At 38.0% G+C, this 71,537-nt stretch overlaps 4 protein-coding genes, 3 long non-coding RNA genes and 1 pseudogene across 11 annotated transcripts; 7 read left to right on the forward strand and 1 right to left on the reverse strand.

Annotated features, from left to right (window-relative positions):
• The first annotated feature begins 2,779 nt into the window (after positions 1 to 2,779).
• LOC149116593 (uncharacterized) lies at positions 2,780 to 3,820 on the forward strand. Its single transcript, XM_089282355.1, has one exon. The coding sequence runs from the start codon at positions 2,864 to 2,866 to the stop codon at positions 3,818 to 3,820; it is 957 nt and encodes a 318-aa protein (XP_089138481.1). The 5' UTR covers positions 2,780 to 2,863.
• A 46-nt stretch (positions 3,821 to 3,866) lies between these two features.
• Positions 3,867 to 5,193, forward strand: LOC149116594 (uncharacterized). Its single transcript, XM_089282359.1, has one exon. It carries the CDS (start codon positions 3,989 to 3,991, stop codon positions 5,135 to 5,137), a length of 1,149 nt encoding a protein of 382 aa, XP_089138485.1. The 5' UTR covers positions 3,867 to 3,988; the 3' UTR covers positions 5,138 to 5,193.
• A 7,473-nt stretch (positions 5,194 to 12,666) lies between these two features.
• On the forward strand, positions 12,667 to 14,833 carry LOC110061899 (uncharacterized). Of its 3 annotated transcripts, none has more exons than XM_089282376.1 (3): positions 12,667 to 12,880; positions 14,254 to 14,290; positions 14,327 to 14,833. In XM_089282376.1, the coding sequence occupies exons 1-3, from the start codon at positions 12,799 to 12,801 to the stop codon at positions 14,562 to 14,564; spliced, it is 357 nt and encodes a 118-aa protein (XP_089138502.1). In that variant the 5' UTR covers positions 12,667 to 12,798; the 3' UTR covers positions 14,565 to 14,833. The 3 variants fall into 3 exon arrangements, with proteins under 3 accessions (XP_089138502.1, XP_089138503.1, XP_020624422.2); XM_089282377.1 differs by having other exon boundaries at positions 14,330 to 14,833; XM_020768763.2 differs by having other exon boundaries at positions 14,254 to 14,833.
• A 5,015-nt stretch (positions 14,834 to 19,848) lies between these two features.
• LOC149116595 (uncharacterized) lies at positions 19,849 to 24,056 on the forward strand. 3 transcript variants are annotated; one of them, XM_089282366.1, is made up of 5 exons: positions 19,849 to 20,018; positions 21,612 to 21,656; positions 22,257 to 22,307; positions 22,708 to 22,869; positions 22,942 to 24,056. In XM_089282366.1, the coding sequence occupies exons 1-5, from the start codon at positions 19,937 to 19,939 to the stop codon at positions 23,367 to 23,369; spliced, it is 768 nt and encodes a 255-aa protein (XP_089138492.1). In that variant the 5' UTR covers positions 19,849 to 19,936; the 3' UTR covers positions 23,370 to 24,056. The 3 variants fall into 3 exon arrangements, with proteins under 3 accessions (XP_089138492.1, XP_089138491.1, XP_089138490.1); XM_089282364.1 differs by having other exon boundaries at positions 19,850 to 20,018; positions 22,708 to 24,056; XM_089282365.1 differs by lacking the exon at positions 22,257 to 22,307 and having other exon boundaries at positions 22,708 to 24,056.
• Positions 24,057 to 33,130: 9,074 nt separating this feature from the next.
• Positions 33,131 to 35,076, forward strand: LOC110061885 (uncharacterized). The gene is made up of 2 exons (XR_002298023.2): positions 33,131 to 33,349; positions 34,683 to 35,076. It is a non-coding gene; the product is annotated as an uncharacterized LOC110061885 (long non-coding RNA).
• A 4,719-nt stretch (positions 35,077 to 39,795) lies between these two features.
• Positions 39,796 to 42,250, forward strand: LOC110047075 (uncharacterized). Its single transcript, XR_016205409.1, has 2 exons — positions 39,796 to 39,964; positions 41,703 to 42,250. It is a non-coding gene; the product is annotated as an uncharacterized LOC110047075 (long non-coding RNA).
• A 7,506-nt stretch (positions 42,251 to 49,756) lies between these two features.
• Positions 49,757 to 54,024, forward strand: LOC110061881 (uncharacterized). Its single transcript, XR_016205412.1, has 2 exons — positions 49,757 to 50,169; positions 53,674 to 54,024. It is a non-coding gene; the product is annotated as an uncharacterized LOC110061881 (long non-coding RNA).
• A 14,554-nt stretch (positions 54,025 to 68,578) lies between these two features.
• On the reverse strand, positions 68,579 to 70,525 carry LOC149116596 (uncharacterized; annotated as a pseudogene).
• Positions 70,526 to 71,537: the final 1,012 nt, after the last annotated feature.

The raw sequence follows: 71,537 nt of genomic DNA on the forward strand, positions 1-71,537 counted from the left end.
CTGCGTAGCAGTCTTTTCCGTTTCCTCTAAGCAGGAGAAAGCGAGAACCAAGCGGAAGTCGCGCGAACGCATGGGGCGAGAGCAAAAAGTTAGAAACAGAAGGGAAACGGAAAAGACTGCTACGCAGGCTATCAAATCATATACAAAAAAATTAAAATCACGCCAGCAATCGAATGCGTGACCAAAAGTGCTACCATTGTTTTTCTTATCAAACCACTTCAACTCGAAATATCACAGAAATATCAGCACGACTTAAGCATAAACCAACATATATATGTTTATCTTAGCTGGGTTATCATGTTCTGCAATAAGCTGGTTGTATTACAACTTTTCTGTCCTCAATAGCTGCGAAATGCGAATCGAATGAAAATGGTCAATTTTCAGCTTAGTTAGAACTCGTTAGATTGATGTCTGGACGTGAAACCGATAATGTCCTTCTTCTCGGAAATATCAAGATATTTGAAGAGAAAACCTACATAGCGTTTTTACTTTTACTAAGGCCTACTTATATGTAATAGTAGGGCAAATTCTATTTTTCAAGCCTTACCGAGCTATCTTTGTTTCTTGTAGACATTTGCTCTCAGTTACCTAATTGTTTTTTTGTAACAGCAGACTCGCAAATGAGCAGTTCTAAGTTGGAGTACAAACTAATGTTTACCTCCAAATTGAATTTCTTTTAAGTCGCATAAATTTAGTTTTTGCCTCTATGTCGTAACCCCAAGTTACGTAGGTGGACCTAGACAAAAGATTTCTTTCCGGAAATTATATTCAAAGCAAATTGTTCCAAATTGTATGCCAACACGATGTAAACAAGTTTTGTCCTCCTCTTCTATCTTTTTTTCTTTTCAAGCCAATAGACAATTTAATTTTCTCAAAATTGAGAAAAACTTGATTTGTAACCTCGTACATTAAAACCTCCTAAAAGGGTTGCTCTCAAGCAGTATGTAGAGCGTTCGTATATTCGCTTATCGGTTTACGGATAGTTAACAAAGCTTTTAAGATATCTACTCATTAAAACTCAATCAAAACCCCGAACATGGAACATCCCCCTGACGAGACGACGGCTCAAAGTACGAAAAGTCTAGAATGACACTTAACATTTAACATATGTCACACAACGTATCACAGTAACTTAAAGTCTCTTCAACATGGACGATTAACAGAAGCCCGAGTGGCAAGCAAGTTATTATTAATAAATAATCAGAGCTCGAGCAGTCCGAACTAATTTAGACAACAAACTCAATGCCGAGGAGTTTCTATTTCTATCTCAAGGAGAAACTATTCGCGAGAAATCACGATCGTGTATGCGCATATCTTTGAATTGACGTTATAAAGAAATCACACTCGTATAACCATATTTGTAAGTCTGGTTAAAGAGTTCGAACACTACCATCTTGGTTTTCTATGAAAAACGAAAACTGGGAATAAATGTATTTTCTGCTGTTATTCCAAGTAATTAGTCGCAGTTGTTTTCGTCTCACACCTGCCGCATCCACTATTGTGCATTCTGTTTTGCACGGATGTCCTGATTGGCCAGTTATTAGTATTTATACTCTTCGCTGTCTCTTGAGTATCATTCACGCTCGCGGTTCCATACAGTTTATTCATCTTTCTGGTTTACGCCCCCCACCCCCCCCCCCCCCCCGTCCCGTTTACTACAGGTTTCGTCATTGCTTTTATCTTTCAGGCCGTAGGGACGCTTCTGGCGACTTCTTTCGCTGTTTCAAATGCGGCAAATTTGGACACTGGGCCAAGGACTGTAGATCCATGTTCTGGCCGGGAAGTTACCAGTCCCCTAGCTACAATTCTTGCCCTGGAATCTCCTACAACAAGCCAACCGCAGGCCAATCAACTCAACCAAAGCAATGAACATGACTTGGCGCAGGTAGATCAAATTACACAGAATTACGAACTTGAAAGCGGACATTCATTAAGTGTTAAGGGTAATTTGAAGAATAATTTAGGTTTCTGGAGATCTATAAGTGCTCCGGATTTTATTTTGTCTATTATTGAAAACGGCTACGGGCTGCCGTTCATCAGTTTTCCGTTGGCCGTAAAGCTAAGAAATAATAAGTCAGCTCGACTTCATGCTGATTTTGTGGACCAAGCTGTTCTTGAGCTTGTTAACTCTGGTCGGGTGCGTATGGTTAATGAGCAGCCTTTTGTTGTAAATCCCTTGTCAGTTTCTATACAGCCATGCGGTAAAAAGAGGTTAATTCTTGATTTGCGCCATGTCAATAAGTCATTTATTAAGCAAAGCGTTAAGTAAGAGGACTGGAAAATTGCTATGGCTTATTTTGCGAAAGACGCGTACATGTTTTCCTTTGATTTAAAAAGCGGTTATCATCATATCGACATTGCGCAAGAGCACCAAACTTTTCTGGGGTTTTCATGGCGGGCGTCTGATTCCATTAATGAAGTATTTTATGTTTTCACTGTGCTCCCGTTCGGTCTTTCCTCTGCCCCTTACGTTTTCACAAAGGTTTTGAAGCCTTTAGAAAAGTATTGGAGAATACAGGGTCTTTGTATAGCCATCTTCTTGGACGATGGTTGGGCGATTGTCCAGGATAGAGAAAGTTGTCGCACTAAGGCCCTAGCTGTAAGGGGGGATTTGTATAACGCGGGTTTTGTCGTTAACGAAGACAAATCGGTATGAGAACCCACCCAAGTATTGGACTGGTTGGGTATAACCTGGAATTCTGCACTGGGTACTTTAAAAATTGTAGAAAGAAGAATTCTTAAGATCATCAATACAATTGATCATTTTATTGAAGCCGATTTTAAAGTGTCTGCCAGAGAGTTGGCCTCCTTCACAGGTCAAATTATTTCCACCGGGCCTGTAGTTGGTAACATTGGCAGGATAATGACCAGACATTGTGTCTTGTCCACCTTGTGCAAAGATAACTGGGATTCTATATTCCGTCTCGACGATTACTGCAAGGAAGAACTGTATTTTTGGAAGGAAAATATGGTTAAGATCAACTCAAGGTATTGCTTTGTAAGTAAAGATCCTAGTTATTTTGTATATTCGGATGCCAGTGCTACCGGAGGTGGAGCAATTATTGACTTTAACAATGATTTTGTGTGCCACAAAATGTGGTCGGAGAACGAGAGAGTTCAAAGTTCAACGTGGAGGGAGTTGTCTGTTATTGAGTTTTCATTGCAATCAGTGTTGGAAGGATCACACGTTAAGTGGTTTACTGATAGCCAAGCAGCTGCTAAGATTGTTGATGTGGGCAGCATGAAACTAGGTTTGCATAAGATGGCCCGAAGGATTTTTGATATTTGTATTCGATCGGGGATTCATTTAGAAGTGCAATGGATCCCTCGCACCTCGAATCAGCAAGCTGATTATATAAGTCGTTTAACTGATACTGATGATTGGCAAATTACTGAAGAATTTTTTCTTTTTCTTGATGGCCGGTGGGGCCCGCATAGTGTTGATTGTTTTGCCAATTATTATAATCACAAGCTCCCCAAATATTTTTCGAGGTTTTGGAACCCCAATACTTCGGGTGTTGATTTTTTCTTTCAGTCTCTTCGAGGAGAAAATTGCCTAGTAGTCCCTCCAGTTGGTATCGTCCCACGCGTATTGCATTATTTGAAATCTCAGCGGGCCGTTGGTACGCTCGTTGTACCTCTTTGGCCTTCGGCTCATTTTTGGCCTTTAATTACACACAAGTATAGTAGTTATCTTGTGGCTCACAGTATTCATATCGCGAATGAGGTTCTAACCCGCGGAAGAAACCTTAATTCGCTCTTAGGGTCTGGTCTTTTCACAGGAAATATTATTGCCTTTAGATTGAAATTTACTGAGTAATCTATTGGACGGTGTGTCCATTAGCCTAATGATTATTTAGATTTGGTGGCGCTGGCCAAAGCAATATGTTGTTTATCTATGTGGCACTGGCCTAATTAATAGTCTGTCATTTCATGTGGCGCTGTCTTAAACAGCGTATAGTTGATTTATGTGGCGCTGGCCCAATCAATGGTTTTTGATTTACGGGGCAGTGGTCCATTCAATAGTCTATCGTCTTATGTGGCACTGGCCCCAACAATGATCGATTTTTATACGGCTCTTTTTTGTTCTTTTATTATATATGTTTTGTTCTTGTCTTTCCAGGTAATCTTATCAAGTAATTCCTGGAAAGGCTTTCAACAATTTTCTTCAATCAACGTTTATGAGGTTTTAAAAGTTATGTTGAAGTCCAGGGCGGATACAACTACTAAAGCCTACGTTCGCGTTATTAGAAAGTTCTTGGAGTGGTCTAAAAGTAGACATTTCAACATGCAGTTACCTTTTCCCCTTAGTGTTGTTTCTCTATATTTATTTGAAGTTCAGCAGTCTTGCACCCCTAGTTCCTCAGTAATTCTAGCCCATGCTGCCCTTAAATGGTTACATTCTTTTGTCCCTAGTTTGGATCGTAATCCTTTGGATAGTGAATTTTGCAGGAATATTATCGAATCTGCTAAACGTCAGAAATCACAGCCAGTTATGAAAAAGAAGCCTATTACCACAGACATCATAAGGAGTATTTTAGATACTCATAACAAGAAAGATGCTAATTTAAAGAATCTTCGTATCGCTGCGTTATGCTCTTTAGCTTTTGCAGGATTTTTTCGTTACGACGAATTATGCAATATTGTTCCTAAGCATATTAAATTTCACAGCGATTATATAAGAATCTTTGTACCTCGTAGTAAGACAGATGTTTATAGGGAAGGGAATTTCGTCTTTATTAGTGCATCCAGGTCTAAGTACTGTCCTGTTGGTGTTTTACAACGGTATTTAGATTTATCTGGTATTGACTTATGTAGTTCTCTCCCTTTATTTAGACCGCTTGTTTTTCACCGTTGTAGTTCTAGCTATACCCTGAGAAGTGGAAAGATTTCTTATACTACCTGTAGAGATATCTTAAGGGATACCTTAAGTCAGCTGGGCCTCAACCCTAGTGATTATGGTCTTCATAGTTTAAGATCCGGTGGTATTACATCTGCGGTACGTAATAGTAGTAACTCGATTCCACAAAGACTTCTTAAAATACATGGTAGATGGAAATCTGATTCTGCCAAGGATATGTATGTTGAAGAAAGCCTTGAAAACAGGTTACAAGTAACTAAGTATTTAGGTTTGTAATGCATTATCGAACGTATATTAATTTCTCCATACAGTAGTGTGTAAAAAATTGTAAAAAAAAAACAACAACAAACAAACAAAAACAAACAACAACAACAACAACTTTGTAATTTCTTTTTTTTTTGCAGTCCACTCTGTATTAGTAACTATCTATCTTATAATAAACTGTTTTGTATCCGCTTGCGCATCCTACCATATATCTCGTGTGATTTGTTTGTATTGCGGGAATTTAAGGGTAAAATGATTTACGTTCGTTTGAGCGAAGCGAATTAGAACGTAAGGCACAGTTATGTGATTGAACTGATGGCGAACGACTTGAAGGAATGGACCAGTCTTCTTAGTTGCAAGCCTTCACTCATGGCGGTTAATTTCGTTTTGTTGTTGTTTTTTTGTTTTGTTTTGTTTTGTTATGTTTTTGTTTTCGAGCTGATACCAGCTTATTTTGTTTCGTTTAATTTTGGAAAATTTAATTTTACACATTTTTTTCGTAATTATATAGCTGCATCAAAATCCAATATTGCCAACAGATCTATTTTTTTCTTAATTTTTGCAAACTGTCCAAATTTAACATAAATTGGATAGTTTGCTCGAACGTTTAGTTTAGCTTTGAGCAAACTGTCCAATTTGAGAAAAATCTAGACACTTTCCATCAACCAATCGATTGTCAAGATAATAAAAGAACCGAGTATTGGCCAATCAGGTTACAGCTATTATCACTGCCATCAAACGTCAGCGAGCCATTGTAGTTCGCTAAGTTTTATTATGTTTTGATATAATTTCTTTTTTCGGCTCCACCTTTTTGACGTCTCAAACTTTCAAATGAAGCCTTCAGCTAGGTTTCCAGAGATAGATGCTACGGATTTACTCGAGATGACGGAGAATAATCAGAACAAGAACACTCAAAGAAGTACAAAAACCTGGGTTAAAGTGTTTGACCTGTGGCGTGCTGAGCGAAGCGAAGTGTGAAAGCTTACGGAGATTCCCGATGACGAGCTTGAAGACGTTCTTTGCTGATTTTATGCAGAAATAAGAAAGCAAAACGGAGATGAATAAGAGCCAGATAGCCTTGCTGTTATGCAAGGCTCCTTAGACCGCCATCTAAAGAACAACGGCAAGAGTTACAACATACTACGAGACCGCAAGTTCGCCATGTTCATCTGTTTTTGGATGCTATATGATGAATAGGAAAAAAAAAAAAAAAATGAAGAAATTCCTCTTACTGCCACAGTCGGTCCGTGAGTCATTCCTCCATTTCATTTTCAATTTAGAACGAAGGTGAAATGTTGCCTTTCATTTTTTTTTTAAATATTATTATTATTATTTATCGATTCGTGCTCATATTGTAGAAAACCACTGATATTTAAAATACTAAATTTAAAATATTGCTTTATTTAACAATATTTTGCCATTTCTAAAGTTTCATATGAGTGAAAAATAGATTATCGTTACAAGAAATCAATATGCCTTTGAAACAAGTATTAAAAAAAAATCGATTCTATTTTCAATTTCCTTTTAAGTCGAAAATCGAAAATTTATTAAGCGAATTCAAAAATTGAAAATTGATTTCAGTTTTCAATATTGAGAAACTCATGAGACTTAAGTGAATTTCTCTAGATGTATTTTCTCAGTCTTCCACAACTTTCGAAGTACGTGTTTATCTGGCCTAATGAAAGGTCAGAAACTCCATTTTACAAATTTACTTTGTGAGCGCCATTTGGGGAAAGAACAATTTCCCTGCAGGTTAAATGGGCTAAATTTTGAGGATGGAAAGCCCATTTTGGAAATTATTGAGCCCTTTTATGGGATAGAAAAGCCCGCTGAGGGGTTAAATAAGGCCCATTCGGGAAATGTGAACAGCAGAAGTTCTTTCGTCTGTAAAGTACCGAAACTGAATTTGAGCTACGGTTATTATATTATGACAACGTTCTGCTAGAAATAGTAATCCATTTGATGAAAAGGGTCGTTTTCACAATTTCAGAATCACTCCTTGCAATGGTCAGCCGTGTCTGAGAGAATATGATAAACACTCTCAAGTAGTTAGTAATCAAGTAAAACAAAATGCAAAAGGACCGAGAGGTATTTAATTGAGAAAAAGGCTATAGGATCTACGAAAAAAAAAAAAAGAAAGAAAAAAGCTGGACGCAAGCTGAAGTGAATTTTCAGAAAATCCACTCCTAAATCTTCAAGTTTGTGGTTAGCGACTGATTGTAAGTTATGTAACATATGAACGCAGATGTGACTGTTTTACCAACTTTGTAAATTTGGTGACTGTTTTCACCAGCTGAGTAAATCTATCAGTTGCATATAGGGATTCAATTCATCAATAGCACACATTGGTGTTTAGTACCTCGGGGACAACCGGTCATGCATGTTTTATTAAAGCAATACAGAACATTCCTGGAATGGTTATTTAACTAACATGTCACAGCAAGTTACAAGAGGCGATGCACTAATTTCAGAATCCTACGAAAGCTTTCCTGAGTTAACTTGATTAGGATTAGCTCACCACGACAGCCACACAGAGCAACATGTTGACTAAAGGTCATGTGAATTAAGTACATTAAAGAGATACAAGGTAAAAAAGCTCGTCAATCACCGATAACTAAGATACCAAGTAAGAACCAAACAAGTATAACAATTTATTATCAACGAAGACGTATTATCCATATATAACTGGTTTGTATTCATTAGTTTGTGTAGGTAGTCGCATGGGGCCTTGTAAAATTAAAGATTATCACTTGTGTTTGCTGAATTTGCTGAAATTTCCCGAATCGCGCAGCGACAAGGGCAATTTGCGCAAATTCTGAAAACACAAGTGATGTTCCTTTTTTAATTTTACGAGGACCCACTGTGATTAAATGTAGATGAAATAGAGAGAAAAATAACTGAATTTCTGAATGCGCTCTTGAGTAATCTGTCATAGGGAGTCATTTAATGTTGACAAAGAATTAATCACCACAAACGCCACAGGACACTGACAACCAGGCCTACCAACAAACTTTAAACTTTGAAAATATAATGTTAGTGCTTTTTCAAACAAAGTTAAAGCGTTCTAAACGCTTTTCTGATCACTCAGAATCTGATTCTTCGATGAAGATACGCTTGTATCCTCACCTTACGTGTGTATCAGTTGTGCTCTTCTGAACGGCATCATTCCCGGTGATGTTCAAGTGACGCTACATGAGTGACTGAAATTGTAAATTATAATGGCCGGGAGTACACAAAGTTGCAGGAGAAAGGTGTTCTTTACCATTGGAGTTTTCTTGTACCAAACGCTTGAAACTGGCTTATCGGTGACAGTGAGGTAAAATGGATCGCTTTTCTTCATTTCGCTTGGTCGCTGCTCCAGATATCGTTTGAACAACATGACTGGGCACCTTTCCTCATTCCCCGTGGCAAGCATTTTGAGGTGATAAATTAGTCTGGTTTTCACGCTAAGTCCTCCCATCCTCGTCTTGATTAGTTGGACCTTCGGCAAACGTTCCTAGTGAACTTTGACATTCCCGCTCTACTGTCAATCTGTTTTTGTCCTTTGGAGCTTCAAGCCATCTCCTTGCCTAGCTACATACCTATCATCTTTTCCGACACAATCCTACTTAATACTGATGCGATATCATCATCTCCAAAGCACTCTATTACCTATTACCCAAAACTAGACACGTTCAGATTGCGCACCTGTTTTTCATTTATTTGGAATTACTTTTAATTTATTATTAGCAACTGCCAAATCAAAACTGAAATATAGCTAATACAGTCTGGTTGTCAGAGCAAACAGAAAAATGCTGCGTTATGTTTAGAGTACTCATCGCTTTTTTTTTTTTTTTTTTTCTAGTTTAAATGATTCTGTTGAAACAGTCCGTCAATAAGCTGTTTTTCATTCATTTGGAATTAACTCTTGATTTATTATTAGTAACTGTTATATTGACCAAAAGGGAGATCAAAACTGGAATAAAGCTAATACAGTCTGGTTGTCAAAGCAAACAGAAAACGCTGCGTTGTGTGTAGAGTACCCATCGCTTTTTTTCCTAGTTTAAATGATTTCGTTGAAATAGTGATGAATTCTACTTCGGTTTTGAAAACACGATATCAGCACGAGTCAAAATTTCGACAAAGCTATTCAAATCCAAGTTTTTATGAAGCAGCAACCGGGTTTACCCGTACGGAGCTATAGTTTACTTCAAACTAACACAGAGACTAACACTTTGTCGTTACAAAACAAGTCTTCAGTAGACCAAACAGCTGAGAGTCACAAGCTAGTGTTCATTAAAACGAAGCTGAGAATAGAGAAACTAACTTCCTTGCGCTGGAAAAAATTGATTTACCTAGCTAGTTAGATAATACCACCAATAACACTCCAATAACAATTAAGGACGCTGGATTCTTCCTCCCTCCCTGCCTCACTTTCATTTCTATCTAATTTAACCAATGTAAAATAAAGTGTTCTGAATAAACAACATTTCCAAAATCTTTACTATCGAGCACTTTCAAGCTATAGAGAGGAAGCACTATAGAAATGACGACAGCACTCAACAAGCAAAAATAAAAGTAAAAAAACAAAAAAACAGTTGAAGTTTTTTCTTCCTGCTTCCGTCACTTCCTGACACTTCTAATACCAGACCATTGGCAAGGTTGTGTGTGTGTGTTTTCATTTTTTTATTTTGGATTCTGAGTGAAAAATAATGTAAGAAAAAAAAAAATAACAAGACGATGAAAGTTATGCTTTTTTGTGAGCATATAATAATTAACAATTAAAGAGGCCTCGACTGTGCTCTGTTCTGTTGTAAAGCACGCAGGAGGCGGTAGAGCACGAAAGAAGTGTAGGGGGAAAGACGAGAGTGTTTCTCCTTACTTCTTGAGTGATGTACCGCTTCCTTAGTGCTTTGCAACAGAACAGAGCACAGCCCAGGCCTCGTTATTTGTTTTATGATGAAAAATCCCGACAAATTCACCTGACTTTTGAAACCAAACTTTAAACGAATAAAAGGGGCGTCAGCGTGCATCTGTTCTCTGATAAAGCGCGCTAAATTAAAATAAGCCAATAGCAATCCTTGTTAGAATATTTCAAATAGTTTGATTTGCTAACGAGACAACAGCTGCCAATCACAAACTGAACTTTACTGAGCTAGGCTTTCGGTTTCGAATGGCTTTCGAGTGAAGAACGATCGCCTCAAAGTAAATCACTATTTAGTTTAATTTTTTAAATAAGGATCTAGATATTTTTAGTCCGGAGGAATCCGGCCGCATTGTGGCTCATGAAAACGTGCTTTTTTCCATGGAAATCACGAAACAAGCAGCTCAAAGCTTGCGGATGAAAATTCGAAATGCTGAGTTATATTTGAAAGAAGCTACATTTTAATTACGGTTTGCAGCAAGATTGCCCGAACTAGCGTCAAAGTTGGACTGCTCCAAACTGCTCCCACTGGTACTACTCCGAGTATATATACAGGAGAAAATATCAGAGAAAGCTTTCAACTGATCACTCGTCGGGTGAACGTTGATACGAAATTGTTGAGGTTCACTTCGCTAAGATGACTGGAGATCGCTAGTAAGCAAACGAGCGTTACTACGTACACTGCATGTAAGTGTTTGAGCATTTCTACAAAAATAAAGATTCTCATCATAAACAGCGACAGCTCAATTGGCGTTTTCTGTTATTGTTTTACTTCTTAAGTATAATTTTCTGCCTTTGTAAGAAATAATTTATAATGTCTTTTATAGAAGCATTCGCTAAGCTGATAATTTGCTTATTTCGCTAGATGTTTTGTCGGAATCTAGCAAAACTTGTTATTTTAGCACAGCTTTAACACTTCTTTTTTTTAAACAATGGTCTCCTTGCAGCCATATTTACTGCGGAAAAATAGCTCATTTCCATTGCGTTTGTCTGAGTCACAGGGGATGTTTAATTCGGGTCCAATTTGTCAAAATTCCAAAGCAAAAATTTGAAAGCCAGCTAACCGTCACCAATCCGAGCATCTGCCGTATGCTAAAGCACGCTGTTTCAGCCAATCAGAGCGCGCGTTATATTTTATGGAGTAATAACATCGTTAAGATGAAACAAACTGTGTTTCTGGAAAACGTGCTTTCATTGTTCATCACTATCTTAAAAAAAGAAAAGAGGAGTACAAATTTGCTGAAAGTTATAGGTCAATATTACTCGATCACGTTTGTCGTGCAAAAAAACGTTTTCCCAATTCTGTCCCACTTCGAAAATCAAAAAAAATAATAATAACTTACACTATTCCAGGCATACAACACGTGCTTATCTCCTGCCAATATTATCCCCAAGTAACACGAGAAATGAGCATAAATACCTTGCGATAGTTACCTCCGGATTAACAAGTTATCCGGAGTTTGAAAACCTCGTATTTCTAACCTTCGCGAGAAAAGTAGGTTCAAAATCCAACTGAAACACATTGATATTACACACTGAAATGATGTAATTTCGAACGGATTTAGTGGGCCTGATGCGGCAAGATTTATGTTCTGCCGCCAGGTCACATAGACTAGTCGCAGAGTAAACAAATGGAGGGGAAAAAAAAGGTTGTAGAGCTTGTAAGAGATTTTCCAACATTCAAAAAGTTCATGAACACGACAAATAACATTTTCATCATTAATTTGTGCCTTGGAACCATACAAAGTACTTTCGTCTTTTCCCTTGACGCGGAAAAAGGAGACAAAAAGAGGAGAAAACCCGGGAACGAGTTTGCCTGAGCAAGTATATGGCAAATGAAAAAAGGTAGAAAATCTGCTGAAAACCATAAAAAAATAAATCCGCACCTGGAATTAACACCAATTAATACCTTTAGTATACCCCATTTAAATTAGGTAAACGATATAAATTTTATTTTTAAACACCACTCCCCTCCCCTCCTCTTTTTTTTTTTCTTTCGCTTATTATGCTTGAGCTTGTTTTTACGATTCCCTCAAACTATACTTTTAAAATAACTTTTATCTATACTCAAGCATACTTGATTAAGAGACCGAGTCTAAGAAGCTAAATAAGGATGGGCCCTTTCGTTTCTTGGTTCCTAGCGTGCATTACATAGTTCACCGCATCATGCACTAGGCACATGCTTTGAGTGGCACCATAAGAACGCAGGAAAATTGTCATACTTTTGAAGGAAGTAACAGTATTTCAACTCTGCGCCGAGCCAATCAAAATTAATATATCTTTTTCCGTGAGCTTAGCCAGCAAGAGTAACGACAATAATATATTGCTTGAGCGTTGAACTGTAATCAACAAATACTTACGAAGAAGATCAGAATATTACGTAAGCTTGACATTCGCTCTTAAAAGTATTCAGACATTAACATGTTAAAAAAGCAATGACAAACGTCCTCAGCGTATTTTGGGGCATATGTAGCGGGTTGGTAGGTCAGAAGTTAACAATAAACGAATCATGACGCTGTTGTTTTATTGCTATGGTGAATAAGTGTTGTGGACTTCAGCAGAAGATTCTGTCGGAAAACACCCACTTTGATCTTAAAAATACTAGATGATCAATACTATTTACCAATATTAGCAACCACAAACATTCTCGCACTGTCGCTAAGGATTTCAAATTCCATCCGCTTCGCCTATAAATTGTGGACTCTAGAAGTTTATGTTATTACTGTGCAGCTAAAGAAAGGAGCGAGGACCAGATAAGCTAGAAGTTAAGATGAGTTCAAAACTGTTGGTTATCCTATGTCTCCTGGTTGTATCAGGACAGCTTTGGGCTGCTCCTTTTCCTCAGGAAGTTGGTAAGTTGTAAAAAGATTTTGTCATTGCGTTTTGAAATGTCCCTACGCGCAATGAATACTTAAACCTGAAAAATGTTTTTGACAAACATCATACCCCCAGGCTTTTTTTATGATACGTTGTGTTTAGAAATGAAACGTATACTACATCAACAAAACTAAAGATATTAACTGTTTTAATACGATTAACTAAATTGATTTTAGGTATTGGACACGTTGAAAGTCCGGCAAGGTTTAAATTCAGCGAACATTTCTTTGTAGTATTTGAGTTAGTAGCAAGTCGTTTGAAACCCTTTCTTTCGCGCATATAGTTTTGCAGTGCTTAAAAAGTTTGGCTAATGGAAAACGTCTTGTTCTCAGTAATTCAGAACATTTTAATTGAAACTCTTAGAGAAACTACCACAATACGTTATAAATGTTATTTAAAAATCACATGCCAACAGAGAGCAACATGGTAGTATTGATCTGCTTAGTTTTAAAAGCAAATCAGCTAATAAACAATCGAACTTTCAATAAATTTAATTTGATGACAAATTCAAAAACAGCAAGCTCCAATCCTTTAATGGCTTAAGAAAGACTTCGATGAAATTATGGTAAACTAGAATGTTCTGTCGCCGGTTGTATGAATATCCCTGTTGATTAAAGGGTAATGTATAACGAGCAAATTTCACATTTCATTTGTCTTTTCATGATATCATCAAACAGCTTAAGTAAAAACAGAGCCATTATGACGAAAACCCGCTGCCTCGGGACAAGACAGGCCATTAAAAATTTAACATTTTTTTTTTTTTCTAATTTTCCTGTACTAGCTCTAGACCAGCTTTTCACATAAACAGAGGTTTTGCGACACCTCATTTTTTCAGAATTAAGTGGGCTTACAAGAGACCACTTACTTGTAAACCCACACCCTTTCCAGCTAGAAAATGTGTTTCCGTTTACTGACGTCACTTCAACAATATTATCGCATTTCCTGTGGCGTTTTTGCTGTATTTAGATCAAAAACAGCCTTCGAGGTTTGGGTGTCCAAACAATGGAACAAAAAATGTTTTTATATAAACAAATTTCGTTTGTGCTTTGAGAAGCTGAGGTTTCAATTACCTCGATTAAATGTAAGCATACTGTTAACTGAAGGCGCACGTGACGAAAACAAAGCTACTCCTATAATTTAAGTTAGTGAACTTTCGTGTTCGTTAGAGGATCCTAAGATTTAGGGCTCTGTTTCAGCCCACCGTGAATATTGTAAATTAATCATGATAACCAACAAACACAACTTAATCACGTGTATAATGACTTAAGTGACACCAAGAGCAAATAAACTTTTTGTTGTTAACTTTTACAAGTTAAACAATATATTAAAAATTCAATAATTTTTATAGAATTAGAGGGAGAGGAAAGTGGGGAAGAGGAAAGTGGAGAAGAAGAAGAAGAAGAAGAAGAGGAAAGTGGAGAAGAAGAAGAAGAAGAAGAGGAAAGTGGAGAAGAAGAAGAAGAAGAAGAAGAAGAAGAAGAGGAAGAGGAGGAGGAGGAAGAAGAAGAAGAGGAAGAAGAGGAAGAAGAAGAAGAAGAGGAAGAAGAGGAGGAGGAAGAGGAAGAGGAAGACGATGACGACGATGATGACGACGATGATGACGACGACGATGATGACGATGATGATGACGACGACGATGATGACGACGACGATGATTAGGAGGAGGATGATGACGACGACTGAGTTAAACTACCTAAAGTCTACATGCGAATATGCATATGAAAATCAGTGGACACGTGCATAAATCAGGATAATGAATACGAAAAGGAACTGTCTTGCACTCTCCAACGAAACCCGCAGATATCACAAGTCGATCACTTACTGCATTAGGCACGTGAAGTTAAATTATTGTCTGATTGGTTAGCTATTTTTTAAGATAAAATTGAAAAAGAAATAAATAAATGTCAAGACTAGTATGTACGAGTAAATTGAGTTTGTCATTTCTACTATACAGCTATATCAATCCTTGCAAGGGGGCAGAAGAGCATAAACAGTGCTATTTCTACGTGTCTATTTCCGGTCCCTACGCTCCACGCTTTGCACTCGTGAATCGTGCTTCGTGCTCTTCTCCATTAAACCCCCTGTTTTATTAGGCACCAGTCTGCATTTTGTTTTGCTCGTCCAGAAACTCCTCCCTAAAGTCGACAAAAATTTGGTTTATGGCAAAACGTCCTGTCGAAAAGCATCAACTCATCTTACTTTCCTAGAGTCTATTAGTAAATTCCAACAGAAAATATTCATAATATCGTTTAGCAAAGTATCGTGCAGTACACCCATAAGCAAGCTTACGTCAACTTCATTCTGATACTTTCTTCACAACTTCGTTAAATAACCTTCACCCTAAATCTTTCAGTAAGCCTACCCTATAGTTTCCTCAAAATTTGATCTCCCAGTGGCCGATTAAGAGGGTGGGAGTTAAATTGGGTCGCTAGACACCCCAAATCTCAGAGAAATAAGTCAAATTTTAAACAGAAAAGATTGTGAGTATAAAGGAAAAAATAAAAATAAGGCCTCTGGGCAGGTACTTCATTGTAATTTCATGTGGCATTGCTAATATTTCTTGTGTAACAGTTTTCAATTAGGTTCCAGTTCTCAAATTGCAACATTCTGAAGGCATGCAACATTAATTTTGCAACATTTTGGAGGATGCAACATTGATTTGGCAACATTTTGGAGGCATGCAACACTGATTTTGCAGCCCCAGGACACCAGAGGCGCCATCTAACCTGGTACCCAGGCGACGTGGTGCCTCGTGCCAGCAAATGCTTATTTCACCTTCGCATCTCAATCGGGAGAAAAAAACATTATTTCTTTCTGTCTACGCTGATAGTAAATTAAACCTTCTCTTGCTATGTATTGGTGACCATAGCAGGATCCTTCAATGACAACAATTTTCAATATTCTTCTAATTGAATACAAGTCAAAATATATTCCTGGCAATGATTTCTAGAAAATGTCGAATTAAATTCGTGAATTTATTTGTAACACTGGGTTTACCATAATTTTTATGTATATTTTTGGGAAGTGTTTAATTACTTTTCAAAGTGATCTGGCCTTTCAAATCAATGCAAACCTATTCATGCACGGTCCTACCAGTGGCTCTCAATCAATCTTGAAATTCGAAGCTCCAGGCCTAGGTTCAGTTCGAATGCACATTTGATTTTTATAAGAGACCTATCAGTTAACGAATTAAATAGAAAGGAGCAGAGGTCCAGGTCGGCTATTAATTATAAATGTAACCCTCTTCATCCGGCCGTTTTTGGTCTTTCTTGGAGCCTCAAGGTTCAGGTTTCTTGGAGCTTGAAGGAAACTGAAGGTTCAGAAGTCAACGTCTCTTGAATTCTACTGACAACATATTTTTTTGGTTAACATTTGATTTTAATGTGTCGTGATTGCGACGACATCTGTTTTCTCAAATAGACCACTCGAAAGATTCATATGGAACTTCATCCGGGGACTCGGGTGGCGTATTTTCCATATCCTGACATGAAGATATTAATGACTTAACTGATGTCATGTTTGACCCTTAAACTGTACTTAAATATGTTAGTGTATAATCGAAACAGCTTCGGATCTTCCTTAAAATTCTTTCGTAATCGCCGGTTATCTTGGGATATCTTCGGTAATCTTCAGACATTTTCGAAAAATGTTCAGAAATGTTCCTGTGGCCAAAGCACAATTTTTGGATGACCTTCAAAAATCTTCCAAAAGTGGTCGGAAATCTTCGGGAAATAGTAAAAAAAACGTCGTTATCGGTATGCTTATATAATAAACAAAATAATACATGGTTGCTTGTGGGTATGGAATATCTCTTCACCTTTCGGCGTTATATCTCCATATATCTGTATATTTCAACTTTACGCGCGCCCATATATTATTCTCCATATATGTCATTGCCAAACCGTCTCTTATCAATATTTCCACCAAACGCCAAAATATAAACTCAAAAACTGCAACATGGTTGAGAAGACCGCGATTTCTGGTTAAATATTTGTTTGTTATTAGTGGCCTGAGCTTTAAATTTACCACTCTCATTAAGTAACGTTGAAGAACGGGTCTAGGGAACAGTAGTAGCTCAGCTTCTATAGGAAAATGTTTTATATCATCAAAATTTGAGGAAACGAAATTTTTGATTCTGACTTTTTAAAATTAGTAAACTTTTACTGATGAATTAGTTACAAGTTTTTACTTAATTTGATGGATTGTTAGTAAATTAGGGGCATAAAATGCAGATCCAATCAGAAAACAATAATCATAACGAATAAGTGGAGAAAAAATAAATACACAAATAACGGCTGCCCCTTTAAAAATGTTAAACAAACATCACTAACGTCAAAATATTTGCCATTAATTCCGTTAAATATCCTTCGAATTTAGCGGTTGCAATGTATGTCTAAAATAGGCCAATTTGGACATATTTGAATTCTCACTTGGCGCCTAGGCTTAGGGGAATAAAACAAAAGAAATCATTTATACGTCCACTAAATTCGATGTGAAAATATATCGAAATGTGTCATTTCCGTGTTTTTACCTCTGTTTCAAAACGAGTCCTAGTGCACAAAATTTCATATCGAAATGGTTTATCTGCAAGACAATGAACGCGCAAGAAAAACTCATTTCGTTATGAAAATTAAAGTTGCGCACCGAGACTCGTTTTGAAAATGAGGTGAGAGCCGCGGTCCCTCCCGGTTTGTTAGAAACATTTTGCTGTTGTTGTTTTGATTGAACAAAAATCGAATTGAAAGCAGCAATAAACTTCGGCAGGATGTCTTCAGTGGGGGAACAGGAGATTATTTTGTAAATTATGGGTTAGCTGGCAAGTAATTTATAAGCTTGACAGTATAAAAAGCGAACGATATTAGTTCCGATTTACCACTCATAAGCCCAGCAAATCAATATATAAAATACTGCAAAGCAACGCCCCAGCCCCAGAAAACAATAATATATCATGGAGGCGCCAGAATGGCAGCGTCTTTCTAGAAGTTGGTCGAAACATTTCTGAAACAATATTTGTGCAATGTAGTTAAACGCCGCCTTTTGAATTTTATGTTCGCACAATATAACAGTTTTTAGAAAGAGAATATAAACCTAGGAATAATACAGGTGCAAAAAGAACGAGATAAAAAGGGAAGTAATTCAATTATATATTATATAACTATATAATCAATTATATAATTATACATTCAATCGTACGCTGCGAAATGTATCATGCTGCCTCAGAGCTGGTCGCTTCAGGACCATTGACGTCCCGTCTGGCGTAGAAATGTCACTCGGATAACTGATTTTAGGGTCATCCTTTCCCTCTCAATACACTTAATTGATTGCTATGAAATTAACTTTTATTAGCCAAGAAACAGCAACCATCGTACAATGCTCTACACTTCACTGTCGCTCTTTAATTTGCTCTCTACCACAAGTGCTTTTTTAGTAAAGTAAATTGTGCTATTAAGATTAATAAATATTTTGCATTATCAGTGTTTCAGAAAAAAAAAAAAAAATTGTAGTAAAGGCTTTAAGAGTATTTTCTGTGCTGAACCTGTTCCTTAGCCGCTTGTCCATTCCCGCATGTTTGCTTCTTAGTAACCAGTCTCTTTCACTTCTATTTGCGGAACTTACCTTAACTTACCTTAACAAAACAAATAAATATACGTGTATCAGCTTCTTGATTTCTGTTAACCGCCATTCGCACATTTTGTACTCGGCGATCATTATCGGGTACTAGAAGCCACCAACTGACCGCTGAATAACAACATTTTGTAAACCCTCATATAGGATTATTAACTCCCAGATTTCTTTCTCGCGTTTGTATTGTATTGTATTGTATTGTATTGCGTCAATCACTTCATTTCAAATGCCCAGGGAAATTTCGACAAATTCGTTGGAAGTAAGACATAAATAACAGCCTATACGGTTGTCGATTTTTCTAGAACTTTATTTCCTTGGCCTGTTGACTGCCTTGCAGACAGTTTATATCTTACAATCACAACTAAATAAAATGGTTAACGGTGTGTGGTTTTGCTTTGTTGTGTGATATAGTAACACCGTCTCTGAGGCGACAGTCGGTTGAACAGTCAGGATGCATATGATAACATTTGGAAAATCGAAGAGGCATTTAACTGTGCGCCACACTCTGGCTTAGAGAGAAAATCTTACTAAGAAAGTCTAATTCCTTAAGAAAGAAAGACAGAGAATTTAACCAAAAAGTACCATGAACAAGAGCACTTACTAATGTGCTTATCTTTAAACGCTTGAGCTGCTAACATCCTACAGAAAAAATATATCACTTGCGATCCAATACAACATCGATTGGAACATGCCATTTTAATTTGTTCTTTGCAATTGGATAGTCGTCTTTATAGTATCGTTTGTTTGCGGTAATCGTACTTTGTTTTGTGGTGTTTGAATAATGTGAAACAAATATGTGTTCATTATAGTAATCGACCGCTAGTATTTCTCGGTCGTGTTTTTAACTCTCCAAGACCATTATCAAGAATAAACCTCAGATACAAAGCCGAAAAAGCTATTGGCTAACATCTTCTTAGACACCCTTCAATGCTTTTACAGAGACAATCTAAGCGCTTGGAAAGGAATATTGCCTTCTTGGACACGGAATTCACAGTATTTCCGATACACCACTGTTATTCTAAAAATTAGCCAATAAGAAACAGCTTAAGCCTTTTCCCTAGCGTCCACTAAGCAAGCAACAACATGAGTAATATTAACTGTTATTTGCATGTGTAAAGTGAGAAAAATACACATACAAGAAATTTTTGCGTGATGGGTAAAATGCGCTTGAAATATTCATTAAGGCCGACTACTTTCGTTTTTCTAAATCCCCACGCACACCTTTTGAATGTTTGACCGTTCTACATGTAATATTGTACTGCACGACTTATCAGCTGATATTGGAGCCCCACATGTTATCGCGTTGTTGTTTTGGATAATTTATTACCAGTGCCTTGGTCCATAAATTGTTGGGCAACAATCACTGTTCGAAGAACCGCTGTGGAAGAAGGATCAAGCTGCAGAAGATGACATCAAAAACCTCGATTTTTGTGTGCCTTTTGGCTCTTGTGGGACAGTTGTCTGGTGTTCCTTTGCCTAAGAAAAATGGTAAGTTGTATAAGTGAAATATTTTTTTACCCTTAATTGACACCAAATGCAAGTTACAAAATTAGTGTCTACAGTTAATACGTTTCTGCACGACAAAATTTTCAAAAAAAAAAAAAATCGTTGCAAGGTGAAAACATAGCTCACTTGCGAATAATTTTAGCAAATAATGTTTTGTTTTCTAAAGAGACTGATTTCTTATTGGTGGCTTCCACTGCTCTGCAAGAAATACAAAAGGATTTCGCTTCCCAGTAACAAACAATATCTTCCGCTCTAAATGGCACGTTGTCCAAATAGTGTCACGTTATAGTGTAAAATGTAGTTACCAATTCTTCCTGATGTTATAAAATATATAAGGCAGCAATACTGTGATATACGGTACAAGACGTCGATGTTGATGCAAGAAAGAGACAACATAACAGGTTAAGAAAATTACTTTTTCTTGAAAGAATGCTAAGATACTAGTTCAGACAATACAAAGCGTAATACAAATAATACAAAGCGTGAGGGTTTCGACAAGTCGGCGATACACCCTGAACAATTATTCCGGCAAGCAATAAATACACGCTGAACCAACATTTTCAAGAAAATTTGACCATCGAGTCAACGGAGACTACTACATAGCAGTCCTTCTTTACTGATGACACACCCAATCAACTTTTCTTCGAGAAATGTCCTTGACGGGTATCATTTCGATTCATGACACTGATCGTGACTCTCGCTGAGTTTTTACCATTACGTTGTTCGCATTTACCCTCGCTTTCCTGTCAGTAAGCTAAAGATCGCAGTTTTAAGTGAAATAATTTTGAAAGTAGACCGGCCAACGCATCATACCGTAATAACGCCATTTGGTCAAAAGATCAACGCCCTACAGTTAACAGCTAATTACACCAGGTCACGTTGTACACTTCTATCACACAAATATCACGCGTTAGAATTCAATTGATTCAAATGGTAATGTTCTCTAGTAAAATTATACGCACTGAATTTCGGAAAAAAAGGTGATTTGCAATGTTTCTTATTTGGTTTTGTTTTTGTTTTGTTTTGTTTTTGTTTTTGTTTTTTTGTTTTTGTTTTTTCTCTCAATAAACACCGTGAAATTAAACGTATTTATCGTAAGTCGCTCGCCAAGGGTTAAATATGCCAGAATTAAAGCATAAGGAAGTTTGGTTTCACCGAACCGAAATCTTCAAAGTTCTTACATGATCCATGATTCAGTGAAAAAAACGAAAAGCTCCATGCTCAAAGTGGAAGTTTATAGCATTGCACTTCATGGAAGATTTTGTGGGAAAATTTAACATCAACAATCACTATATAGTAGTACTCAATCTTTGGTTTTCTTTGTAATATATTTTTCTCATGTCTTCAAATTTATACTGCCTCGATATTTTATATTTCGCCTTTATATTTTCACCTTATACTATTCGATTTAACTTATGGTTTTAAGTTCAAACATTATGCCTCTTTTTTGTATGTATAGGTCGTTCAAAAACGATATCATTCTTACATAAAAGTAGGAAACAATATCAGAGACAAAGACATTTAGAGGGATGGTTAGCACACGTACACTGAATTCTTATACCGTATTTCCTATAGACTACTATAACCTGCTAGAGCTGGCAAAATTCTTCGATGAAAAAGGTGAGTCTTTCATAACCTATCAGCTTACGTTAATTGTACTCGTAACAAAGTCTTCTTGAAACGATTGTTTCCTTAGTTGTTTATAGCTAAGCTCCTGTGCGCCGAAGCCGTGTAAGCGGAGCCCAATTGCTTGGAAAATTTGGTAGCCCATCGAGCTAAAAAGAATTGGTTGTCACGTGATTGTCCGTCCTTTCCTACGTCCCTTCATGTACTGTTAAGTGAAAATGTCACTCTGCAATAACCTTGTTCCCAGGACCTTTCCTTATAGATTTTTATTGTGTAGCTTTGGCCTGTGGCCTATATAACGCGCGCTCTGATTGGCTAAGAGCGAGATCTGCAGCCGTAATTCCCACGGGCCGATTACGGTTTATGCAAATTAGGAACAGCTCGGCTCTGAAATTCCGCTGACTAGTATCACTTGACCATATCCCGGGCTCATCTCAAAACAGCTTCCCAGGTACAGGTCTTTGATTTTATCGCAGGCTCAAACCACGTTAACGTATTGTAATCAGGAGCTCAACTTTTAGCCTTTGCTAAATTTATATAGTAAGTTGACCTTTCAAAGACGTGTACTGAATTCTTATACCGTATTTTCTACAGACCATGACATTCATAAAATGCTAGATCTGGCAAGAATCTTCAATGAAAAAGGTAAAGATTTTTTTCACAACTTCTCAGCATGCTTGCTTTCAATTCTAATCAAAATTTCTTGGAAGAATTGTGTGCTTTCAATTTGCTTATGAAGAGAACTTTCTCTTGATCGCAAAATGTACGTCATTTATTCCTTCGAGAACTTTCGGAAAGCAAGTAGCAAAGCTAAAACTATAGCGTGTGTAATTATTAATAACTTTGTTTGCCACTTGTCCAGTACGCACATAGCCAGAGGGAGTTTTGCAACTCAGGGGCTTCAGGCTAGTCTTGACGAGACAACTCTCCACGATGTCATGGCAACCGTGCCCCGACATGTGCATTTTGAACTTTTTGTCACAATTACTTTCTTCAGTAACGTCCTACTTTAGTACTTGTTTAATTCTGGATTATTATTTTATAGTGGAAGAGGAAGGCGGAGAAGACAGCAAAGACGAAATCAACGATCGCGATGAGGATGAAGAGGAAGGCGAAGAAGAAGGTGAAGGTGAAGAAGAGAGTGGAGAGGAAGGTGAGGAAGAAATTGACGATCGTGATGAAGGTGAAGAGGAAGGTGAGGAGGAAGGTGAAGAGGAAGGTGAAGGTGAAGAAGATAGCGGAGAGGAGGGTGAAGAGGAAATCGACGATCGTGATGAAGGTGAAGAGGAAGGTGAAGAGGAAGGTGGAGAGGACAGCGGAGAGGAAGGTGAAGAAGAAATCGACGATCGTGATGAAGGTGAAGAGGAAGGTGAAGAGGAAGGTGAAGGGGAAGGTGAAGGGGGAGGTGAAGAGGAAGGTGAAGAGGAAAGTGGAGAGGACAACGGAGAGGAAGGTGAAGAAGAAATCGACGATCGTGATGAAGGTGAAGAGAAAGGTGGAGAGGACAGCAGAGGGAAAGGTGAAGAAGAAATCGACGATCGTGATGAAGGTGAAGAAGACAGCGAAGAGGAAGCCGAAGAGGAAATCGACGATCGTGATGAAGGGGAAAAACCTGAAACTGAACTGTCTGAAATAGATGATACCTTTGACGATTATCTCAAAGAAATATACGATATGTACCATGACTTTCACCACTATAAAAAATAGCTTAGTGTAATTATAAAGTGGAGGACTATACCGACCTAGTCTGAGACTAAGAATCCACAATGCCCTCTATGTATAAAATATTTTACAACTTTCATGGGGAAAAACGCAAATTGTTTAAGGCGTAGAAGTTGCAACAAAGGTGGTATAATTAAACTGGCAGTTTTTGTTGATCATAATTATTTAGTGTGCATTAACGACCGCAATTAGAGTTTTGATTGGATAGTTGGCTATGTAATGGCTTTCGGCAATCTTGAAAATGGAATGAATGTGTGGGCGTCATTCGGCGCCACATTAATAAAAACTGACCTTAACTAGGATTATAGAACTGAATTTAAGCTTTTTAGTAATTTCAGTAACACGTGTAATTCGTTTTCATTTTAAAACAAGTGTGCTTTTCATCTGCTTCCCAACTTTTCATTTATGTATTTTTGCAACCACTCTACGGTAAACTTTGGTGTCAAAGTACATTTTACCTTGAAGGTAGATGGCTTTTTCCGGGCATTAGGGCCGTGAAGCCGCAAACACCAGAGATTGGAATCCTTGAAAAGCATATTTTTGTGTATCTTAAATATATTATTTTGTAATTGACTGTGTCAGCTAGTTAGTTACCAAGTTAGTTTACGTGCGAATCGACATTGTAGGACTAAAGGATGTTTCAGCGTGGTTAAATAAAGTTTTGTCATCATATCTTAACTCATCTTTTTTTTCTTAACCCTCTTCCTGTACCCACGACTTCTCCCTCCCAGTGATTTACTCTGTAGTTTTGAATTTTGTAATGGTCGTTATTCGCCCCACACAATAATTTATGTGTTAATCATATCTTAACGTCATTTGCTGTAGATTTGCCTATGCAACCCTATACTTAAAAAACAGTCCTTTTGCATAAGTGGCGCCTAAATTTGAACAATACTTTATACATCCTTAGCCTCTTACTTATGTTTCCAGACGCATGTTTTTCACATGAATGTGACGCTTAGGATTTATAAGTATTGTTATTCAAATGTAACGGCCATTTATGCAAAGAATCTATTGTGCTTACTTTTTTTCGTTGGTGAGCCTGTGGGGTGCTGCCACACATGTATTCAACTAATAGTATTCAAGCGTATGTGTTGTGTAAAACATCCAAAACTGTTACTTTACTGATCAGCACATGTCAATCATGCAATTATAACGCAACATTGATGTCATACATTTCAAACTGTCCACCATCTTGGACCCACCAGCTAAAATTCTTTTTTTTTTTTTTTTTTCAAATAATATACCTTTTCCGCATTCCACTTCCATGCGTTCGAACAATAGCACCAGAGCGAGGTTGGGGTGGGCATTTTCATACATTTGCATTTACTTCTATTCACCCTGACCGCGACTCGGCACCATTGTTTGTTGGAATGCTGGAAAGGCCTATTGCAACACCAAATTTTTGCATATTAGTTTCAAGGAAAATCGCAACGTTTGACCGCTATAGCTATAGCTCTACTTTGAATGCTATTTTTAAATCAGCTGCAAGTATGTCAATTAAAGGGAGCAGAAACGGAAATGCAACTGGTATACGTAGAAATTTTGTGATAGCTCTTAAATAAATCTTTAGGATATTGTATTCAAACTAGATATTTTTTAACCTATTGCTTTCAAATGTAATAACCCATATTTGAGTACTTTTTAGACGTTGATTTCCTGCAGTTTCAAGTGACTCAAGCTTAGCGACTGGTAATGTTTCTGAGTCCTTCATTCTCACTAACTGAAGTATCTGAGCAGAATTATTGTGATATTTTCGAGTACAGAAGAGCTTCATATGACATAGAACTCACTGTACTCGGCTTAAGGAGGCTGGCAACAGTTTCCAGCACGTTTCTAACAGCTATACTTTTATCGATCAATACTACCACTGTTTAACAAGATATCCTACAATAATGGTGTCAGACAAATACCCAGTCATTGGTACTCAAGTAGCAACAATCAACCCTTAATTTTAGCTTTTAGCGCTTCTAACTCAAAAACGAGCCCAGTGACTCCCATTTTGTTATTATCGAATTGCGATAAGTATGATAGGATGCAACTTAACGAAGGTTCGAAAATGCTAGGTGGGCCTGAACCCTCATAACAGAAACTTTTAATCTTTGTAAAAAGTTGCATCTTATCATGCTTATCGCAATTCGATAATAAACAAACTTGGGGTCACTAAGCTCGTTCTTGCGTTATAAGCGCTTTTTGCTCAAATTGAGGGTGTTTTTAGCAGGTCATAGGTAGCTATGGTAACCTATTGTGCCAAGAAAATGACACCAGCATGTTCACCAATGACTGGGAAGTTATTTCTTATCATGATTCTGGCATCAAACGACATAGAGTGGTAATAATATTACATCGAAATCTACATGAACGTCTTGGAAAGTGCTGGAAACTGTTTTAAACTTATTTTTAACATTTAACAACTTAAACTTAATCTAGGGGACGTCACAGCTTGATAAATTTAATATGTTGGTAGATAAAGGTATCTGAACAAACGTTTTCAAGCCAATTCCCATTTATATATGCTGGATGTCTTTTGCTCAGTTTTAAACATCAAGTAACAGCTATTAGTATCACCCAACTAGTGGACTAATGCAAATCCTACATTTTAATTGACTACGCTACTAGAGGTCTATTAGTAATAGTCCTCGAGTAGCGAAATTGGCGCAATCGAGCGTGACGCTTTTCCCAAATAAATATTTCTTGAACTTGCATTTGCTAACTTTATTATTGTCTTTTTCTGTCCGACTAGTTGGGTGATACTAAAACAATTAGACCCTTCGCCCTCAAGGGCCACGGTTCAATAGCCCATTCGGCTTCGCCTCATGGGCTATTGACCCATAGCCCGCAAGGGCTACGGGTCTAATTGTTAATTAGAACCACCATACTGACGCAGTAGACCTACGTCACCAGTAAGAAATTTTCGTTTCGAATGTTACACCTCCCTCACCCCCTCGCATCGACTAGAGAACAGAACTAATCTGGGTGCATGTGACGTCATAAACAACAAATATATATCACCTTGTAGAGCGAGCTCATGTTACTTGTAAAACAAAAAAAACAACATTTTGATGCGTATTGTATCGAACATCTCTACTCCTCCCCCTCCTAACCATGGGAGGTGGGGGAAGGGGCTCCTCGATCCATGGAAGATGCTTGTGCACATGAGGTTTAAAACAACCTAAAAAAAATGTGTTTTGTGTATAATACCCCCTACTGTACTTTATTTTTAGTCTTCTCTGTTCATCATTTTTCAGTTTTTGTTAATGCATGGTAGTTTCGATGTAAATGGCTTAGTCTAATACCCTAGAGGGAAAGGACGCCATCTTGGATTGGATGTCTGGGGGCAAGCGAGGAATTGACCATTTTCGCATCCTCGGTAATGAACTGGAACTAGCTTGCAATGGAGGTTCGTGTAGGGGGAATGTCATTAAAAAGAGACAAACACCATTTGCATTCGAAAAGACTCCACGCATTAACCTACTATTGCAAGCTAGTTACTTTAATTTTCAAGTGTCGTTAATAACTGCTTGCTTAGTTTAGTTTTTTATAGGTGTCTCAATTACATTTGTCGCCCATTGTGGGCCTAGTGCAAGTCCTTTGTGTCATTTACTTTTTAATTATTTTTTTATTATTATTATTACTATTTTTGTTAATTAGTATTAACTCTTAAAAGTTTCGCTCATATTTTATGTGTTACAAGACACTCATGTACTTATACTAAAACCACAATCCGTTCGACCAAATCTTTCAAATTTTTCGTGTTTTAGGGAATTCTCGGTTCACCTAAACGAAGGCCCGTGACGGCCATTGTCAACGACTACCTTTAACATAACTTTGGAAATTAATCAAACAGGAACGAAAAATCTCTGCAAAATCAAACCTACTGTTACTTATAATATGTCTTCATAATGTGCCAAACCGACTTCTTTAAACATTGAGTTCGAATCAAGCCATCAGCGAGACTTCAACGACACCCATCTCGTACAGCTCGATGCGACATGCAACTATGGATCAAATTCAAACTGTAATTTTGAAAAAGTGGGGCATTCTCGTGATTTCCGTCAAACCAACACAGCCTAAAAATAGATACAGTAGCTAGAAGATTGCTTTGGTGTTTATGTCGCGAGACACCAAAGCAATCTTGTTTTTTAAAAGAAAGATTGAAAAACGTGCAAATGGCTTCGAGTGTGGAAACTGTAACGAAGTGAAATTCCCCTTCATAGGCAGTAGTCACAGAAGTCACAAATGTCAACTTGGCCTGATCGTTCTTCCTCCCAGTGGTATTACAGACTCTGGACTTGGATTTCAGATATTGCCTCACCTCTTCTGAGAATCAACCTGGCTACTCTTTCTTTTAGCTTGCGGATGACCCACCCTTCTCGGGCTAGCCCAAATGTTAATTTGAAAGGGGATTGCAAAAGGCCGGTTGGTGCTAATGATACCATTTTCTTTCATAAGGATGCGGCTGTGAGTGATGAAAAATTCTCATTCCAGACTCCCGTAGAGTTGTCGTAAATACTCTCCGTATGTTGGCCAACACACCTGTGCAATTCTTTTTTTTGATTTTTTCCCTTCATTTTTTCCACATCTCCAACCAATTAGAAAGCCCCAACACTAGTTGTAGGCATTCACACACAGAACCTTATCACTGTTTTCGTTACCACTGTTGTTACACGAGAAACTCCTGCACGGTCTTTCCTGGAATAAACAATTTCGCTTTCGATCATTAGCTCAGTGGCACTTTGGTATGAAACACAGGTGTCATATCATATAGACAGACGGTGAACTACACTTCTTGCAACACACGAACAACTTGATTTATTTGCAGCTGTTCACCGATAAAGGATGACGCCTTTCAATTCATATATTTTAAATGAAATGCATGCAAGGAGGTCAACTGAGGAGAAAAAGGCGCAAAGTACGAAATTAATGAAATTAACAGCACACGCCTCTATTCAGAACAAGCTTTCTCTTATGCTTTCAAAAGATGATGAACGGCTTTGAGACAGTTTGAGTTTTAGCTTTACGATTATATATACATTGAAATCCTGATTTCTCAACCTTCAAACTGAGAGAAAAAGTATTTCAAAATTCAGATTGTACTAAAACCCACTAACGAGCCACCCTTCTGGACCCAAGAACCCATCAAAATCGCGCAGGAGCCAACAGGACCACTCTCTGAGTGTAGTCAGCGCTTTGTTTCTCGAGGTAAACATGGTTCTTCATCGGCGGATGTTCACTTTCCTTCTCGTGAAAAAATCATCGTTGTTGTTTAGTAAGGAAAGGGAAAATGACATTAATACCTTAAGCGGATTCTTGCGCTAAATGGAGCCGAAGTCTAGGTGTCAGCGACGGCTAGTTCAGGTGGAATTATCGAGCAAATTTCGAGCACACATCAAGCTACATGTGTAAAGACAGATGCAGGGTGTGTTAAGACCCGTGCACCCAAAGCTGTTTTTGTTTTTGTTGTTTTCCTTTACTTGAAATACAATGTATGACCAATGATTTTGCCGTTCGCCTTTTTGATCATTTTAGCTGATATCTCTGTGAAACAAGATGAGGCAATGCTTCATGATAAAGAATCTTTCAAAATGGAGGGAAAACATGGAGACCATCGAAATTAGGGAAGTTCAGACGGCCATGAATATTTCACCAAGGAGATCTTGCGTTAGTGACATTTTCTAGTGTATCTATTTTGAGGCTGTGTTGGTTTAACGGAAATAGAATGCCCCACTTTTTCAAAATTACAGTTTGAATTTGACCCATTTCTGCATGTCGCATCGAATTGTACGAGATGAGCGTGGTTAAAGTCTCGCAGATGGCGAAATCAGTGTTTATAAAAATCGGTTTGCACATTATGAAGAAATATTTTAAGTAACAGTGGTGTTTGTTTTGTACAGAGATTTTTCGTGCCTGTTTAATTATATTCCAAAGTTGTGTTAAATCTATGTGTTTATAATGGCCGTTACATACCTTCGCTCGGGTGAACCGAAAATTCCCCAAAACACGAAAAATGTAAAAGATTTCATGGCTACTAGAGGTTAACTCGAAAAACTTGCGATTCCTATGGCCTCAATGCAAGGCTCCAATTGACAATTACTAACCTCGTGGTTAGGGCGCTTATCTCCGGATCGAGCGGTCCGGGTCCGAGTCCTGGCCGTGGTCATTGTGATATGTACTTGGGCAAGACACGTTACTCTGACTGACAATGCCTCTCTCCACCCAGGTGTATAAATGGGTACCGACGAACTCAAAACTGCGGGTAACCGCGATGGACTAGCATCCCATGGGGGGCGGGGGGGGGGGGGGGAGAGTAGAAATACTCCTAGTCAATTCAATTTAATTTATTACGGGAACAGAGTTAAGCTCCGGCCTGATGGGCGACTTGGCTTTCATACAGACTTACCTACATTAATATTTTCTTTAATTAACATGTAATGTGTATAATACTTCTCAAACTTGTGTTAGTGTGAGTCATTAAAGTATATTTTAATTGTTAATATCGCAAACACTTGTCAGTCCTAAATATCGTATGGGTTAGAGCACAGGCAGCCCAAGCTCTCTCTATGAACCTCACAAGCAACACAACATGGCATCGAGTAAAAATGGCTTACCTTATTCCAGACGTGTGTTGTTTGCTCCTGGTGTGGTTATTTTACCGATTGAACTTGATTTAAGCGACTTTTTTGAATTCCGATTTTCCCTTTATAAAGAGAGGACAAGGCGAATCACCTCAGTCGGAACAGCCTGCCGAACGAAGTCAAAAATCCCAGGCTAAAATGTGCCCACGGCCACAAATCCACCGCAGAATTCAAGGGCAAAGGTTGATCTTTCATTTCAATCCTCTAGCCACACAATTGCAGCCCTGCGAGCGACGCCAGGCGGCTCTTCGTGTCCCCAGTGAAACGATAAAACTATGGAAGAGCTCCGTGTCGTTTGATCCGCGACATAACGACCGTTGAAATCGGCTTGGTAACCTCGTCACGTTGGCAAACCAAGACTCGCCGGGGTACTGGACCGCAATTTGTCAAATTTGTCAAACGTAAGATCAACGGCGAAAGCTCCGTAGAAACTGAGGAGATCATTTTTGAAGTGGAAGTCATGGTAAGTTTTCACGTTTACGCACCTTTGAGTTACTTGGTCCTCGCCTCACCAATTTAACTTCATCTCCCCATAATTCGTTAAGAATTCTCCCGAGCAAAAGAGAGTTCAATTTGCTTACGGCAATTTCTTTCTCTTCGTATGCTCTAGACAAAATTTTGCTGGCTTCCATTACAGTTTCCTCACAATATTCGTAATTCCACAATACCCTAAGAGAAGCAAATTTAGTTTATCAGCTCGGAAATATTTTATACAAACAAATCAAAGGTGCATAAACGAGAAAACTTACCACGACTTCCACTTCAAAAATGATTGTATCTCATCAGTTTCTACGGAGCTTTCGTCGTTGATCTTAAGTTTCTTTGGTTTTGAAGCCATTTTGCAAAAGCGTTCTGTACGATTTTTATTTAGCATTGTAAATTCGATCTGAGGGGATTACAAGAAGTTTAGTTGACAAATTCCGGTCTAGTACCCCCGCGAGTCTTGGTTTGCCAACATGACGAGGTTCCCAAACCCGATTTCAACGGTCGTTGGGTCACGGATCAAACGACACGGAGCTCTTCCATAGTTTTATCGTTTCACTGGAGACACGAAGAGCCGCCTGGTGTCGCTCGCAGGGCTGCAATTGTGTGGCTAGAGGATTGAAATGAAAGATCAACCTTTGCCCTTGAATTCTGCGGTGGATTTGTGGCCGTGGGCACATTTTAGCCTGGGATTTTTGACTTCGTTCGGCAGGCTGTTCCGACTGAGGTGTTTCGCCTTGTCCTCTCTTTATAAAGGGAAAATCGGAATTCAAAAAAGTCGCTTAAATCACGTTCAATCGGTAAAATAACCACACCAGGAGCAAACAACACATGTATGGAACAAGGTAAGCCATTTTTATTGAGAATTTTCACTTTTAACTACCTCCAAGGATATCTTGTAGAAAATCCCATATAAACCCTTATAATTCGATGCCATATTGTGTTGCTTGTGTGGTTCATAGAGAGAGCTTGGGCTGCCTGTGGTTAGAGGTTCTTCATTAATTGGCTCCTAGCATCATGAATTAAGCTGCGTGCTGTATTTATTGACTGATAGTTTTGTTGGATAAGCACAATAAAAATACACGCGCAATGACATTTCAATATTCTTATACATATAGGTGGTTACTATCTCAACAACACTGGATTGTAATTTTCTTTACGTCATGACATGCACATGTTACGTAAAAATAAACCGCAGAAACATTATATATCATTGGAGCACGCGGTTTCTATAGAAATGGCTCCGTCTCCAAAACAAGCTGAAGCTCTCACCCGTCAGGCACACGCACTTCTTTAAATGGTGGGAGTGAAATTATACGCACATATTTTTCAATGTTTCTTGTTTAGTCGACGATCAATCTCCCCATGAAGAAGAATATTGTCTCTGCGAACTGCTCACTACGTATTGACTTCAAACCATTATCCCCTTGCCTCGACAAGAAAACAAAAACGAGACAATTTGATTTTTAAAAGTTTGATTGCCAACAAATGTTTATATTATCGATTGCGGGCTGCTCTTATATATTTCATCGCGTGTTTCTATCAGTTATCTTCAAAGAGTAAACTTCTGCTACCATATATATCAAAGGTCGAGTATACTCGATATACCACAGACAGTATTATCTGAAATGAAATGTTAGAGTTTTTATTTGTCTTAGAACTCGTTTCACGACCAAAAATACTTAAATGGATGTCAAAAACCACACAGGGTTGGATGAACAACTCAGAATGCCACAGAGGTAATTTTCACTCAACTTGATAAACTGGCGGGATAGTCTATTTCTTTATCTAATCAACACTCGTGATCTTTCCTAACTCTGAAGGAATATGAATGATCTGTATAAGGTCATTTGTCCATTTATAGCTAGGACGTGATCACTCCTTACACTTTTTTTGTTGTTGTTTATGACGCTTCTGCACGTGGCAGCGCTGATAGTCCTTTGGCAATATCAACACTGCAAAAGTGTCGATCAGTAATGTTTCAAAACCCCTTGGCAGACAATATCAATTTAATTTACTACATTAGTTGTTGGCACAGAAGTAATTTGTGAGACCATGAGAAATGTGCAGGTGCCATTTGATGAACATACTAACAACCCTTGCGACCCTGAGCCTGCCCGCAATCTACGTGTGAATCCTTTGCGCGCATTCTTTAAGCTGCCGCATACAATTCTAAAATTGCTTACAAAAGGTAAAGCCACAGATGAGACCATCCGTTGCCAGTTTATAGTACACAAAATTTCTTATTGCGTATACCTATCTATTGCTAATGGCCATTGACAAAATGGCAATTAGCTAAAAATACCTTGTACGTCCTTATGTCCTTAAGCAGCAGCAAGATAAACATCTGTGAGCTTCGTGCTGGTAATAAAAGCGCGTCTAAAAATAGATAGACGTTCGACTAGTTAGCAGCCAAATAGTGCTGACACATGGTTTTCCTTCAGTTAGCTAGCAACAATACATTTACATACAAATAAGGAAGTAATTGGTAGATCATAAAAATACTGGGGAAAGGTATGATGTCATATTCTTGCGCAAGCTCTGTCAAACAGCCAGTAGTGTCAATATCTGCCCATTTATTTCCAAATTCTCATGGAAACGACTTAAATGTTTCTATTATTATCTAAAGCGCTTACAATATTGGCAGCCCAAAAAGGTTCTCATGTCGTCGTTTCTGATCTCAAATCATTTGCACGCTTAACTGAAACTGACTCACAGGAAGTGCCGGCAACATAGTAACAAGAAATATCAAGAACAAGCAACAGAAAATGAGACCTTTAATCAGTCTTCTTTGCCTTTGTGCAGTTCTTGTGGGGCAGCTCGTAGCTAGTCCCTTGCCTCAATAGGGTAAGTTGTAATATAACAAAGACATATTTTATGTTCACTGTTTAGTACATCCTCCAAAACCATCATGCTCGGTTATTTTCAACTTCCCATTCTTGCATTTCATACAGCCTTTCAATGACTAACAATTGTTTTGTTCTGTATCACAAAGCTATTTCATGCTAGTAAACAAATCAGTGAGATTTTGTCTCTATCGGATATCTCCTCTTCATCCGTTGTATGTTTGAAAAGTAAGAATTTTAAATAAAATTTGCAACCAGTTTTATTTGTACGAATGAAGTGCAATTCGTATCAGTCAAGGATAAACAACCAAAGACTGCGAACGAGTCTACTCGAAGTGTAGATTAATTTTATTCTTTATAAAAGAAAGAAAGAAAAAAAAACAAACGAGAAAATAATTTTGCTGGAGGTTAACCCATTCGCAGGGAAAATACAACTGGGTGAAGATTGTTGATCACCTTTAATCGTATAGGTCTTGCGGTAAGCTGTGCAGTCCTGTTGATAACGCCTCCAGATGATCATAAGGCGGATTTGACAGCATCCACAGTTCAACATTTTAAGATGATACTTAACAAAATAATTCTGAATTATCGGAGGGTTCTCGTTCAAGGTGAATTGAACCGAGCCAGTAAATATGCTAGCTACACAGAGAGGTTTCAATTGAGCGTTGTAAAACCAATCGTAAAATCAAAATCAAACCAATTACTTACTAATTAAACTTCTCAGACAATCTCAAGCAGCAATAAAACCAAAACCAGAACAAAAGTAACTGCCTGACTACTTTTGACACTTAATCATAAGCCACTGCATTTTATTAACAGAAAAAACAATAGCAACAACAACAGCAACAGAAAAACAATATGGCATTTCTGTGTTATTCATAATTCAGGCCGGGTCAGCTGTCGCCACAATAAAAATAGTCATTGGGGAATAGATAGACAATTTAAATCCAGGGAAACGGATGTGTTTTTGACTTTTGACTTCAAAGGTTTTTGGAGGGAAAATCATGGATTTATATAGTTTAGTCGGAAAGTGAAAATAACATTTTGTTGCTATTTTGGTGCCGTTGTTTTCCCCCCAAGAACCGTTAAAATAAAATAACAAAACAAAACAAAACAAAACAAAAAACAGACACACAAACAAAAAACAAAGAAAAAAAAAAAACATGCGTTTGTTTATCATGTTGCAAAGTTTGAGCTCTGTTAGATTAAAAACCCAAAAGTAGTTCCCTAATGTTCATTTTTTGCAATCGCGACAGCTGACCCGGTATGATTGTATCTATTTATGAGTTATCCTATAATTAACCCTATCGTTTCTCCCAAACATCACACATCAGAACCAACTGAAGAACCAGAAGGAACAGAACCCCCAGATGATATAGAAACTCCAGAAGCAACAGAAGCCCCAGATGATATAGAAGCTCCATAGGAAACAGAAGAACCAACTGAAGAACCCGAAGGAAAGTAGTACAGTAAGAAGAGGCGAAGACTGGCGGACGACTAAATGTCCTCAACACGATCAGCAACAATTTTACATTGAGTAAAAAAAGCTAACTTGTACAGTCATAACCTGCAAACATTTTTATATACATAAATACATAGCACAGCCACCACAATGAAAGCTTTATTTTTCGTTATTTCTTAGCCTTGTGTTCATTTGATTAAATAAACATGTAATAACTTTTTTTCCCTTCCCTTTCCAAGGCGATAGTAAAGACTGCAGAGCTCCCAGCCTTTTGTAATGTCTTTTCTTCTAATTATCAACTGTTTGTTCCTCATTTCGCCGTGTCCGTATCCATGTGTATTTATTTACAATATAGTATACATAAACAGCGGAATTCTCCTCAATTCGCTTGACTGTTGATCGTCTAAAACATTTAATCACGGCTTTAATCATTCGAAAAATTCATACAGCTCGTCAATTTTGTGACTCTCATTGTCTTTTTTTTCGACAGTCGAGTATGGTTAAACCTGTATGAGAGGAACCCTCCGGAAATGAGCAATTTCTTTATCATAGAGGTAGCTTCTATTTACAAAAAACGTACGGCGAAAACCTATTCAATATAGAGCACTTCTGGGGTAAGATATTTAGTACTTGCGTCAGAAATTCAAAGAATAACTAATTTGACACGGTACGACTATAAAACGGCCTTAAACGGCGGATGTTCGAAACCTTGGATGTGGAACTCCTATATAAAAAAAAAAAGTCGGAGATGCTCGTTGTCTCGGGTACAAATCAAGGATTCTGGTCTAACTTAGGGTGTTGACGACCAAATAGGTCAAAAATTTTAGCTGTCAAAGTATCCTTTAGGGTTCACCTGAAGAAATAATAATTAAAAGAAACCCGATGTAACGGGTAGAAAATCTTCTTTTAACCGTTGAAGGAACACATTGAATTATAATTGCAACATGGCTAAACAAACTGCCATAATATATCTATAGTTGAAAAAAAGAATTGGGACTTTTGAGCGAATATTATTTTTTTTAGAGCGCCAGCAATGTGAGCTATTTTTCCAGTTTCGGCAGGCACGCAACTTGTGTCGAGTGGACCGAACTTCAATCAATCCCAGAAAAATTCAAATATAATTTTTCATCAAGTAAAACTCAATTTAGTGATTGATTAGGTAAGGGCTTCGAAATCCCAGCTTATGAGAAAAATCGAATTTTTGCAGTAAAATCACACTGCGAGAAAGCCAAAATATTCTAGAGTATTCAGTTCCAGACTCGAATATGTGATTGTGACGCAATAGAATCGTAGAGTATTCAAGCCGCAAACAACACGTGACGTACACCTGGAATATTCGTGGCGAATATGGTGGAATACGCTCCGTTTATAATCGTTCGAGGATTTTCGTTAAAGTATACCACACATCTGTCGTACTCCTAGAGTATGATGGCGAACCCTTTGTAGAAAGAACTTTACAAAAGAAGGTAACAGTTCGGGTGCATAGCATTCTCCTGGAAGGAAAATTTAGACTATGAATTCAAAGTATGTGCGATCTGCACGTGTATACGTTTATCCTCGAATACGTGATCTTGACGCCAAAGCTATAGAATTCTAGAGTATTCATGGCGTGTACAACCGTGACGTGGACCTGGAAAATTGTTATCGAATATGGGCATACGGCAGGAGCACGATCGTGTATTTGTTCGTTGACCAGAACAATTGTACTTTTTTGGTTCATGCTGTCGGCGCAGCTCATGTGTTTTGCTTAAGTCAAGAAATTTACACACTTTGTTGTAACTTCGAATTCCCCCCATTCGGTTTTGACCGACGATTTCGGGATAATCAATACAAAGCGATTTCTCTTTGTGTGTACTTCACGTTGGCGTCAGTATTCGATCGCGAATACGTTTCATACTTTAAATGAGTCTCGTGTTCCAGTCGAACAGGAGATATGAATTGAAGTGTGTCGTTTAAGTACCTTAAAACCTCACGTATGCCTCAGTATTCAAACATGAACACTTTCATACTTCGCATGAGTCTCGTGTTCCAGTCGCACGCTTCGGAACACTAGCGTGTTGTCTGACTGAACTACGCGGTAGCGTATATTACCTGCATAAAACCCGTTCTTGACGACGCAAGACATCTTTGGCTGTGAAAAAAGTGACATAACTTTCGTACTCATAGCCTGCGATTCTCGAAAATTAGAGCATACTTGACGTATTCGTTAGTATTCGAAGACGTTCACGTCAGAAGTGGCGTCGTGCATCTCGTGTTCCAGTCGCAAACTCTCGAACAACTGAGAGTATTCGAAAATGTTCGAGTCATAAATGAACGCTGTATCTTCGAAGAACATCTAGTGCAACATTAATCTACCAAAACGTGGCCCGTACGATTTATTGAACACTTCGAGTCATTTAGGAGTATTAAATTTGAATACGGAAAAACAGGCCGGATTCCTATAGAATATTCCAGGTGTATTTCGAGTCAGCCGTAATCGAATACGTCAGAACATTACGGCATACGCGGCGTGCGCCGATCCGTATTCGAGCGAATTCGGGCCCAAATATTTGGCTTTTCGCGTAGTGTCAGTAGTCGGTTTTTACAGAGACAGCCTCTTAATAGCTATTGGGGGTTAACTCGAAAAACTTGCGGTTCCCTTCAGTTGGCCTCAAGGCTCCAATTGGCAATTACTTAGATTATTAACCTCATGGTTAGTATGCTTATATCCGGATCGAGCGGTCCGGCGTTCGAGCCCTGCCCGGGGACATTGTGATGTGTACTTGGGCAAGACACTTTACTCTCACAGTGCCTCTCTCCACCCAGGTGTACAAATGAGTACCGCCGAACTCAAAACAGGGGGTAACTGCGATGGACTAGCACCCCATCCAGGGGGTAGTAGAAATATCTCGTAGTCGCTTCAATTAATTTACTACGGGAACCGAGTTAAGCTCCGGCATGATGGGCGACTTGGCTTGCATACAGACTTACCTACATTAATATTGTGTTTAATCAACTTGTAATGTGTATAATACTTCTCAAGTAATTTATGTTAGTGTGAGTCAATAAAGTACGTTTTAATTGTTAATATCGTAAACGCTTGTAAGTCCTAGATATCGTATGGGTTAGAGGCTCTTCATTAGCAATTGGCTTCTTGCATCATAGTTTTTTCGCACTATTTCATTCTTTTCATATATTAAGCGGAATGCTGTATTCATTGACTGATAGTTTTGTTGGATAGGCAATTTAAAACACACGTGTAATGATATTTCAATATTCCTATATATGTAGGCGACTCCTATCCCAACAACGCTTGATTGTAATTTTCTTTACGTCATGACATGAACATGTTACGTGAAAATATACCGCAGAAACATTAGATATTATATTGGAACAGGCGGTTTCTATAGAAATGGCTCCGTCTCCAAAATAAGCTGAAGCTCTCACCCGTCAGGCACACACACTTCTATAAATGGTGGGAGTGAAATTATACGCACATATTTTTCAATGTTTCTTGTTTAGTCGACGATCAATCTCCCCATCAAGAAGAACATTGTCTCTGCGAGCTGCTCACTACGTATTGACTTCAAAACATTATCTCCTTGCCTCGACAAGAAAGCAAAAGAGAGAATTTGATTTTTTAAAAGTTTGATTGCCTTCAAATGTTTATATTATCGATTGCAAGCTGCTCTTATATATTTCATCGCGTGTTTCTATCAGTTATCTTAAAAGAGTAAACGTCTGGTACCATTTATATCAAAGGTCAAGTATACTCGATATACCACAGACAGTATTGTATGAAATTAAATGTTTGAGTTTTTTATTTGTCTTAGACCTCGTTTCACGACCAAAAATACTTAAATGGATGTCAAAAAGCACACAGGGTTGGATGAATAGTTCAGAATGCCACAGAAGTCATTTTCGCTAACCTTGATAAATTAGCGGGATAGTCTATTTTTTATCTACTCAACGCTCGTGATCTTTCCTAACTCCGAGAGAATATAAATGATCTGTATCAGGTCATTTGTCCATTTTTAGGACATGGTAACTCCTTACGCTTTTTTTTTTTTTTTTTTTTTTTTTCGTTTATTACGCTTCTGCACGTGGCAGCGCTGATAGTCTTTTGGCAATATCAACACTGAAAAAGTTTTGGCAGACAATATAAATTTTACTGCATTAGTTATTGGCAGAGAAGTAATTTGTAAGACCATCAGAAAAGTGCAGGTACGATTTGATGAACATACTAACAGCCGTAGCGACTCTGACAGAGCCTACCCGCCATCTACTTACCCTGAAGATGACTTATTGTCGAAAACGTTCGGTGTATTAATTTTAATTTTTTGAGCCTTGTAAATAGAAATTGTTTTTTTAATTATTAATAATTACTTCCTTTTATTATTTTTGGATACCACTTTCTAGTATCCATCAGGAAATGTATTTACTCTTTACAATTGTTTAATTACAAAAGGTAAAGCCACAGATGAAACCATCCGTTTCCAGTTAATAGTACACAGTATTTCTTATTGCGTATGCATATCCATTGCTAATGGCCACTGACAAAATGGCAATTAGCTAGAGATACCTTGCATGTCCTTACGTCCTTAAGCAGTAGCAAGATAAACATCTATGAGCTTCGTGCTCGTAATAAAAGCGCGTCTAAAAATAGATAGACGTTCGACTAGTTACCAGCCAAATGGTGCTGACATATAGTTTCCCTTCAGTTACCAAGCGACAACATCATCAAAAACAATACATTTATATACAAATAAGGAAGTAATTGGTAGATCATAAAATACTGGGGAAAGGTATAACCGTTCAAATTCTTGCGTAAGCTCTGTTAAACAGCTAGTAGAATCAATATCTACGCATTTATTTCCAAATTCTCATGGAAACGACTTAAATGTTTCTATTATTATCTAAAGCACTTACAGTTATATTGCGATTAATTTCAAGTCCTCCACAAACAATATTGGCAGCCCAAAAAGGTTCTTATGTCGTCGTTTCTGATCTCAAATCATTTGCACGCTTAACTGAAACTGACTCACAAGAAGTGCCAGCGACATAGTAACAAGAAAGATCAAGAACGAGCAACGAAAATGAGACCTGTAATCAGTCTTCTTTGCCTTTGTGCAGTTCTTGTGGGGCAGCTCGTAGCTAGTCCCTTGCCTCAACAGGGTAAGTTGTAATATAACAAAGACATATTTTATGTTCACTGTTTAGTACATCCTCCAAAACCATCATGCTCGGTTATTTTCAACTTCCCATTCTTGCATTACATACAACCTTTCAATGATTAACAATTGTTTTGTTCTGTATCTCGAAGCTATTTCGTGCTAGTAAAAAATCAGTGAGATTTTATCTTTATCGGATATCGTCTCTTCATCCGATGTATGTTTGAAAAGTAAGAACCTTAAATTGAAATTTGCAACCAGTTACATTTGTACGAACGAAGTGCGATTCGTATCAGTCAGGGATAAACAGCTAAAGACAGCAAAATAAGGGCTCCCGAAGGGATCTACTCAAAGTGAAGATTAATTTTATTATTTATAAGAGAAAGAAAAAAAAAAAAAAGAAAAACAACAGAGAAAATAATTTTGCTGGGTGTTAACCCATTCGCAGGAAAAATACCACTGGGTGAAGCTTGTAGATCACATTTAATCGTATAGGTCTTGCGATAAGCTGTGCAGTCCTGTTGATAACGCCTCTAGATGATCATAAGGCGGGTTTGAGCGCATCTAGAGTTCAACATTTTAAGATTATACTTTACAAAATAATTTTGAATTATCGGAGGGTTCTTGTTCAAGATGAATAAAAAACCGAGCCAGCATTCAACTGAACATGATTTTGTTGATTTACTGTGACTTTATGGTTGTATGATATCCAATGCTTCCCGAGTTTTCTTCTGAAACTCCCGTAAAACCGTTTCATTTACAAGTTTTCACTTTCTATTCTGCTAAAAATAGAACACCGAAGGTCGCCGTATCACATTCCATTTTGCTGTTTAGCCAGAACAGATACCTGTTCCGCTCTTACTAAGCTTTGATATCACCTATATGCAATAAATAAGACACCCCATGTTAAACAGAATAGTTCAATGACTGCATACAGCTCTGTGATTAATTTGTACTTTTAGTTCAATACAATAGTTTTAATGATCAGGGCGTTCCCTTTTCTGATAAAAATATCCTAAAGCTAGGCAACAATGTGTTGTAAATATGCTAGCTACTGAGAGAGGTTTTCAATTGAGCGTCGTAAAGCCAATCGTAAAACCAAAATCAAACCAATTACTGACTAATTAAACTACTCAGACAATCTCAAACCGTAGTAAAACCAAAACCAGAACAAAAGTAATTGCTTGGCTACATTCGACACTCAATCGAAAGCCACTGTTAGTGATATGTATTTGATTTACAGAAAGCAACAACAACAACAACAACAACAACAACAAAACAAAAAACAACAAACAAAAAACAATAAGACATTTCTGTGTTATTCATGGTTCACGCCGGGTCAGTTCTCACTGCCAAAAAATAGTCATTAGGGAATAGAGAGACAATTCAAATCCAGGGAAATGGATGTGTTTTTGTATTTTTTTTTTTTTTTTATTTTAAAGGTTTTTGGAGGGAATTCATGAATTTATATAGTTTAGTCGGAAAGTGAAAATAGCATTTTGCTGCCATTTTGGTGCCGTTGTTTTCCCGCCAAGAACATTAAAATAAAAAACAAAACAAAACAAAAAACATGCGTTTGTCTATCATGTTGCGAAGATTGAGCTCCATTAGATTAAAAAACACAAAAGTAGTTCCCTAATGTTTACTTTTTGCAATGGCGACAGCTGACCCGGTATTATTTTATCTATTTATGAGTTATCCTATAATTTACTCTATCGTCTCTCCCAAACATCACACATGAGAACCAACTGAAGAACCAGAAGGAACAGAACCCCCAGATGATATAGAAGCTCCAGACGAAACAGACGCCCCAGAAGCAACAGAAGCCCCAGATGATATAGAAGCTCCAGAGGATACAGAAGCCCCAGAAGTAACAGAACCCCCAGATGATATAGAAGCTCCAGAAGAAACAGAAGCCCCAGAAGCAACAGAAGCCCCAGATGATATAGAAGCTCCATAGGAAACAGAAGAACCAACGGAAGAACCCGAGGCAAAGTAGTACAGTAAGAAGAGGCGAAGACTGGCGGACGACTAAATGAAGATTAAGAACTATAAACATGTCCTCAACACGATCAGCAACAATCTTACATTAAGTAAAAAAAGCTAACTTGTGCAGTCAGTCATTACCTGCAAACATAGCACAGCCACTACAATGAAAGCTTTATTTTCGTTATTTCTTGGCCTCGTGTTCATTTGATAAGATAAACATGTAATAACTTTTGTTTTTCTTTTTTTTTTTTTTCTTTTTCCTTCCCTTTCCACGGGGATATTAAAGACTGCAGAACTCCCAGCTTGGTGTAATGTCGTTTCTTCTATTTATTAACTATTTGTTCCTCATTTCGCCGTGTCCGTACCCATGTGTATTTATTTACAATATCGTATAAATAAACAGCGGAATTCTCCTCAATTCGCTTGACTGTTGATCTTCTAAAACAATTAATCATGGCTTTAATCATTCGAAAATTTCATATAGCTCGTCACTTTTGTGACTTTCAGTGTTTTCATTTTCGACAGTCGAGTATGGTTAAACCTGTATGAGAGGCATCCTCGGGAAATGAGCTATTTAGATAATTACTGGTAGCTTCTATTTATAAAAAAACGTACGTCGAAAATTTATTCAACGTAGAGCATTTCTGAGGTAAGATATTGATTACTTGTGTCAGAAATTCAAAGAATATAACTAACTTGACACGATGCGACTATAAAACGGCCTTAAATGGTGAATGTTCGAAACCGGGGGCGTGGAACTCCTATATAAAAATATTCTTGGAGTTAAGTCTCCTGGAGTTAAGATTGACAAAAATTTAAAATGGGACCAACACATTGACTATCTAATCAGTTAACTAAATTCTAGAATTTGTCTTTTAAAGCGAGCAAGAGGTTATTTAACACTTCACTGTAGGAAGATGTTATATAATGCAATTTTCAAGTCTATCCTAGAGTACTGTTGTACTGTCTGGGGTAATCGCTCCAAAGAGAATTTAATAAGAATACTAAGAATCCAAAAACGGTGTGCGCGATTAATACTTGATGCTAAGTTTTCTGATAACTCTGTGAAGCTATTTACTAAATTAGGATGGCTCCCCATAGACGATATCATACGTGGCAGAAAGCTTGATCTATTACATAAGATCAGTTTGGACATTTTCCAGATTACTTTATTCCATATATACATTATCTAAAGGACACTCATAGCTACAACACTAAAGCTGCAACCAAGTATAACCTATTTATTCCTAGGTGCAAGAGAGTTTCAGGTTGCAGGACCTTCCGTACAAGCGCAACTCGCCTTTGGAATAATGTTGATGTTTCCATTCGTGATACTACATTGCACAAACAATTCACAGGAAAAGTACGCCTGAAGCTACTGAAACAAAATGCTACACTAGAACACTTTGTAATTAGTAGCACTTTCTAGATCTTATTTGTATTAAGTTAATTTAAATTTTAATCACTATTCATAAGTATATAACATGTTAATGATTTTATGTAAAATTAGGGAGGGCCATATTGTAAACTACTGGGCAACCAGTAAATTATGTCACCCTCGTTAAATTAAGTCTTTTATTTTTTTTTATTATTACTTAAAAAGAAAAAAAAAGAAAAAGAAAGTCGGAGATGCTCTTTGTGTTAGGTACAAATCAAGGATTCTGGTCTCACTTAGGGTGTTGACGACGAAAGGTCAACATTTTTAGCTGTCAAAGTATCCTTTAGGGTGCACTCGAAGAAATAATAATTAAAAGAAACGCTATCATTTAATTTTTGTTTTTTAGGTTTGATTTCCGCTGATCTCTAGAGTACGCGAGTCGGGTCTATAAGTGTGCGTGGGATCCTTTCTTGAACAGTGGCTAGTAATCGAACCTATTCCGTTTTAAGTGGTATCTTTTAGGGGTCTAATGAGGCTCGAGCAACTCCCATATTAGTCTCCTTTAAGAGTTAAATTCAAATATTCCGACGACCATCCCAGTTCCCCCATCCCCCGGGTATCAAATGTCTAACAGGAAGCGATGGAGTGAAGGAGTGAAGGAGTGAAGGAGTGAAGGAGTGAAGGAGTGAAGGAGTGAAGGAGTGAAGGAGTGAAGGAGTGAAGGAGTGAAGGAGTGAAGGAGTGAAGGAGTGAAGGAGTGAAGGAGTGAAGGAGTGAAGGAGTGAAGGAGTGAAGGAGTGAAGGAGTGAAGGAGTGAAGGAGTGAAGGAGTGAAGGAGTGAAGGAGTGAAGGAGTGAAGGAGTGAAGGAGTGAAGGAGTGAAGGAGTGAAGGACTGAAGGACTGAAGGAGTGAAGGACTGAAGGACTGAAGGACTGAAGGACTGAAGGACTGAAGGAGTGAAAGAGTGAAGGAATAAAGGAGTGAAGGAGTAGTAGTAATAGTAATAGTAATAGTATTCTTTATTGCGCCTTACTCTCCAAAGAGAGGTATTGGTCTACATACAACAAAGGTTTAACATTAATTAGCAAAAATACAAAATAACACTTACCATATCCGTTTTCAGTTAATTAGAAAAATTCATAGCACTTGTTACATTTGTGAACCAAGAATCTATTTCCGTTTTTGAAACACCGAATAGATATATTTTCCTATAATTTTAGACGTAACCGTGTTTCTGCTCTAAGTAAATGCTTCGTCTTGTCGTGGTCACTTTAACTAGGGTAATGGGTGTCAGCGTTTAAAATATTTGAGTGCAGTTCATGTCTTAATGTGGTATACCTCCGACAATACACAAAGAAATGTTGTTCATGCCCTATGCAATTTTCTTTGCAAACTAAACATGTTCGCTCTTCTACTGGGATTCGTGCTCCTCTATTTTCATATTTGCCAGTTTGTATTCGTAATGCATGACATCCTAATCTAAGCCTTGTCAGGCTAATTCTGCGTACTGGCCTTTTAATTAATGTCAGGTAGTTTTCTAATTGATAATTATTTTTAACTTCCTTTTGTGTAAATTTCTCTCTTGAACTTGTTGAAGACCTATTCTAGGTTTCAAGCCAGCTCTGTAAATATTGATCCCTGAGGGTTTTCTTTGTAACTAATCGTGCCTTCTTGTTGTGTCGCTGGGTTGCTGGTTCTTTTACTTTACACTTTTTATTGATTTCTTCATTCTGTTGAATGTCAAAGAAAGGTGCATGTTCTGTTGCATACTGAAATGCTTCTTGTAACAAAACGTTGGTGGAATGCTTCAATCTTTGCCAGTAGCTGAAGATTGATACTTTTATGTCGATGCCCAAGCTCTGCCTTGCAAGCAATATTTTTGGTATACCATGGAACGTTTAATGACTGTTTACAAAAGCTTATGTGAACCACTTGTTCAATTTTACTTTCATTAAAAGGTGTTTTGTATGATAATAGTTCCGGTCCCCCAAATTTCGCATGCGTAAAGTAACACGGGTTCAACTAGGGCATTAAAGAGTTTGTTCTTAATCGTAATTAATGCTGTATCATCCGTGTTAGAGAAAGATCGATTTATTATCTAGAGAGAACTTTGATGGGTTTTTTGCTAAGAACTTCTCTTGCATAGGTGTAACGACCAAATGACGTACTTTCTATTCCTAAATATGTTTGTTTCTCAACAATTTGTAAAGTTTCATTGTCATATTTAAAATCTACACAGTTCAAAATGTGCCTGGGATCTTTGTTTGGCGTCACGTATACTTTCTTGAGTTTCCTTTTCAGGATCCAAAGATCAAGGGTTTTACTTAAAGTGCCTATGAAGTGAATTCTTTTTTTTTTTTTTTTTTTTTTTTTTTTTTTTTTTTTTTTTCGCGTTTACCTGTCGCTTGTTATGTCTACTTTTCGAAACTGCGTAAAGCGAATAACGTTACAAAGAGAAAAATCCGACTTTTTGCCGCCCAAAGTGAGCTCAGTATAGCAAAACTGTGGTTCCGGAGACTGGCAACGAGTTTACACGGGATGACGTAGGAAATTGTTTCAGCGATTTGTTTACCCTACTTCACCTCTGTAGCTACGTGAATTGCCAAAGGAGATTTCTTAAAAGTTCGCCATTTTTTTGTAAGTAAAATGTCAGATAGTGATGGATATGTCGTCTAGTGAAAGTTCCAACGTACAAGAGTCGGGAAAGTAGAGATGAAGTCGTCTGAACGATTTCCTACGTCACGACCTTGTAATACATTCGTTTTGGCCGCGCGCAAAATGGACCCACTATCGGTTGTCAAATTCGAACTTTGGGCAGCAAAAAGTCAAATTTTTCTCTCTTTAAAATTATTCGCTTTTGGTAATTTCGAAAAGTAGTCATAACAAGCGATAGAGCAACACCAAAACACTTTTCACTTCATAGGCAATTTAATAATCAATCCCACCATGATTTTCAGGCAATTTTCCATGTTACTATCAAGAATCAAGAGCCGTGATAATGGCTAAATATACATGTATATTTTTTTTGGCACTTTCACCACAAATGCTTGATAACCCTCAAACGCACAAACAAATTTATACCGTCCCGCTGGTACAAGCGCGATGATGGTTCAAAAAAATCAACCCGAATTAACATTCACAAACATTTATAGAAAACGCCAAAACTTTTAACGACATGTTTCGACAGAACCCACTGTCATCTACAGCTGATTGATGTAGAAAGCGTTGGAAGTTGAACTTATAATAAGTGGAAAAATGAAAGTGTAAGAATTATAAAAAAAAGATACGCTTTTCTTCTGTTCAAGGAAACCGACACTGCATGATACATTATTCAAAAATAACACTAAATTTGTCTTCAACAGCACATCAAAAATGCTGTTGCTATGTTAACGGTTGCTGCTGACATGGGCAAACAGTTAAGACAATAAAATTCCCTTACAAATAATGAATAAGCAGATTTTAATAAAATTTTATGATATTATTTGAACTCGAATTTTACAGACATATTATTTTATGAGATTTTATGTTTTCGATTTTACAGAGATTTTTTCTCCTACCCTTTTCACAGAGAAAATGTGGAGATTTTACAGAGATTTATTTAAATGCTACAACATGTCTGTAAATTTTACAAAACATTTACAACAAAAATAGCAACATTACATGGACATTTTATGCGATATCAAAGTGAAACATGTACTAAAATTTACAGACTATTTATAGAAATAACAAAATCTCTGGAAGTGTGCAAATTTACAGAGATTGTAATTTACAAAGGAAATGTGGACATTTTACAGAGATTTAACCAACTTTCTTGAAGTCTGTAAATGGTTCAACTTTTCCAGCGAATAAAGCTGTTCAATGCATCATTTATCATTTCTTCATTGTTTCAGTTAAGAATGAAGGGCTCATTTTGTTTGAAATATTGCTCCATGCATTTCCACTTAGTTACTTTGCGCCTTTATCCTCCATTGAATTCCTTGCATGCATTTTATACATAATTATTTAAGTAGCTCCTAAGAGTGTGTGTACTTATTGATGGATTTCTTGTTACTGGTAAAAACCGGACACCAGGAGCCTTTGGTCACGGGCTCCTGCGAATACAAAAGTCGCCGCGCCCATTTCTCCTTTGTTGGCCTTACGTTTTGTGGTATTTTTTGCTATTCATTAAGTGTATGTATTATAACTAACTTTTGCACTCAAAACTCCGAGAAGGGAATTATTCAAATTTAGCTATGAACCCCACGAGGTTCCCTATTTTCCACATATGCTCCATTCGCCACTGGACGTTTCTGGAAATTCGAACGGGAATTTCTGGTCGAATTGAAAGAGCTTATCCCGGACTGCAACACAGCCCGTATTTTCGTGAGAGTCAATTTGTCTGGAGAACGACCCTGTTCGAACTCAGAAGCGATTGTACTCCCTTCTAGCAATTTTCAGTTCTATTATGTCCTACGTTTTTGGTAACAAGATTGCTTTGGTGTATCTCGACATAACTAATTAGCTATGTCGAGAATCACCAAAGAGATCTTGTTTTGGGGGTAACGTAACCGCGATGGTCCACAAGCATCCCATCCAGGGGAGAGTAGAAATACTCCTAGTCGCTTCAATTTACTACGGGAACCGAGTTAAGCTCGGCCTGATGGACGACTTGGCTTGCATACAGACATACCTAAATTAATATTTTGGTTAATCAAATTGTGATGTGTGAGTCAATAAAGTACATTTTAATTGTTAATATCATAAACGCTCGTCAGTCCTAAATATCGTATGGGTTAGAGCTTCTCAATTAACAATTGGCTCCTGGCATCATAATTTTTTTCGCCCTATTTCCTTTCATGAATTAAGCTCCGTGCTGTACTCATTGCCAATGACTAATAGTCTTGTTCGATAAGCAAATTCAAAACACACGTGTAATGACATTTCAATATTCTTATACATATAGGTGGTTTCTATCCCAGCATTGCTTGATTGTAATTTTCTCTACGTCATAACATGTACATGTTACGTGAAAATAAACCGCAGAAATATTATATATCATTGAAGCACGAAGTTTCTATAGAAATGGCTCCGTCTCCAAAATAAGCTGAAGCCCTTCGTCAGGCACACGCGCTTCTTTAAATTGCGAGAGTGAAATTATACGCACATATTTTTCAATGCCTCTTGTTTATTCGACGATCAATCTCCTTTTGAAGAAGAATATTGTCTCTGCGATCTGCTCTCTACGTATTGACTTCAAAACATTATCTCCTTGCCTCGACAAGAAAAAACACGAGACAATTTGACTTCTTGAAAGTCTGATTGCCTACAAATGTTATGTTATCGATTGCGAGCTGCTTTTATATATTTCATCACGTGTTTCTGTCAATTAGCTTAAAAAAGTAAACTTCTGCTACCATTTATATCAAAGGTCAATTATACCAATATACCACAAACAGTATTACATGAAATGAAATGTTTGAGTTTTTTATTTGTCTTAGAACTCGTTTCCCGACCAACAATACTTAATTGGATGTCAAAAAGCACACAGGGCTGGGTAGGATGAACAACTCAGAATGCCACAGAGGTAATTTTCACTCAACTTGATAAATTGGCGGGATAGTTTATTTCTTTATCTAATCAACACTCGTGATCTTTCCTATCTCCGAAGGAATATAAATGATCTGTATCAGATCACTTGCCCATTTTTAGGACGTGATCACTGCTCACACTTTTTTTTTTTTTTTCGTTGATGACGCTTCTGCCCGTGGTAGCGCTGATTGTCTTTTGGCAATATCAACACTGAAAAAGTGTCGATTGGCAATGTTTCAAAACCCCTTGGCAGACAATATAAATTTTACTACATTAGTTGTTGGCAAAGAAGTAATTTGTGAGACCATTGGAAATGTGCAGGTGCGATTTCATGAACATGCTAACAGCTGTAGCGACCCTGAGCCTGCCCGCCATCTACTTACCCTGAAGATGACTTATTGTCGAAAACGTTCGGTGTATCAATTTTAACTTTTTGAGCCATGCAATTAATTAATAATAATTAATTAATTATTAATAATTACTTTCTTTTATCATTTTTGGATACCACTTTCTAGTATCCATCAGTAAATGTATTTACCTCTTTACAATTGTTTACAAAAGGTAAAGCCACAGATGAGACCATCCGTTTTCAGTTAATAGTACACAATATTCCACATTGCGTATGCATATCCATTGCTAATGGCCATTGACGAAATGGCAATTAGCTAGAGATACCTTGTATGTCCTTATGTCCTTTAGCATTAGTAAGATAAACATCTGTGAGCTTCGTGCTGCTAATAAAAGCGCATCTACAAATAAATAATCGTCCGACTAGTTAGCAGCCAGTAAGGGGCTGACGTAGAGTTTCCCTTCAGTTACCTAGCAACAAGATCAAAAAAAAACAATACATTTATGTACAAATAAGGAAATAATTGGTAAATTATAAAATACTGGGACAAGGCATTACTTCATACTCTTGCGTAAGCTCTCTTAAACAGCCAGCAGAATTAAAATCTACGCATTTACTTCCAAATTCTCATGGAAACGGCTTAAATGTTTCTATTATTTTTGAAAGCACTTATAATTATATTCTGATTGATTTCAATTTTTTTAACAAACTATATTGGCATCCCAAAAAGGTTCTTATATCGTGGGTTCCGATCTCAAATCATTTGCACGCGGCTTAACTAAAACTGACTCACAAGAAGTGCCACCAGCATAGTAACAAGAAAGATCAAGAACAAGCAATAGAAAATGAGACCTTTAATCAGTCTTCTTTGCCTTTGTGCAGTTCTTGTGGGACAGCTCGTAGCTAGTCCCTTGCCTCAACAGGGTAAGTTGTAATATAACAAGGACATATTTTATTTTCACTGTTTAGTACATCCTCTAAAAGCATCAGCTTATTTTCTACTATCCATACTTGCATTACTTACAACCTTTTAATGACTAAGAATTGTTTTGCTCTGTATCATGAAACTATTTCGTGCTAGTAAAACAAAAGCCCTCTGAGAGGAAATGTGGTTACTGGATAGTCAATAACCACAATGGTACAAAAAAAAAAGTTGTGGAGTTTTTGTTTTATTGCAAAATATTTGCTCTGAAATTTAAGTGCTTGACACATATGTTTGATGCGAGGATGGGAAGCCAGGACGGGAACGGCCAAAGACAAAATGCTTTTTCGTTTAGGACGGCGACGTCAATTACTCGAGCTACCTAAAAGCTTTTCACAAAACCAATGGTATCCTTTAGAGATGGTAGAAATATTATCCTATTAAGCTTAAACGATGGTGAACAAACGACGTTGAAATTATCTTTATATAAGCTTATATGAATTAAGCAAACATTCCTGATCTGTCAGTATTTCAATAATAAAGAATCCAGAATTCGCGTATGAAGAGATCTTATCGACTTGGTTCAGATGGCTTTTTGTCAGCAGAGCGTTTCATAATCCTGTCGAGGAATCCTACCTTTGGTAAATAGTTCAATTTCCATTTGTAATTGAAACAACTATTTATAATGAAACAAACATTACATCTAATTCCGGGTATTATGAAATAAACTGTATCAATTTGGGAATGTACATTTATTTGTTCGATGGATGCTTTCAGGGCACGTAATAACCGTATTTCCAATCAAAACCTTTCGTAAACCGCTAAAAATCCTGCGAGATTCTTCGAGAAAAATACTTTGGCACATTCGGTGAAAGCTATGTATGCCTGGTTTTATGAGAAAGAAAGATGGAAAACTGAGAATACATTGCGGCTGCTCACCAACATTTGTAATTATCCAAACGATGTCACGTCATGTCGAAGGGAGTAGGAAAACGAGTCTGCAATGTCCTTCGTGCGGTAGGCGGTTAGAGATCGCAGTCATTCGTAATGCCTCGTAACGCTGTATGTCTGCTAATAAATTCGCAATTTTTTCACTCCAATAGAAATAACAAATTAAACGGAACAAATTTTAAACAGTAAAAGTAGTTATTTTCTCTAAAACTCCGTTTCAAACGTGAAAATCGATCAAAAGAACTTGAGAAAATCTCGAGGTATTTTCGGCCTCGCTTCGTGAGATCCGAAGAGTTACGGACTATCTAACTTACTTACTTACAAACAGGCTCGATGACATTACGGTCACTTCCAGTAACCACGAAAATTAGTAAGATTTTATCTATATCGGATATCTTCTCTTCATCCGTTGTATGTTTAAAAAGTAAGAACCTTGAAAATTAATTAAAATTAATGCAACCAGTTACATCTGTACGAACGAAGTGCAATTCGTATCGGTCAGGGATAAACAACCAAAGACAGTATAATAAGGACTCCCGAACGCGTCTACTCGAAGTGTTGATTAATTTTCTTCTTTATAAGAGAAAGAAAAAAAAAAAAAAAGAAAAAAACAACAGAGAAAATGATTTTGCTGGGGCTTAAGGTTACGGTATATCTTCAGGGGTGTCTCGCGTGCAAGCGATGTAGCGCGTACAGTTTAAGCGGTAGATACCTAAAGCACACATCAAATTACAGCTTATAGAGCTGGCTATCAAACTATACCAAGAATTTTGAAATAAAATGAATCGTCGAATTTTTCACGACCACTACATGCGAGCGCCCGAATCACCTTTCGAAAGTTACAAGTCAAAGCGATTTTTGTTTTTCGCCAATTTCATTTTTTCCTCGGTTTCAGGGCCCAAAGCGCTTAAAAAACGTGTCTGCGTTTTGCCATATTCAATTGCAGTAAAAAGTTACAGAACATTTTTGAAATAGGATTAAAAGAATGTAGAGTGATCGTACAAAAATCGCTCTCGAAGAAAAAATATTTCGAAATTAACAATTCGCAGACACAATTTTGTAGTTTATATATTAAACTAGCTACTGTCCAAATTTGAGGGCAATTCCCAAATTCCCTTTGAGTTATAACTCTTTAAAGTGTGTGCTTCAAGCAAAAATAATTATTCGAGAAAACAGCGCTAAGAAAAATCTTCTCGTTTGCAAACAAACTCCGCCCACAAACGCCTTCAACTGCGTTCTCAGATAACTGAGCCAATCAGTGCAGGGAAAGTTTACTATCGTTGACGTCCTGGTGAATAGAATGTCCAAGAAACACTTGTGTTTCTCAATGCGCTCAAGGCGCCGAAGGGGGAGAGATAATTTTTCTGTAGCTCGGTTCTTCTTGAAGCTGGTCACTCTGGGAAAATGGGGGAAGACGAAAAAGGATACGAACGCTAGAGTGGCTAGGCGAAGAAAACTGATAAAAAAAAAAGTGCGGCGGAGCAACTGTGCGTGGTCAACTGTGCATGGATAATATTTCAATGGGTCTCAATGAGTCCAACGATTTGTCGATACCGGATTCATCGGAATCTCTGTCAACATCCCTGTTATTGCTGTCAAGTTCCCAAATTTTTACATAATCTTTCTTTTCTCTTACCTCGATTTTTTCCCCCGCCTTATACGATAGCTATAGCCTCATCCGCGTGGCGAACTTTCGCATCTTCACTCATTGATGTATTTTCACTCGTTGTTCGCTGTTTTCGCTTTTTCGAACTGGTCCGTGTTTTTAAAGTGGTCTACCTTCACTTATTACTTAATAAAATTACACCTAATACCAAAAATGCTTGGTAGTCAGAACAACAAAGCTGATCAACTGAGTAGTCAGTTCGTGACATCCGTACAGGTAATTCCCGCGAAAATCGTCTCGGTTGATTGCATACGCGCCATAGGGCTGTCAATCAAGATGTAAACCTTTCCTTCCGGCGAAAACGTAAAACCGCCATTTCTCCGCCAATATTTAGTCTTTTCAAAAAAATTTTTCCAGGAATTAGAGATTATTCTTCGACCACTACTTTGACCCAAAAATCCAAATTTGAAGAAATTGCCGACCTGAAGGTATACTGCAACCTTAACACGTTGGCAAGGAAATACCACTGGTTGCAGATTGTCGATCACCTTTAATCATATAGGTCTTGCGATAAGCTGTGCAGTCCTGTTGATAACGCCTCTAGGTGATTTATAAGGCGGGTTTGGCAGCATAAAGAGGTCAGCATTGATTTTAACGGTTTTTGAAGGGAAAAAATCATGAATTAGTTTATTCGGAAAGTGAAAATAACATTGTGCTGCTTTTTTGGTAGCGTCGTTTACCCGCCAAGAGCCGTTAAAATCACACACAAAAAAAAACCAAATCAAAAGACACGCGTTGGTCTATCATGTTGCAAATTTTGAGCTCCATTAGATTAAAAACACAAAAGTAGTTCCCAAATGTTTATTTTTTGCAATGGCGACAGCTGACCCGGTGTGATTTTGTCTATTTATGATTTATCCACTCGTTTCTCCCAAACATCACACAACAGAACCAACTGAAGCACCAGAGGAAACAGATGCTCCAGAAGCAACTGAGACGATCACCAGCAATTCTACATTGAGTAAAAAAAAGCTATCTTGTGCAGTGAGTCACAACCTGTAAACATTACCCTTTTTTTTAACGGTATAACGTAGTTTAATGTAGTCTATTTGAAATGTAGTGTAAGTTGTGTAAAGTAGTGTAATTTGGTTAAGTAAATTATATTGTAATATATAAAAAAAAATCTTTTTTTCTTTTTTATAGCACAGCCACCACAATGAAGGCTTTTTTTTCTTATTTCTTCGCCTTGTGTTAATTTGATAAGATAAACATGGTGGTTAATAAAGTTTACTTTGATAAATCCTTCTTTTCTGAAATTCAATCCCTGTGACTCCATTTTTGGTGGCAAAAAGAAAAAGACTCGGCGGAGCTTTTTATTTGATTAACAGATGGTGTACAAGAAAACACACAGAGAAACTCATAGACAGCGCACTGCAGTTTGCATACATAAAGTTTCCAAGTCAAATCACTATAGTTGGAACCTCCTGTAAGCGACCACGTCTTGTAAACAACCGCGACCACTTTTAGAGCTAACAGTTTAAAATTGTCTTTAGTTTTTAGCCTCCCGTAAACGAGCGCTTGACAGATAGTAGAGCGAAATTTCCATAATAAGATGTTTTAACATTATCGCGTTTCTGGGTATTACAAGAGACGGAGATTTCTCAATGGAAAGTACCGGATTTTTTTTCTCGAAATTGACTTTTCAAATGAATATTACATTTAAAACACGGGATAATATAAGTTCCTGCAGTTACCATATGCAATGAGGCTTCTTTTTTTTTTACCTATTATGGTGTAAGCTCTCGTAAGCGACCACCCCCCGTAAGCGACCACCTAGGTTTGACGTTTTGGGTGGTCGCTTACGGGAGGTTTGACTGTATATATTTCATGATGAGCCTTACGTGCTTTCTTATTGCTGGTTTTCTTATGCAAGATATGCGGAGGAATTTTTTACCCAAATTTATAGAGATTTGTATGGAGAAGCCACGCTGGTGCCCATCCGTATGGGCACCAACATGGCGGCCGGAAACCAACAGAAACATCTGTCACTGAGTTTTGCTACAAAAACGTGAATTTATCCCTCGAGGAACTCTAAAACATTGAAATAATACTTTTTTCTAAGACATTAACCGTTCAGATAGCCAAATTCCCCGAAATAAGTCAGTTTTTTAACCATCATGACAGCTTTCTAGGCCGTCGCGTAAATTCCGAGTCACGCAAAAGCTTAGAAATTCAAGCGTAGTATATCACAAAACCAAGAACCCATTCGAAACGAAAATTTGTATGAAAATGAGTTTTCAGCTGCTCTTATACATCATTAAAGTAAAATCTCAGGAAGATCAACAGTTTTGTAGTTTAAATTTTACAACAATCACGAGCCAGAGCTAACCGGAAGCTCAAAAATTCGCCAGGTCCGGTTGCTATAAGGTGACGTCATTTATCTGTTAGGTTGCTGTCATCGCAAGACATTTGCGGCTCTATTGTGGTTAGCGATAATTGCTTTCAGTGAGAGTAATTGTGTACAAAAGTACCCTGTTTATTTTCAGATATGATCTGGCCACATAACTGACATTTTATAATGAATTTTCATAACGCGGGAATATTGCGCGGTCATATATAAAAGAGACTTCGACTTCGAATGAACCCGTCATCGGTCGTTGAAAACGGACACAAAACGAGATTTGCCTCTGAGTTAGAAGATATGGTGTCTCTCTGACGCATTTGTGCGAAATTGAGCCAGTTTCAAATCGAATTTGCCTCGAGGAGTTAAAGAAGGCGCGTATACATTTGGATTGGTTTTCCCTTATACCATAATTAGTTGTTGAAAACCAAACGAAACCGCCAGCCACGATTGCTTTATACATGAATTCATTCACCCAAGAACGACAGAGACAACCAGAAAGTGTCTTCAGCTTGCGCTGCCCCTGACCAACCTCCTAGAGCATCGAATCAAGACAACAGCTTCAAAACTCAACAAGCCAAACGCACCAAGTTAAGTCTTCCGATTAATATTTTATTTATATCATAATTTACACCCATTCTCATGCTTTTAGATTGCATGGGGACTAGATAGCTATTTTCATTCGTGGGTTAGACCCTAGACTGAAGTCCACGGTACACCAGTTTTCTGAAAGACGAGTCCAGATATATAGTAAAATCACCATATAGCCACATATTATAAATCCGCCATGGTTTGCCCACGGAAACGTCCTCGCAGTATTTCTACGTTACCGAGTGCTACAGGATATTTTACAAAAACCACATAATTTTTCAGTAATGCGTGACGCTATAGGAAACAAAAACAACAACAAAATCGTCATTTTTCCGTCGTGCGTGACATTATAGGAACATGTTACATACCCTTTTCTGGTTCATCCAGGCTGAAGTCCATGCAATACAGTTGCTGAGTGCTTCGGGATATGTAGCAAAATCGCCATAGTTATTTATCCGTCGTGCGTGACATTATAGGAACATGTTACCTATCCTTTCTGGTTCATCCAGGCTGAAGTCCATGCAATTCAGTTGCTGAGTGCTTCTGGATATGTAACAAAATCGTCATAGTTATTTTTCCGTCGTGCGTGACATTATAGCTAAGAACATGTTACATATCCTTTTCTGGTTCATCCAGGCTGAAGTCCATGCAATACAGTTGCTGAGTGCTTCTGGATATGTAACAAAATCGTCATAGTTATTTTTCCGTCGTGCGTGACATTATAGGAACATGTCACATATCCTTTCTGGTTCATCCAGGCTGAAGTCCATGCAATACAGTTGCTGAGTGCTTCGGGATATGTAACAAAATCGTCATAGTTATTTTTCCGTCGTGCGTGACATTATAGCTAAGAACATGTTACATATCCTTTTCTGGTTCATCCAGGCTGAAGTCCATGCAATACAGTTGCTGAGTGCTTCTGGATATGTAACAAAATCGTCATAGTTATTTTTCCATCGTGCGTGACATTATAGCTAAGAACATGTTACATATCCTTTTCTATTTCATCCAGGCTGAAGTCCATGCAATACGACTGCTGAGTGCTTCTGGATATGTAACAAAATCGTCATAGTTATTTATCCGTCGTACGTGACATTATAGCTAAGAACATGTTACATATCCTTTTCTGGTTCATCCAGGCTGAAGTCCATGCAATACAGTTGCTGAGTGCTTCTGGATATGTAACAAAATCGTCATAGTTATTTTTCCGTCATGCGTGACATTATAGCTAAGAACATGTTACATATCCTTTTCTGGTTCATCCAGGCTGAAGTCCATGCAATACAGTTGCTGAGTGCTTCTGGATATGTAACAAAATCGTCATAGTTATTTTTCCGTCATGCGTGACATTATAGCTAAGAACATGTTACATATCCTTTCCTATTTCATCCAGGCTGAAGTCCATGCAATACAGTTGCTGAGTGCTTCTGGATATGTAACAAAATCGTCATAGTTATTTTTCCGTCGTGCGTGACATTATAGGAACATGTCACATATCCTTTCTGGTTCATCCAGGCTGAAGTCCATGCAATACAGTTGCTGAGTGCTTCGGGATATGTAACAAAATCGTCATAGTTATTTTTCCGTCGTGCGTGACATTATAGCTAAGAACATGTTACATATCCTTTTCTGGTTCATCCAGGCTGAAGTCCATGCAATACAGTTGCTGAGTGCTTCTGGATATGTAACAAAATCGTCATAGTTATTTTTCCGTCGTGCGTGACATTATAGCTAAGAACATGTTACATATCCTTTTCTGGTTCATCCAGGCTGAAGTCCATGCAATACAGTTGCTGAGTGCTTCTGGATATGTAACAAAATCGTCATAGTTATTTTTCCGTCGTGCGTGACATTATAGGAACATGTCACATATCCTTTCTGGTTCATCCAGGCTGAAGTCCATGCAATACAGTTGCTGAGTGCTTCGGGATATGTAACAAAATCGTCATAGTTATTTTTCCGTCGTGCGTGACATTATAGCTAAGAACATGTTACATATCCTTTTCTGGTTCATCCAGGCTGAAGTCCATGCAATACAGTTGCTGAGTGCTTCGGGACATGTAACAAAATCGTGATAGTGATTTTTCCGTCGCGCTGTTTCCAGAATCGTTTGGCATTTCTCGTAAACGATTAGATTATGTACTCGAGATTTCTTTTGCTCTTGAGAGCTTTGCCATAATTTTTGAGATAGTTTCCTGACTGCCCATAACATTAACTGATTTTCAAAGTGCCGGTGCACAGGATCTTCGAATTCGACTACTAGAGGAAATTCAGATTATTTTTGGAATCGCTAAGCAACAAACATGTATACAGAGAATACCGTAAACAGGTTTGAATCAGGCTTTCCGTGGAAAATCTGAGAACAGTTCTGACTCTCGGGCATTTCTGGGCTGCTGGGCATAGTCACTTCGCTTACTGAATAACAGTGATAACTGAGATTAGCGAAAACGTTTCATCTATACGTGCTCCGTAGCTTTACAAGAGTAAAAAATGTATCAAAGCGTCTTAGTTTTCAACTGGCGGTTGCGCCCCAACCTAGAAAACACATTGTTTCAACGTTATTTTTTCTTCTTAATCTAAATTCTTCACGTCAGTCGCGCGATTTCCCGAATCGCCGTCTATTAAAATGATTTGTATCTTTCTGCCACGATGGAATTGTGTTACAGTATCTATAATTTCACACTTTATGATTATGACACATTCGTACAAAACTTCACGCGTTTTGTGGAACATAAACGATCACCGACCGGGATATGATTACACTGGAATGTTGTAAGCCACTGGATATCCCGTGGAGATGTAGGACTAAAAGTTCTACATCTCCACGGGATCCCAGGTCTCTTTTTTGGTTGCTAAGAACGTCTGGCTCGTGAAAACCAGCTATTGGCTACTCCGAGTCCACAGGAAATTTATCAATGAAACTGTTTACCCCCAAAAGTCGCTATATGCAGGTAAAGTCTAATTCAAAGTAGCTATGAGCCACTCAACTTGGAAAATGGATCGCCTGTAAACAGTAGCAATTTCGGTGCCACTGACTTGAAGTTTTAATCCGTAGGTTAAGTTAAAGTTTAAGCTCAATGGCATTGTTAAGAAATAGTGCAAAACGCAACGGTAAGAGAAAGAGAGGAGGAGATGTAACACTGTTGAAAACATTCATGAAGTTATCGGTCCGAGAGACCGAGTTATCCTCGTCCGAGAGACCGAGACAATTATAAAGAAAGTACCGCTTCTTGTCCGATCACCAAAGCAAGTAATAATTATTATTTTCATTCCTCTCGTTTTTGTCGTTAATGATTTTCCCAGCCAGTATCAGTGATTTTTCTTTCTCTCTTTGTCACCTTTCCTCACCTTAGAAATTTAAAAAAAGAAGCGATCAGCGTAGAGTCACTATACCAAGAGGACAGCAATATGTCTCGTCCGCTACTTCCCTTTCCAAGGCGGTATGAAAGACTGCAGAACTCCCAGCCTTGTGTAATGTCGTTTCTTCTATTTATCAGCTATCTGTTCCTCATTTCGCCATGTCCGTATCTATGTGTATATATTTACAATATCGTATAAATAAACAGTGCAATTCTCCTCAATTCTCAGTCATAACAGTTGATCGTCTAAAACATTTAATCACGGCTTGAATCATTAAAAAATTCATACAGCTCGTCAATTTTGTGACTTTCAATGTCTTCTTTTTAGGCAATCGAGTATGGTTAAACCAGTATGAGGGGCACCCTGGGGAAATGAGCTATTTATATAATTAGATGTAGCTTCTATTTATAAAAACGTACGTGTGAAAATTTATTAAATGTAGAGCATTTCGATATATTAAAATTCATCCTAAAACAATAGAACTCAGTACGAGGCTCTGGGGAACAACTACAGAGTTTGTGGGGTTTATTCCCCAGAGCATCGTGCTGAGGTCTATTGTTTTAAGCTGAATTTTAATATATCAAAATTGGTCTATTCAAAGAATAACTAACTTGGTACAGTGCGACTATGAAACGGCCTTAAACGACATAGTCTTTAATTCGTAATAAGTTGTAGCTTTTATATAAAATTGTTAATGCTTGATGTATTTACCGTGTTTTTAAATAGAGACGATAATGATGATTCGAAACCGGTATTTACCGTGTTTTTAAGTAGAGACGATAACGATGATTCGAAACCGGGGGGGGGGGGGAATCCTATATGAAAAGGTCGGAGATGTTCGTGGTCTCGGATACAAATCAAAGATTCTAGTCTCACTTAGGGTGTTGACGACGAAACGTCAATATTTTTAGCTGTCAACGTATCCTTTAGGGTGCACTCGAAGAAATAATAATTAAAAGTAGCGCTCTCATTTAACTACTGTTTTTTTTTTTTTTTTATGTTTGACTTCCGCTGATCTCTAGAGTACGCCAGTTGGGTCTACAAGTGCGCGCCAGATCCTTTATTAAACAGTGGCTAGTAATCGCACCTATTCTATTTTAAGTGGTATCTTTAAGGGATCTAATGAGGCTCGAGTAACTCCCATATTAGTCTCCTTTAGAAGTTAAATTCAAATTTTCCAACAAGCATCCCTGACCTTTTCATATGGGAGTTCCCACCATCACCCGGGGTTTCAAATGTCTAACAGGAAGTGAAGGAGTGAAGGAGTGAAGGAGTGAAGGAGTGAAGGAGTGAAGGAGTGAAGAAGTGAAGGAGTGAAGGAGTGAAGGAGTGAAGAAGTGAAGGAGTGAAGGAGTGAAGGAGTGAAGGAGTGAAGGAGTTAAGGAGTGAAGGAGTGAAGGAGTGAAGGAGTGAAGGAGTGAAGGAGTGAAGGAGTGAAGGAGTGAAGGAGTGAAGGAGTGAAGGAGTGAAGGAGTGAAGGAGTGAAGGAGTGAAGGAGTGAAGGAGTGAAGGAGTGAAGGAGTGAAGGAGTGAAGGAGTGAAGGAGTGAAGGAGTGAAGGAGTGAAGGAGTGAAGGAGTGAAGGAGTGAAGGAGTGAAGGAGTGAAGGAGTGAAGGAGTGAAGGAGTGAAGGAGTGAAGGAGTGAAGGAGTGAAGGAGTGAAGGAGTGAAGGAGTGAAGGAGTGAAGGAGTGAAGGAGTGAAGGAGTGAAGAAGTGAAGGAATGAAGGAGTGAAGGAGTGAAGGAGTGAAGAAGTGAAGGAATGAAGGAGTGAAGGAGTGAAGGAGTGAAGGAGTGAAGGAGTGAAGGAGTGAAGGAGTGAAGGAGTGAAGGAGTGAAGGAGTGAAGGAGTGAAGGAGTGAAGGAGTGAAGGAGTGAAGGAGTGAAGGAGTGAAGGAGTGAAGGAGTGAAGGAGTGAAGGAGTGAAGGAGTGAAGGAGTGAAGGAGTGAAGGAGTGAAGGAGTGAAGGAGTGAAGGAGTGAAGGAGTGAAGGAGTGAAGGAGTGAAGGAGTGAAGGAGTGAAGGAGTGAAGGAGTGAAGGAGTGAAGGAGTGAAGGAGTGAAGGAGTGAAGGAGTGAAGGAGTGAAGGAGTGAAGGAGTGAAGGAGTGAAGGAGTGAAGGAGTGAAGGAGTGAAGGAGTGAAGGAGTGAAGGAGTGAAGGAGTGAAGGAGTGAAGGAGTGAAGGAGTGAAGGAGTGAAGGAGTGAAGGAGTGAAGGAGTGAAGGAGTGAAGGAGTGAAGGAGTGAAGGAGTGAAGGAGTGAAGGAGTGAAGGAGTGAAGGAGTGAAGGAGTGAAGGAGTGAAGGAGTGAAGGAGTGAAGGAGTGAAGGAGTACGTAGTCGGGAAATGTTTCATTTTGTGATGCCTTACATAAAACAAAACAAAAAACTTAAACAAACTATTGAGAGTGCGCAGTACGGACTGGAAATTATCTTTAACACTACTTTCATGGATTGCTCAGCATTATCAAAATGTGCATGAAACCTTTGTTTGGCGTCATGTATCTTTTCTGGAGTTTCCCTTTCAGGATCCAAAGAACAAGAGTTTTACCTGATAATCAATCCCACCATGATTTTCAGGCAATTTTTAATATTACTAATACTATTATTCAAGAACCGTGATAATGGCTGAATATGGATGTATATAGCCATAAATGCTTAATAACTCTCGAACGCGCAAACAGATGTATACCATCACGCTGGTACAAGCGCGATGATGGTTGAAAAAAATCAACCCGAATTAACATTGACAAAAATTTAAAGAAAATTAAACGCCAAAACTTTAAGTCGTTTGTAAGGCGCCGACAAACGACTTATCCACGACGGAAACGAAAACGAAACCAGCAAACGGACTTCTAACAGACCGACTTAACAACACATGGACCAAAAAATCGACCAATTTGACTCACAGTAGACGGATCGAAACTCATCAATGACTGATGACAAACTTAACGCGAGTCCTTCAGCCAATACCATCATGGCTAAACTGGCCAATAACGTTCAACGGACCAGACTTATAACATCATCGACTGGCAAACACTATTCACTTGACTCTGAAGATGACTTCCGCTCAGGTTGTCGACACGTCAGTCACCAACAACAGTTCTTTTCAGAACTACCCTCACCCGGACGATCACACTATATGAAGTGCTGATACTCCTGAGTTCGAACCATTTACTATGGACAAACTAGTTAAGGCAACAAAATTCTCTTACAAATAATGAATAAACATTTAAAATTTGTGCATCACAGATTTTATTAACATTTTATGGTATTATTTTAACTCAAATTGTATAGACATAAAAGATTTTATGTTTTCGATCTTACAGAGATTAAATATTTTTTCTCTTGTCCTTTTCACAGAGAAAATGTGGAGATTTTACAGAAATTTATTCAATTGCTATAAAATCTCTGTAAATTTTACAAAAAACTTACAAGAAAAATAGCAACAATGCGTGGACATTTTGTGCGATCTCAAAGTGAAAATTTAGGCTTTTTATAGACATTGCAAAATCTCTGTAAGTGTGCAAATTTACAGAGATTGTACTTTACAAAGGAAATGTGGACATTTTACAGAGATTTAACGAACTCTCTTGAAGTCTGTAAATGGCTCAACTTTTGCAGTGAATAAAGCTGTTCAATGCATTTCTTTTACAATAACTGTATATTTTCTTGCGCGCTGATTGGCTCATTTTTGTCATCAATAAGAGTACAGGCGGATAAAGTTTTAATTTAGGCAAGTTTTCAAGTTCAACTTTCAGCTGTCAAACTGTCAACTTTTTATCCAATGAGATTTATGGACTTTTTTAAGTAGCCAATCAAAAAGCAAGAAGAGCTATTGACAATGTTCGCGTCATTTTGAATAAAATTCACTCATCTTTGTTTACGGCAAGTTTAAGGCGTCTTTTCCCTCATTTATTCTCGGCATTTAACCATTTTGGGGTCTTGTTATTGTAAGAAAAAATGGACGTCGGTCTTTTATGCGTCTGTCCCCTTATCGATGATAAATTTCGCCATAACAGTTGCAAAGTTTACTGCGGAACCACTCGCCTAGGGCTCTTGGCTCCACAGCTACTTTGACAATGTTGTGGCGCAATTAATCATCAATAAGAGGACAGACGCGTAAAAAACTGACGTCAATTTGTTAAATTTATCATTTCTTCATTGTTTGTTAAGAATGAAGGGCTTATTTTGTTTGAAATATTGCTCCGTGCGTTGTGTTTCATTGTTTCTGACGATTAACAACTTAACAAATAACCCAAATTGTGTTTTAATTCTCGTCAAGCCAGCAATTTCATTTTCAATCAAATTAGTAAATTTTGTTTTTTTTTGTTTTGTTTTGTTTTGTTGTTTTTGTTTTTGTTTTGTTTTGTAACCATCTGGAACAGACATATTCTACACAAGAAGTATTTCTCTTTTGCAACCCTTGCAGGTTCGATAGGTGTCTTTTGTTCTTTGTTTTCTTCTTCCAAAAATTGATCAATAAAAGAATTCCGGCACGCCAGATGAAAACTTTGGACAACCATTTTGCAAGTGTTACGTGATCGTCCAATAGAAAATAATAATGTGACAAATTTGACACGAAACCACCTAAAGAGCCTTATTTTCTAAAAAAAAAATAATAATAAAACTACAAGGTTTCCCATCGAGTTTCTCACCAGTGGGTTTTTTATTTAGTTTTTAAAAAACAATTACACGACGGGATAGATTTAAAAAAATAAAGGAAGGAGGTTTCACTAAATGAGGCCGTTACAATTTCATGCTCAGAAAATTCGTTGACGTCGTTGCACGAACTGAGACTTCCACAGCTGCACAACTTTTTTTTTCATTGGCTCTATTCCCAAAAACTTGAGTTGAATCTAAAGGTAATTATTGAAGCCTTTAGGGTTTTCTGAACTTTTTTCACCACAAGTCGCTTAAATCTGGTCTAGTCAATGAAAGTAGAACTTTTTGACTTTTTTCAGGATAAAAATCGGGTCTGAAGTTGGACTAAAAATACCTCAGTCATTTCATTTCTATTTCTTCACTTTGTCCCTACCCAGGCCTCACCGAGTAAACGTATGTCATTCTTTGAAGATCGAGGATGGAACAAAACAAGAACAGAGGGCATGTTCACCAGCTCCTTGAGAGTCTTGCCTCTGGGACGAGCGTATCCATCACAAGCTCGCGTTAGGCTGGCGAGTAAACTCTATGACCACTCAAAACGTGTCAAGCAGAAAAAAGAAGTTCGTCAAAGACTGAGGCAGTGGACCAAGTCTCTTTCCGCCTTTATGTTTCAATAAACATTAAAAATAATCTTAATGCTTTGCGGTTTGTTTAAAAAGCGTAGCCACGCGAAACACTCCTTGTCTCGATTTATGACAAAAATGTTGCGCATTCGCGCAAGGCTAAACAACTTTTGCATATTCACGCTCCTGCTGTTAACAGCACTTCTAATTAGATCTCCTTTTGAGAAGAATATTTGCAAACTGCTGTGGACTCACCTGTTTCATGAAATCAACAACATCAGGTTAGCTCAGAACCACCTTGAGAGCCTTATTTTGTAAAAAAAAAAACAAAACAGCGGGGTCTCCCATCGAGTTCGCCATTACGACCACAAATGAGTCACCCCTTAGGGGCCTTATTTTGTTAAGTTAAAATTGGTTACAGAAGCCTCATACATGTTTGTGTCAATTATCTTCACAAAGGAAAGATAGAGTCCCACAAAACAAAATGACTGCGAAAACTTTGCTCGGCCTACTTTGCCTTTGGGTGATGGTGGCTCAAATTTCGGCTGCTCCTATTTTTAACAACTTCCCAAATGGTAAGTTGAGCAACAATGGACATAAGTTTTTGGTCGCGCGTTTGATGTGTTTAAAAAGCAGCATGCACATTACCATCTCATTGCTACCAAGACTATAACTTCAGCTTCCAATTCTTACCAGAGAAAGGTCTTTGAGCTAGTCTGTTATCTACTAGGAGGGAAAATTAATAAGTTGTGCGTATTCAATCTTTTCATTCTTGGCCATTCGATTACAGAATCAACCAAGTAATAGATAAATGATTTCACTTTAGAAACAATGTAACAATCATTTCATCGAGAGATTGTGTTTACAGTTGTTGAACTTTCCCTTGTAAGAAAAGTCAAACTCGAATGAAAATAATAAGAAGACAATGACTACGATCGGGATTTGGGGATAATATAATCATGATGATGTAATCTAGTAATGTTTATTCATGTGCCAACCACAAGTACAGGTATGTAGTTTAGAAAATGTCACTTAAATGCTAAATAAGTGGATATTTTCACTCACCCTACTGCAGAGTTGGATGATCATCTGAGCAATAAAAGGGGTAAAAAGAGGTATATTTACCTTCTGTTGCCTTTCGAAGTATACGCAGCTGCTGTGGCATTGAGAGTCATAATCTATAAGGTTCGAACTTCGGCCGGCCACCGTACCTCGCCGAGTTGGCTGAAATTTGGCATGCAGTCTTCAAACATAAATGAAGAACCGTCTTACCGACCATCTTTATGTGCGGCATTTTTGTGTGCGTAGGCTGGTTTCTCTAATGGTGAGGGGATAACAAATCGATTCCAAAAACTCTGCCAGAAAGGACAGGGTATAGGTTTGTGTTTCAAAAACAAAGGTGGCAGTTTTCTTGTTGAGCAAGCGAGTCCCTAAAAGAGGGACGTTGGTGAGCAAAATGTGATGGATTTATCTTAAACCTAATGATAGCACGTCGAATGTTTTTAGTGACTTTGAAAGGGATACTGTAGAGAGTTTATATTACTTCCGAAAAGTTTGCTTGTTTCATTCTCCTCCCAGCTGTAGGTGTTTCAAATTTTAGTTCAACGAACACCTGGCTAGCAGACTTGCAAGACAGTTTATTCAGTGGTAATTTGTTGCCATTGTTAGTTTTAGAGGATTCATTATTATTGCATATGCACCTTTGTCTTTCAATTAATTAATCCATTCTTGAGGATTAGCGTGGCAAAGGCTATAACATTTTAGGACATTTACCTTAAATGTAGATAAAAATTAATCGAGGGTCAAAAAGGAGTCGCCAGGAAAAATGTCGCTGATTTTGCTGACTCCAGCTTCGTATCATTGTTTATAAGAGACTGGAACATCATCAATCCTTATGAGCCTATTATTCCAAATGGTTTCGTCTAGTATCAGTTCTTTAGTTTCAGGAGTGAAGAAAATTATTTTTTTCTAAGCTTCCAGGGCTTCATTATGAAGGTGATCGGAATGTTAACTCTAAGTAACCTTAAATCAATTACATTGAAAAAGAAATCGACCAACGAAATTAAGTAAGAAAGCTAAAGAGATGACGTTCCAGCTAGCACCAGCACTGTCGTTTAGCCGCCTTACCCTTAACTATTTCAAAATCGCGCATATTGAGACCTCCTTTCTCCTTTGGCCCAATCATATTACTGCGTGATTAATCTTTGCTGTTTTCACCCGGATGAAAAGTTTCATGGCTCGATTCACAGTTTTGACAAAGGACAAGGAAAACGATAACGTAGAGGTGTTTTAAATATGTTTTGAAAGAGTAAGCGCTTTTAGAATTGTAATGCGACCATATAACTTGACGGTTTCCTAGGGCACCTAATGTATAGTAGGGTTTTCATGACAGAAAGCTTTCGCTCAAAATTTTTCTTGTTCGAAACTTCATTACAGTATTATGTGAGAAGTAGATTCCAATAGCGCAGACTTGTTCATAGAGCCATACAATGTCAAAGTGCTTAGTCTTTTTATAACGGTTGGGACCTAACCAAGTACCTTCAGTTTCGCTTTTGCTAATTTTAAGACCAGAGCACTTTTGGAATGGGTATAGTTATTTAAACAGGTTTTCAGCAGATCTGAGGTCAGAATCAAAGACGGTTGTATCTTAAAACGTGGAAAATCTTGATTCCATTAACTGTTTCATCTTGCCTGATTACGTTTCTTCACATAGTACTAGTACGAAGAAGGCTCCTGAAAGCGGGCATATTGCTGTGCGCCTCTTTGGAGTCCGAAGACCTCAGATGTGTATCCGTTGTTCAGCTAGAAAATTTATTGTAAAAAGCTTTAATCCATCCTCCAGTTTGAGGCCGGAAAATAAACACCTCCAGTGTATTAAGAGTGACTTCCTGTAAATACTACGGATAGGTGTGCAAAATGCAAAAATCGAATTCCCTCAAACTTTTTCACAAGAAAGCCCTCTGGAAACTAGTTAAGAAAATACAACTTTTAGTTCGTTTGGATTTATATTTTTCAAGTAAAGCGATTTTTTAATTTTCACCCTTGGAGAAGCCCTCGAACCACTGAAGAATGTGCTTCGTATTTGCGACTCGTGTAAGAAAACTAAAACAATTATCAAATCTATTTCGATATTACACAATTTAATGACCCTTCCTTTACAAAGTACAGTTATTAGAATTGCAAAAGATTCAAACCTGAATTTTTAAAAAATTTTCAAATTTACCCTCCTAAACAGCACTATCAGAAAGCTCGATTTTGGCAAATTTCAACGGCAAAACTCCCTACCTGGTACATGGATTCCGCTGTAAAGATGGTATTCTATAGAAAGAGTAAGGCTTCCTCTATCGTTCTGTGAAATAAAATTTTGGGGCAACTAAAACTACGAATTTAGACGACCGAAAATATTTACGGTACTCGCTTGAAGTTTATGACCTTTGAACTTACTGTTGTCTTCATGAATACAAGAAATAACCTAAACAACAGTTGAAATTTTAGCCTGAATGCGACCCTCTCTCCCATTTAAATGATTAATAGTTATTTTTTATCTTCTGTGGGCAATTTTACCGAAAGTTATATTTTTTTTACGCTGAAAAGGAGTTCTAACTTGTTTATGAGTACGTGCGTATTTGTTTACTGAAGCGGAAATTTGTGGATATTAAATTTATTCCATCTAAGTTCTATTTCGTGTACTGCAAGGCGTTTCCTGCTCTCATTAAAACAAAATAGTATTGCCAAGTAGAAGGTTTTCTTCTCAGATTTTAAAACAACATATAGTTTTTGACTTACCGTCCACATGCATGGCTTGATTTACTCAGCAGCGTTACACCGGGTGTGATAGCGGTGAGATGGCGTGACGATAATTGACAAATCGCTTTTCGCGAATCGAATTCATTAGTATATATATATAATATCTTTCTTTGAGACTACTTGATAAAGACTCTTGTGAAATAAGTCTGCAAATTTTGAAACTCTCATTGCTCTGAAATAAAAAGCCTGGATCTACCATTTTTATGCCACGGTCGTGTGATCCTCGAGTGTGGTATCACATGACAATAACAACAAAGAAATGGCCACCTGCAGTTATTCTCAAATCGTTGGGGGCACGTGCGGTCCTAGTGTTACGAATCCCGCACATGTTCAATGTGTTTTAATTCGAAAATGTGACAAAGACATTCAAGGTAATTTGAAGGCTACTGATGTGAGTGATTCTTCTCTGGACGAAGTAAGGTTACTGTTGGCTAGAGCAGGTCAGTGTATTCGTAATTCAATATTCTCTTTAGATCGAAAATATTGCGGAAGATTATCGAGAAAATACTGAATGCTACGGTAACAGACAATCACCATGAGGCCCAATAAGGCGTGATTTCATGATATACGCGAAATCAAAATCTAATGGCACTCTTTTAATGTAGCTGACCGTGCAAAAGCGTAATAGTCTCTTGAGACTGTAGTCTCTTGAGTTATATTGCGGCCCGGCTATTTACAAGTTTCTCCCACGAAAATGATCCCAATTACTAACCACGTGGAGAAGAGGGACTAGAAATTAAAGGTGGGGCAGGGGGGGGGATACTTGTCGGCTTGCCTCACTACAAGAGATAAGTCAAGAGAAACTTTAAGGTAATAATATATAAGGGAATTACAGAGATGACTGAAAAAATAATAATAATTTGTAGACCCCACTTGTTATTATGAAAATCCGCGAATCTGATGACTTATCGCATTGTTGTCCTCTTGCGTGTTAAATAAGGTATAAAGGCACCTACCAGCTTTGAATCCCATTCACTGAACAAAAACGCGGATGGCTCCTCTGCTTTCTTCTGTCGCCGAAACATTCTCACGTATCATTTAAATTACGTAAGAAAGCGGAGTCCTATAATACTGCGTGACATTTTCTGTGATGCCTCTCTCAATGTTATCCAAGGGCTTACATCCCCGGGGTTACGTTGCTGTCGCGTGGTTTTTCGAAACCCTTACCTTTAAACTAAACTTCCAGTAAACGCATATCACACATTTTGTTTCCAAGGTTGTATTGACGTGGATGAAGGTATTTTGAACACAACAGTATGCCCTCGTCATCAGGACCTATGGGGGATAACGTGGCATAGCAACAAAAAGAACTGTTCCTGTCCAGAGCAATGGATACAACATGAAAAGAACCAGAAAGGGGATCGTGGGATAAATCTGGTTCAGTCGAGAAGACTCCACCCTCAGACGCAAATTTTGTTGCCTGTAGGCTCTCATGATAAAGTGTATTATCGTTTGTCTCACGATGTAGTCACTTGAGATGTAGATCGCGACGTCTTCAGGCGATAAGGTCGACTGATTGCACGGTATCATTTATATCACAAAGGTCGGCTGTGATTGGTGCATTTCGATCCTCCTATTGTTCTATTGTTCCGACGAGTAGCTGTTCCCTCAGTGGTCCGCTGTTGTACTGTTCTCCTATCCTGTTGTTGTGTTTTTTGATCGTGGGCATCCATGCTTCAGGAATTTCAATTCCACTATCCCTGTTGATGTTATTAGGATGGTCTTATGTGAATAGCTTCCTTGACCCTACGTGTGTACCAGTGAGGATCTCGATCAATAAACTTGACCTCATTCCAGATAGGATAGTGGCCAGTCTCGTGGGTGTGTTCAGAAACGGCGGAGGTCTGGGTACGGGCGAGTCGTATATCCCTGTCGTGTTCTTTGATCCTCTCCTGCATAGATCTCCCTGTTTCCCCGATGAACACTTTGCCACACTCACAGGGAATCCTGTAGACAACACCATCTTGTTTAGCCGGGTTGACGGTGTCCTTGGGTCGCACTAAGTGTGACCGAAGTGTCGTGTCGGACTTGAAGACGGTGCAAATGCCTTATTGTTCTAGGCAGCGGCGGAGAGACTCCGAAACTCCTTGGACATAAGGTAAAACGGCGGTGGATTTAAATTCCGCGTCGGGCTCTCTTCTTGGGGTTGTTCGTGCCTTTGTGATCTTCTGTACAAACGAGGAGGGATATCCGTTGGAAACAAGTACAGATACCCAGACCTCCGCCGTTTGTGAACACACCTCGAATATCTTTGCCACATTATCCAATTTTAACAAATTGAATATGTGCGGGATTCGAAACCCTAGGACCGCACGTGACGCACATGCCACAGACGATTTGAGAATAACTGCAGGTGGCCATTTTTTAGTTGTTATTGCCATGTGATACCACACTCGACGATCACACGACCGCGGCATAAAAATAGTAGATCCAGGTTCTTCATTTCACCGTAATGAGAGTTTCAAAATTTTGTAGACTTATTTCACAAGAGTCTTTATCAAGTAGTCTCGAAGCATTATGATGTCAAAAGATATAATAAATATATTTTGATGAATTCGATTTGCAAAAAGCGATTTGTCAATTATTGTCACGCGATCTTAGCGCTATCACACCCGGTGTAACGCTGCTGAGTAAATCAAGCCATGCATGTGGACGGTAAGTCAAAAACTATATGTTGTTTTAAAATCTGAGAAGAAAACCTTCTACTTGGCAATACCATGTTGTTTTAATGAGAACACGAAACGCCTTGCAGCACACGAAATAGAACTTAGATGGAATAAATTTAATATAACCACAAATTTCCGCTTCAGTAAACAAATACGCACGTACTCATAAACAAGTTAGAACTCCTTATCAGCGTAAAAAAATATTACTTTCGATAAAATTGCCCACAGAAGATAAACAATAGCTACAAATCTTTTAAATGGGGGAAAGGGTCGCATTCAGGCTAAAATTTCAACTGTTGTTTAGGTTATCTTTTGTATTCATGAAGACAACAGTAAGTTCAAAGGTCATAAACTTCAAGCGAGTACCGTAAATATTTTCGGTCGTCTAAATTCGCAGTTTAAGTTGCCCCAAAATTTTATTTCACAGAACGATAGAGGAAGCCTTACATCTTTCTATAGAATACCATCTTTACAGCGGAATCCATGTACCAGGTAGGGAGTTTTGCCGTTGAAATTTGCCAAAATCGAGCTTTCTGATAATGCTGTTTAGGAGGGTAAATTTGAATTTTTTTTTAAAATTCAGGTTTGAATCTTTTGCAATTCTAATAACAGTACTTTGTAAAGGAAGGGTCATTGAATTGTGTAATATCGAAATAGATTTGATAATTTTTTTAGATTTCTTACACGAGTCGCAAATACGAAGCACATTCTTCAGTGGTTCGAGGGCTTCTCCAAGGGTGAAAATTTAAAAATCGCTTTACTT

The sequence above is a fragment of the Orbicella faveolata genome, unplaced genomic scaffold, assembly GCF_042242905.1.
Source record: "Orbicella faveolata isolate gen_17 unplaced genomic scaffold, um_ofav_v1 contig_12, whole genome shotgun sequence".
Taxonomy (NCBI): Eukaryota; Metazoa; Cnidaria; class Anthozoa; order Scleractinia; family Merulinidae; genus Orbicella; species Orbicella faveolata.

Bases quoted from the DNA above. Each gene is read 5' to 3' on its own strand.
- LOC149116593 (XM_089282355.1), top strand. From the start codon at position 2,864: ATGACCAGACATTGTGTCTTGTCCACCTTGTGCAAAGATAACTGGGAT.
- LOC149116594 (XM_089282359.1), top strand. From the start codon at position 3,989: ATGGTTTTTGATTTACGGGGCAGTGGTCCATTCAATAGTCTATCGTCT.
- LOC149116595 (XM_089282364.1), top strand. From the start codon at position 19,937: ATGACATCAAAAACCTCGATTTTTGTGTGCCTTTTGGCTCTTGTGGGA. The intron at 21,657-22,256 runs GTGAGTCTTTCA...TATTTTCTACAG, and splicing joins AAAATTCTTCGATGAAAAAG to ACCATGACATTCATAAAATG. The intron at 22,308-22,707 runs GTAAAGATTTTT...ATTATTTTATAG, and splicing joins AAGAATCTTCAATGAAAAAG to TGGAAGAGGAAGGCGGAGAA.
- LOC110061899 (XM_020768763.2), top strand. From the start codon at position 12,799: ATGAGTTCAAAACTGTTGGTTATCCTATGTCTCCTGGTTGTATCAGGA. The intron at 12,881-14,253 runs GTAAGTTGTAAA...TAATTTTTATAG, and splicing joins TCCTTTTCCTCAGGAAGTTG to AATTAGAGGGAGAGGAAAGT.